The 69,648-nt window shown below is 40.3% G+C and overlaps 2 protein-coding genes and 1 non-coding gene across 4 annotated transcripts; all 3 read left to right on the top strand.

The window, feature by feature from the left end:
• Positions 1-16,896: 16,896 nt before the first annotated feature.
• On the top strand, positions 16,897-53,700 carry LOC113621429 (uncharacterized). Its single transcript, XM_027108275.1, has 11 exons — positions 16,897-17,824; positions 21,507-21,592; positions 23,570-23,696; positions 23,960-24,058; positions 27,643-28,809; positions 38,928-39,109; positions 40,931-41,150; positions 42,512-42,597; positions 48,295-48,421; positions 48,753-48,851; positions 52,421-53,700. Exons 1-11 carry the CDS (start codon positions 17,698-17,700, stop codon positions 53,554-53,556), a joined length of 3,456 nt encoding a protein of 1,151 aa, XP_026964076.1. The 5' UTR covers positions 16,897-17,697; the 3' UTR covers positions 53,557-53,700.
• On the top strand, positions 23,233-23,328 carry LOC113622473 (small nucleolar RNA SNORA12). The gene has a single exon (XR_003433518.1). It is a non-coding gene; the product is annotated as a small nucleolar RNA SNORA12 (small nucleolar RNA).
• A 6,564-nt stretch (positions 53,701-60,264) lies between the features above and the next one.
• EXO5 (exonuclease 5) lies at positions 60,265-67,657 on the top strand. Of its 2 annotated transcripts, XM_027108964.1 has the most exons (4): positions 60,265-60,605; positions 61,155-61,324; positions 61,429-61,485; positions 66,161-67,657. In XM_027108964.1, exon 4 carries the CDS (start codon positions 66,170-66,172, stop codon positions 67,280-67,282), a length of 1,113 nt encoding a protein of 370 aa, XP_026964765.1. In that variant the 5' UTR covers positions 60,265-60,605; positions 61,155-61,324; positions 61,429-61,485; positions 66,161-66,169; the 3' UTR covers positions 67,283-67,657. The 2 variants fall into 2 exon arrangements, with proteins under 2 accessions (XP_026964765.1, XP_026964766.1); XM_027108965.1 differs by lacking the exon at positions 61,155-61,324.
• Positions 67,658-69,648: the final 1,991 nt, after the last annotated feature.

The following is a 69,648-nucleotide window of genomic DNA, read 5'->3' as shown; positions in this document are numbered from 1 at the left end:
CTACTGGAGTCCCAGAACATCAGAACTAGAAGCACTCCCCCCCAGCCCCCAGCCAATAAAAAGCTGAGCCCACACCCACCCTTCCTTGGAGTACACCTTTTGAATACTTCCAGGTGTAAGTGAGAGGATAGCACAGTGGCTAAGAAAGTCAGCTCTGGATCAGACTGCCAGTGTTCATATCCCTTCTTACTCTGTGACCTGGGCAAGCTACTCAGCCCCTGGGTCTCTGTAAAATGGGACTCATGGTAATACTTAAGGTAAAATGAAGCAATTCCTGTGGTGCATTTAGCACACAGGGCACTTTGCACTCAAATGTTAGCACATATTGTGTGCCATTATGTGTTAGGTATTAATTCATTCAACAAATATTTAACAAGTGCTTACAATGTGCCAAGCACTGTCTTAGGCTCTGGAATGAAGCACTGAATCAAAACTCCCTGATCTCATGGGGTAGAGTGGTAGGAGAGATGGACAATAAACAAGTAACTAAATTATTTAATTTCAGGTAGTAATAATACAAGGTAAGACAAGTTTAGAGGGTGGATATGGGACCATTTGGATGGAACAGTCAGAAGGAGGTTACATTGGAACTGAGACCTGAATAAGGAGCCAATCGTGTGGAGATCTGGAAAAAAATGAGAGCAAAGGTAGGCGTCTGCGTTGGAAATCGTTCGGTGGAGGTATTGGTTTGGGAGTCATCAGGGTGTGGATGGTATGTAAAGCCATGAGACCAGATGAAATCGCCTAAGGAGAGAGCATGAAGAGAAGAGGACTGAGCCTTGGGGGCCATCAGCTTTTAGAATTTGGGAAGAAGAGATAAGAAAAAAATGAATCTGACGTAGTCCCTGCTCTCAAGAAGCTTACAGAATCATGGGGCAACAGACTTAGAATCTCTTTTACATGTTTTATGGGAGCTAGGAAGGTCAGGGAAGCCTTCCTAAGGTCAGAGGCATTTGAGCTGAGTCCTGGGGGCCAGGGAGGAGTTAACCAGTGGGTGAGGTGGGGGTGAGGAGAAGAGTCGTCCAGACAGTACCATGTGAAGGAAGAGACAGAAACCTGCAAGAGCACAGAACATTCCAGGAAGCACAAGCAGTTCTGTTTCTAAGATCTGATGTGAGTCAAGGTGTGGTGAGAGGTGAGACTCAAGTGGGTTTGGGCCAGATCACGGGGGGCTTCCTTCACCCTAGGAAGGAGTTTAGCCTAAAGCATTGTAAACAGTGGAGTGACATGGTCAGATCTGAGTATCAGGCGGCTCACTCTTGGATTGCTGACAACAGTGTGTTTGAGAGAACAAGACCAGGTCTAGGGAACCAGAGCAGGGCAAGAGCTGAATGAGAGCCTTGGTAGTGGAAGTGGGGAGACTGGAGCTGCTTGGAGGAGCATTTCACGAACAGCTTATGAGGCACATGGGGTGCTAAAAGGCGTAACGCAAAAATGCTAAAATAAGTTTGGAAAAGACTGCATGTTGTATCACTTCTTGTACTAACAGATCTAGAGTATAATATCCAAAAAAAAAAAAAAGGAATTCTCTGGCAGCCCAATGGTTAGGACTCGGTGCTTTCACTGCACCTGGTTGTCCTGGGTCTATCCGTGGTCGGGGAACTAAGATCCTGCAAGCTGGGCAGCGCGCACCAAACCAAAACAAAACAAAAGCAAATAGTAATGGCTCCAAAAAGTCCTGTGGTAAAACTATTTAAAACAATTAATAACTATATTTTTTAGAGTGGTTTTAGGTTCACAACAAAATTGAGCAGAAAGTACAGAGAGTTCCCATATACCCCTGTCCCCCACCTAGCCTCCTCCGCTTGTGACATCCTGCACCAGAGCTGTACATTTATTACAAACAATGAACCTACACCAACAGGTCATTATCATAATTTACATTATGGTTCATTTTGGTGTTGTATATTCTATGGGTTTTGACGAAAGTACAATGACATGTATTCACCATTATAGTATAATACAGAATAGTTTCACTGTCTTGAAAACCCTCTGTGCTCTGCATATCCATCCCTTGCTCTCACATAACTCCTGGAAACTAATGATTTTTTTTTTTTTTTACTGTCTCCATAGTTTTGCCTTTTCCAGAATGTCATAGAGCTGGAATCATACAGTTTGTAACCTTTTCAGATTGACTTCTTTTACTTAGTAATATGCATTTTTGTCTTTTCATGGCTTGTTAGCTCATTTCTTTTTAGTGCTGAATAGTATTTCAGAGCCTGAATGTGCCACAGTTTATTTTATCTATTCACTTACTGAAGGACATCTTGGTTGCTTCCAAGTTTTGGCAATTATAAATAAAGTTGCTATAAATATCTGTGTGCAGGTTTTTGTGTAGACATAAATTTCCAATCCATTTGAGTTATTACCAAGGAGCATGATCATATGATAAGAGTATATTTAGTTTTGTAAGAAATTACCAAGTGTCTTCCAAAGTGGCTGAACCATTTTGCATTCCTACCAGTGATGAATGAGCGTTCCTATTGCTCCACATCCTTGCTAGCATTTGGTGTTGTCAGTGTTTTTGGATTTAGGCCATTCTAATAGGTGTGTAGTAGTACCTCACTGCTGTTTTAATTTGCAGTCACCTAATATGTAGTGTTGAATATCTTTTCAAATGTTTGTTTGCCATCTGTATACTTTGATTAGATTAAATTTAAGAACTGTTTATCAAAAGATTCCATTAACAGAGTAGAAAGGCTTACCACAGAGTAAGGGAAAATATTTGAAACACATGATAAAGGGCTTGTATTCAGAATATATGAAGAACTGCAAAACGAGAAAAAGGCAAGCTAATGGAAAAAGAAAATGTGGACCTGACTAGGCACTTCAAGAGGCTACCTAAATGACTAACAAACATATGAAGGGATGCCCAATCTCATTAGTAATTGGGGAAATACAAATAAAAACCACAATGAGACATCACTAAACACCTACTAGAATGGCTAAAATGAAAAAAGATAATCCAAGTGTTGGCAAATATGTGGAGCAATGGGAACACACAACTGGTAGGAGCATAAATTGATACAACTACTTTGGAAAATGGTTTAGTATTATCGACTAATGTTGCTACATAGATATACCTATAATTCAGTAATTCTGCTCCTAGGTATACACCAAATAGAAATGCATGCACATGAGCATAAGAATGTTCATCATTATTCATGATATCGCCAAACCAGAGACAATCCAGATGTCCATCAGCAGAAAAATGGGTAAAGAAATTGTAGTATATTTATGTAATAGAATACTAAACAGCAATGGAAATTGCCAAACCAGAGTTATATACAACCACATAGAGAAATCTCACAAACTTAATGTTGAAAACATTTTTCACTGTGTCGTTTGAAAGTATGTTGCAGACATAATGATACTTCACCATTAAATATTTGAGCATGCACCTTCTAAGAGTGATATATTCTTCTATATAACCACCATACCATTTTCATACCAATGAAGATTAACAATAATTCAATACCACCTAAAATTCTGTCCATTTTTAATTTTTGCCAGTTATCCCAAGAATGTCTTCTGTTCCTTTTTTTTTTTTTTAACCAAGATCCAATTTAGGTTTATGCATTGCATTTGGTTATTATGTCTATTCAGTTTCTTTTCATTTGGAACAATGTCTCTACCTTTTTTCCCCATGACATTGACTTTTTGAAGCCAATTCGTAGAAAGTTCTACAATTTTCATCTACCTGGAAACTAGAAAGTATGTCTAGATTCACATTAAATATTTTGACAAGAATATCTCATAGTTTATCTGGAGTACATCATATCACATCAGGGAGCAAATAATACCTGGAAGAAGGGACTTACACAGTCATTGGCAAAAATATGAGGAATCCATATGAAAATATTGAGTGTTCGATCAAGAAGACCAAGATGTAATTTAGGGTCAGGTGGTATGTATTGGCATGCATGCACGTACCACAGATCTTAGATTTAATGTCCTGGATGCAGCATCTGGGCATATTTAAAATAGATAAACATTATATTGGCCAATCCTAAAAGCTGGGAAGACAGAAATTCCTTTGTATAATGTAGAGAAAAGATTCCAAAACTCAAGGAATTCTGGAATGAATTACCAAATATGTCATCCCTTTTCCCAACCTGTCCCTGGTAGAACCCTGAAGGCATTCCCTTTACCCAGTGGCTTGAGACATACTTTCTTATAGGAGTTTTAGAATCCTTAAAACATGACTTAGCAGGTGTTCTCTAGAGGCCAAGAATGCTAAAGTGTACTCCCTATCTTCAGTGGAGTTGGGACGTTTCCAATAGTAGCCTTTAACAGTGGCCCACCTGCAATTTATGGTAATCAGAATGGATACCAAGATCTTTGGAGGTGATTAATTGAGGATAGGAACCCAGATAAGTAGCAGCTCACTAAAGCCCTGCTTGATCTGCATAGCCAAAATTTCTCCAGGTTTGGAGACAGATGTCATCAAGATAAAAATGTAGCCCTGTATTCTATTGCTAGACCTGAGCTAGTTCAAAGACCTAGAGCCGATGGAAAAATGCAGAGTCCAGGTGTCCTTGAGGAGGGAGCTTATAAAAGCCCCATAAGTGTACAATGTGTATCTTACTTCTGGCTTTCCCCAAAGGGACCCGTTACCATTTTACCTGGGTCAATACGCTAGGGAAACTACACAAACACTTTGGCAACAGTTGGACACTAACTGTTAGCTATCAGTATGTCCTTAGTACCCATAATGTTGGCCACTTGTCAGAATGGAAGCATATAGAGATCAGGTAATGATGGAGTTTTGAACTAATTCAGTCTCACCATAGGCCCGATGGAACCTTAAACCCCTCCCGTAGTAGTTTCCCCATTTCTGAGTGTCTAGTTGGAAAAGATGCCCTTAGCAATTGAAAGATTCTCACATTGGCTTGCTGACCAGTGAAGTAAGGACTGTTGAGAAAAGAGTGGAGAAGAGGAAGCTCCTGGAGCTCTTCCCTATCAAAATAATAAATCAGTAGCAGTATTACATCTCTGGGAGAATTTAAGAACCACATGTCCATTTAACTTCAGTCTAGCTGGTGCAAAAGATGGATGGGTTTGGGAGAAAGACAGTAAATTACCATTAACTTCTTCAGGTTAATACCTCCAAACTGGGTGATACTCATTACAGGTGCTTTTCCAGAAGTTATTTCCTTACTGAATCTAATCAGAATAGTGTTTGACACATGATATATGTCTATTAACATTATAATTTTGGAGAGGGAATTTATCTTGATAAACAAAAATATCAGAAGGAATTTGCTTTCCCTTGGTAGAACAGCAGTGTGAGTTTACCACCCCATCTGAGGAATATGACACCTCCTAGATCTATGCAATTGTTCAATCTGTAGAGGCTTTGGCTCTCTCACCACAGTAGATTGTATTTTCCAAGACGGCTCCCACCAACATATACCCCATCCCACACTGGCATTCTTCCATTGAAAGGTGGGATCTATTTTCTCTCCCTTTGAACATGAGTAGTCCTTTATAACTGCCTCAACCAATAGAATGCAGCAGATATGACACTGTGTGACTTCTCAGGCTAGGATATAAAAGGGCAATACATATGTCTTCTTCCTGGCTCTCTCTCTCTGTCTCAGGACTCTTGCCCTTCATACCAAGGCAACAGATTTTGAGAAAGCCCAGGCCACACAGAGAAGTCATATGTGGGTTTCTGGCCAACAGCCCTGGCCAGGCCTACGTGGCAGTAAATAACCTTCAGATATATATAATAACCTTCATAACCAGCTCTTTGCCTTTTTTTTTTTTAACATCTTTATTGGAGTATAATTGCTTTACAATGGTGTGTTAGTTTCTGCTTTATAACAAAGTGCATCAGTTATACATATGTTCCCATATCTCTTCCCTCTTGCATCTCCCTCCCTCCCACCCTCCCTATCCCACCCCTCCAGGTGGTCACAAAGCACCGACCAGCTCTTTGCCTTTGAGTCTTTCAGTCCCAACATAATGGCACAAAGACAAGCTGTCTGCACTGTGCCCTGTCTGTATTTCTGACTTATGGGAACTGTGAGAGATAATAAATGATTATTATTGTTTTAAGCAGGAAGTAATAGGCAATCTATCATGTAATCTAATCTACAAGGAGTCCTGCCACATCAATGAATTATTTGAGGCATGTTGGGCTGATTCTTTTATTTTTTTTATTTTTTGGCCACACCGTGACCAGTGATCAAACTCGTGGCCCCTGCATTGGGAGCGTGGAGTCTTAACCACTGGACCACCAGGGAAGTCCCCGGCTGACCCTTTTAAAGGAAAGAACACGATGCTGAACTTGCTACCCTCTGTATTAAAAAAGAAGTACTGCACTTGATGAGTCCCTTTGGATTTGTAAAGCAAATATACCATAGTTGGGTGTGTTGACACAACGGATTTTGGAGGTGACCTGAAAAACTGCCTACTTCAAGTGGAGTCCAGAGTGACAAATGTTCCTGTTGTTCAGACTACAGGTACTTCTTCCCTCAGTCCGCGTGATTCAGTAGATCAGTAGCAGATCAGGATACTGTTTGGACACTCTTATAAGCCCCAATTAAAGAATCACCAAGAAGGCAATTATGGTTTTCAAAGTTATGCCCTCTTTGGCAAGTAACTATTTCCCCACCTGGCCTTGGTGGGGATTGAATCCCAGATCATGAGACCCTAGGTGCCATGGGACCAGAGCTGCCCATAATGAACTGGGTAGTGGTCTGCCTGGGCCATATCTTTGGAGAAGCTTCCATGTCAGTATCTTTAGATCTTTTTCTCTTGGGCCGATTGGAGTCACTGGAGAAGTGTTTTCAAATTTGCTACCCAGGGAGTATAGACCTGTGTGGAAGCATTCTGGGAAGAAGATTGGGAGTCTCAAGTTCCGTGTGCAAATTTTCATGTATCCTTGCCCCATTCCCTCCTCCATTTCCAGCATAGTACCTGCCCTCAACTGTGCCTGGTGTTCTTCAGTTTAGAGACCCCTCTGTTTTATCTTCTCCTTAAACTACTCCTCCAGTCTCCCACAGAGAGATAAAGGACAGTCACCTGACTGTGGAGTACTGTAGAGATGCTGGAAATCTAACTGCTTCTAACAGCTTTGCAACCAATATTCTATGTTTAACATTGCTTTCACTCCCCATTTCCAGAAGTAACCCAGGCAACCAATTTGTTTGCTTTTGGGGATTCTGTAATGTAAATCAGGTTGCTCCTTGGCTTTCCCCACTGCTCACTTAGGGTTCAGCCTTTTAAGAACTCATAAAGCTATCATCATTCATCCATTTCTTGTCTTCTGGATTTATGCTTTTGGTTTTAAATCCCTTTTTTCTGCAGTTATGGTGGGATTTTGTGAGGGAGCGGAGCTAAGTACATGTGTTCCATCTGCTCCCTTTAACTAGAACTTAAGACCACAAGACAAGGGCTAATAAGGCAGAAAGGCCAGAGGATGGGACCCTTCTTTTGGAAAGGGGTACACTTTTCCCAGGGAAGAGAGTTATGGACTGAGAGCCTCAAGGACAATAACACCTGTGGGACGAGGGTTGTGACTACAGTCCTTGTGAAGTCCAAAGTGTCAAGTACTTTCTTTCTGAGAGAGTTCAAGTTCATTACGATTGTAATTCTGAATTTCCCTGACTCTCCCATAAAAGTTTTCATAAGACTGTTCAGTCTGGTTTATGAATATTGTGGGAGTTTAAGGAAAGCAAGAAGAAGGTGGCTTTAATCTCTCCCATTGTCTCCCAGGATGGAGAAGGGGCATTAGCTTTGAGTGCCCACCCCCTAGTGAAACCAATGGACCCCGGAGGATTGTTCCAGAGAGGACAAGAGAAGAAAGAGTAACCATCTGTTAACTCTCATGTGTTAGTGAAGGTTGTTCCTTTGAGGAGAAAGGACTCCAGCAAAATTCTGGATTTTTTAAGTGGAGTGGCAAGATGATTTATAAACTGAATGAATTCACTGGAAGCAGAAGCTCAGAACCAGGGATGACTTTCAGGCAATTTTATTTTTTATTTTTATTTTTAATTGAAGTATAGTTGATTTAAACTGTTGTGTTCATTTTTGCTGCACAGAGAAGTGACCCAGTTATACAAATATATACATTCCTTTTTATATTCTTTTCCATTATGGTTTATCTCAGGACATTGAATATAGTTCCCTGTGCTATACAGTAAGATCTTGTTGTTCCTCCATTCTATATGTTATAGTTTGCATCTACTAATCCCAAACTCCCAGTCCATCCCTCCCCCACCGCCCTCCCCCTTGGCAACCACAAGTCTGTTCTCTATGTGAAAGACAATTTTAATTGCTACATATTTATCTTTTTAACTGTTTAATTGAAGTATATCTTACATATAGGAAAGTATACAAACTATACATGTATAGCTTGATGAATTTTCTATGTATTTATTTTTAATGTGTATTAGAAGAAATATAATTGGTACATTAAATATGGAATTTCAAGGAGATTATTGCTTGGGATTAGAGTAGTGTAGGCTGGTAAGGCACTCACCTTACAAGGACTGCATGACCTGTAGGATCATTGTTCACACATTCAGTGACTGATTTGGGTTCTCTCGGAAACACATCCTGACAAAGGGTTGGGCACAAGTAGTTTATTTGGGAAATACCAATAGGGGGTGGGGGAAATGAGACAGGGAAAAGAAGATAGCCAGTAAAGGATACACTATTAAGCTAGTTATCTCTGTAGGAGACTGGAGCTTAATCACACTGAAACTCTGGGAAACTGCATAATACAAATCTCAGAATCATTCCACCTAGTGGTGAGCAGACGGGGTATTGTCAAGCCAACCGGCAAGAGTCATCGGTTGAGCCCCGGTGGTGGGTGTAGTGGGAGGGTTATCAGTGTTAATTCCTTGCCCAGCCGCAGAGATGCAGATACTGGCAGCTGGCATCGCTGAAGCACACTGGGAAGTCTGAAGGGTATGCACAGGACACAAACAGCGTCGGCTACTGTAACTAAACTTACCATCATAAGCATGGATAGTATAGATAGTATAGTATAGATGATTCTGAGTGCTAGCGCAGTTCCTCCTGCTGGAAGTTGACAATCATTTGTGATGGAAAATATGTAGAAGTTTATATAATTGTAAATTGAATTGGGCCTCACTCTGTCACTAATCATAATGTTAATTTCCTTTTGACTCTATCATGAATCAGTGGTGAAAATGGTATTTCTAAAGGATAAGGCTGAAAATTGTAATAGAAATGTGAACAGTAGTGGTGATTTGAATAAAATTTACCAATTATGCACAGGGAGAACCTGGGCGTGAAGGTTTAAGATAAATACCTAACAAAGTTAAGATTATCAGTCCTATAAGAGAGGGTCACTGAATTCTCCCATTTTCTCAGATCCATGAAGAGATGGGCAATGATTTCAAACACGTTCTGTTTCATTCAGAAGCTCATTGGTTCTGAATGAAACCACTGAAGAGCAGCATCTCTTCAAGATGCTAAAATGACTTCATCTTTCTGGATCACATTTGTAAGAGCATGTTCCTAACTGGCACTGGCTCCAGATAGATTTATCCTTTGAACAATCTAAATGCAGTCCTGCAAGGCAAGGTTTAAACCAGTTTTCCACTTGAAAGATCAAAATCATTGAATAACAATGTTGTGTAACTGGAGCCGTGGGGTGGACCTCTTTAAAATGGTGAGTTGGGGGACTTCCCTGTTGGTCCAGTGGTTGGGACTCAGCACTTTCACTGCCATGGACCTGGGCTCAATCCCTGGTGGGGAAATTAAGATCCCACAAGCCGTGCAGCGTGGCCAAAAATAAATAATTTTTTTAAATTAAAAAAAAAAGTTCTTTTATCTATAAAAATAAAATAAAATGGTGAGTTGGGTTCCTTTTGTTTGGATGATATGCTGATTAACTCATCTGAACTACTCTCTGGTACTATATTTTGAAGATAATGAAGAGACATTTGAAAGACTTGCTAAAATGTCTTCGTAGGGATTTTCTGAATCTGGTGGCAGAGATGAATAGATAAGGAGCCCTCTCTCCAGTATCTCCGATCTTTAATCAAACAACTTGACACATTTTGAAGATCAAATTCTAGATATTGTATTAGATGTCCTATTGAAATAATTATTAAACAAAAATTTCTCATAATTTTGCTTAGTTTCTAACTCCATCAGAAATGCAGTTATCTTGTCATTATATACCATGCATGCAAGTGAATTAGGATTTCCAGTACTGGCTCATATCAAATCTGAAAAGTGGAAACATTAATGTAGAAGCCCATCTTTTTTTTTTTTTTCAGTGACATCAATCCAAATATCTCTCCCTACTTTTAAATTGATAAACAATTCCATTCTTTGCATTGAGAAACTTATTTTCAGATATGTACTTTTGTAAATTGACTTATTATTTCTTCTTTTCATTGTTTTATTTAAAATTTTAATTTCTTGGATTCAGTATTTTTATTTATTTTGTGGCATGTAATGCTTTCCTATTTACAGTAGAAAAATTTGTCCTCTTTTTCAACACATTTATTGAAATAAAGGGAGTTGAGAGCTTCAATATAATGCAGCCAGCATCATTTGGCATAAATCCCCAGTTCAAGCACAGTGTTACAATGATCTGCTTTAGGATCATGTTATGTTCCTTTTGTTTAATTTGTGCATGTTAACAGTGTAGCATGTATTTTTCTCTACATTCAGATACTCTGCACCAATGTAAGTATGCATATAATAAGTAGTATATTTACATACACACATATACCTGTATATATACACACAAATATACATATTTGGGGGATAATTATTAGTCTGAATGATATATTGCCTTTTTATATGTCAAAACTGATCAAATATTAAGAAATTCACATGATTTAATTTAATACTTTCTCACTTAAAAATATCTCATGGAAATCCCACCAAGTGATGGTATAGCTCCAACTGATTCATTTATAAGGCCTTTTTAAAGTTCTTGGTGTGGGCCAATCATCGTTTATTCAGCAGTTTCCATACTGGTGGGCATTTACTTTCTTATTTTCTGCCAGTAAAACCAGTTCTGCAATAACAATTCTTGTACAGTTGTCCTTTGTAACAACGCTATTTTTTTCCAAGGGATAGATTCTCAAAGTAGGAATGATTTGTAAAGAGAGTATATATTTTTTATTTTAAGAGATGTTTCCAGATTACTTTCCAGAAAGACAGGTGTCCACTTCTATAATCAACGTATGGGAGTAATCTCTCCCTGCATTCCCACTTGCAATAGCTGTTATAGTTCTTATTTTTGCCCAGTTTGGGTGTAAAGTGATGTCTCATTATTACTTTTAATTTGCATGTTTGGCTATCTTTTCATATGCTTGTTGACTATTTGGATTTCTCTTCTGTGAATTGTCTAATCATCATGTTCTTTGCCCATTTTCTCACTGGATTATTTTTTTTCTCCCCCCCACCTCCACTTTTTTTACAGGGATGAAGTTGACTTGAAATCAGTAGTTGAGGTATTGTTGTTATTGACTGTCAGTGCCCAAGCATTGGTTAAGTTATGTGCATTGTTGGTACTGGAACTGTTGCGTTTAATTACTATGTTAAATGTCATAAAAGTTACAGAGTGGTTTGGCATTACAATGAAAAAATTATGATGTACATAAAAAGGCACAGAAACAGAGTAGCATGAGATGTAACGAAAATCCATGCCAAGAAATGGTCTGGCTGAAAGAGCTCCTTCATTAAGTATAAAATAAAATTCTACACTGTAAAAAACTGTGTATTAATTTAATTGCAACATTTTTCTTTATTAGTAGTACATAAATAATGGTGTATTTAAAATAAATGATATTTTACAGTCAAATACATATTTTTGTCTATCTGCATTGCAAATATTTTTTTCAGATGTCATCTGGATATTGACTTTGTTTAAGTGATCTTTTGCCTACAAGAGTTTTTTGTTTTGTTTTGTTTTGTTTTGTTTTGCGTTACGCGGGCCTCTCACTGCTGTGGCCCCTCCCACTGCAGAGCACAGGCTCCGGACGCGCAGGCCCAGCGGCCATGGCTCACGGGCGCAGCCGCTCCGCGGCACGTGGGATCCTCCCGGACCGGAGCACAAAGCCGTGTCCCCTGCATCGGCAGGCGGACTCTCAACCACTGCGCCACCAGGGAGGCCCCCCTACAAGAGTTTTTAATTTTTATCTAGTCAAGTATGTTGATCAAGTTTTCAGACTTTTTGTTAAAAAAGTTTCTCCCACTAATAATCGTATATGTACTTTTTTCCAACATTTTTATTGGGTATAATTGATATACAAGAAAACTGCAAGTATTTAATGTCTACATTTGATGAGTTTGGACATGTGCATGGACCCATGAAACCATCACCACAATTAAGAAAGCAGAATCTATATAGAATCTATTTTCACCTCCAGAAGTTTCCTTGAGTCCTTCTTATTTTTGTGTGTGTGATGAGAACACATAACATGAGATCCACTCTCAACAAATTTCTAAGTGTGCGATACAGTATCGTTAACTATAGGCACAATATTGTACAGTGGATCTTTAGAACTTATCTTGCAGAACTGAAACCTTATAGCAATTGAACACCTCCCATTTTCTTCTCTCCCCAGCCCCTGGTAACTACTGTTCTATTTGTATATGTACTCTTTTGGATTTTCTTCCAAGATTTTTGTTCTGTTATTGCATGTAAGAGTTTAATACAACTGGAATATTTCTGAATATGGTTTAAGATAGGGATCCGTTTTTATTTTCTTCCAGATTGATAAGTACTAAAATTCCATAGGCTTCACTTATTAAGCAATTCACCCATTTCCTTCTGAATTGAGCTACCATCTTTGTCATTTAATAAATTCTCATATATACTAGAATCTATTTTTCGATTCCCTAGCCTGTTCCATTGGTTTATTTGTCGTTTTTCACACCAGTATCATAATTATATGGCTATGATGACCCAAAGACACTCCAGAATCCTTTCAATAATCATCACCATCATCATCATCATCACCATCATCACCATCCTTTGAACTTAGAAAGCAATTCTGGTGAACTTGTTCCTTGCAAATAAAAGAGACTTAATCACAAAACTATGCATAGAATCACCTTTCTTTGAACATTTTAGTAGTTTACTTTAAAACAAAACTTAACTTTCCAGAAATTATATGCTGTGTAACATGTACAGTAGAAACCCAACTTGATTTGTTCCTGTTGTGGACTGAATGTTTGTGTCCCTGCCCAATTCAAGTTCAGTTTGAAGCCCTAATATGACTGTACTTGGAGATAAGATCTTAGGTTAAATGAAGTCTTAAGTAAAGGATTTGTGTCTTTATAAGAAAAAACACCAAAGAGCTCACTCTCTCTTCGTATATGCCTACAAGAAGAGGTCATGTGAGACCTCACATAAGGTCTCACACACAGCAAGATGGCAGCTACCTACAAGTCAAGAGAAGAGTCCTCAGAATGTAATCTACCTTGCCAGCACCTTGATCTTGGACTCCCCAGCCTCCAGAACTGTAAAAAAAAAAAAAAAAATTCTGCTGTTTAAGCTATCCAGTCTATGGTATTTAGTTGTAGCAGCCCAAGCAGACTAATTCAGTTCCCTAAATGGCTAACTAGTTGTCCTAATGACACTTACTGAATAATTCATCATCACTCCACTAATTTGTAATGCCACTTTTATAATATTTTAAATTTAAGTAAATTACCAAGTCTGTTTCCGGGGTCCCAATTTCATTTCATTAATTTATGAGTATATTTTGGCACTAGTTTTATCTTATTTTGATTATTGTGCCTTATATTATATTGGTAAAACAATTTATACCAATTATATTGGTAGGTCAAGTCTGACATCATTATTTTTGGAAAATTTTACTGGCCATTCTGGAATACTTACCATTCCAGGTAAACTTTAGAATCATTTAATTTAATAAAAGGAAAAGTTGAGATTTTGATTGTGGCGCATTAAAGGAGGGAAAGTGACATATTTAGAATGTTCTATTCCAATCCATGAACATGGTGTACATCATTAGTCTCTCCATTTAAATCAGTAACTTTTGTGGTTTTATTTATAATGTCCTGCATAACTCTTGTTGTTCATTCTTAGCAATATTTTTCCAATATTTTAGTATGAAAATATTCAAACATACAGGAAAGTTGAAAGAGTTTTACAGTGAGCATCCATGTACCACTACCTAGACTCTACCATGAACTTTTTACCATATTTTATGCTGTTTTTTTGTTGAGTAGTAGACAGAAGCGCAGACTGCCTGGATTCACCACTTGCAAGCTGTATGATGCAGGGCAAGTTACTTAACTTCTCCAAACCTCAGTTTTCTTATCTGCAAAGTGGGAATAATAATAGCATTTACCTCAAGGGGTTGTTATGAGGACTACATTGGTTAAAATATGTAATGCGGGACTTCCCTGGTGGTTCAGTGGTTAAGAATCCGCCTGCCAACACAGGGGACATGGGTTCAAGCCCTGGTCTGGGAAGATCCCACATACCACAGAGCAACTAAGCCCATGCATCACAACTACTGAGCCTGTGCTCTAGAGCCTGCGAGCCACGACTACTGAGCCCATGTGCCTAGAGCCCATGCTCCACAACAGACAAGTCACTGCAGTGAGAAGCCTGGGCACCACAACAAAGAGTAGGTCCCACTTGCTGCAACCAGAGAAAGCCACATGCAGCAACTTAGACCCAACACAGCCAAAAAAAATAATTAATTAATTAAAAAAATATGTAATGCACTTAGAACAAAGCTTCATACTCTGTAAATACTATATGCTGGTGTGTTAGTCTGCTTGGGCTACTATAACAAAATATCATAGACTGGGTGGCTTAAACAATGGAAATTTATTTTTTCACAGTTCTGAAAGCTAGAAGTCCCAGATCAAAATTTGGTAGGAGCTGTTTCTGATGAGGGCTCTCTTACTGTCTGTATATGGTGACTTCTTGCTAAATCCTCATATTACCTTTCCTCAGGGTCTGTCTTCAGAGAGAGATTAAGCCCTCTGATGTCTCTTCTTAAAAAGACACTAATCCTATAGGATCAGGGCCCCAACCTTATGACCTCATTTAATCTTAATTACAGACAGTCCCCAACTTATAATCTTTCAACTTTACGGTTGTGTGAAAGTGATATGTATTCAGTAGAAACCATAATTTGAATTTTAATCTTTTCCTGGGCTAGCAATATTTGGTATAATACCCTCTCATGATACTGGGCAGTGGCAGTGAGCCTCAGCTCCCAGTCAGTCACAGTCATAAGGATAAACAACCAATGTACTTACAACCATTCTGCACCCACACAGCCATTTTGCTCACTTTCAGTACAGTATTCAGTAAACTACATGAGATACTCAATACTTTATTATAAAATAGGCTTTGCGTTAGATGATATTGCCCAACTGCAGGGTAATGTAAGGGTTCTGAGCACGTTTAAGGTAGGCTAGGCTAAGCTATGATGTTTGGTAGGTTAGTTGTATTAAATGCATTTCTGACTTACTGTATTTTCAATTTATCATGGGCTTATCTGGATGTAACCCCATCATAAGCCCAGGAAGGTCTGTACTTTTTTTTTTAAATTTATTTTATTAATTAATTTATTTTTGGCTGCGTTGGGTCTTCGTTGCTGCTCAGGGGCTTTCTCTAGTTGCAGAGAGCGGGGGCTACTCTTTGTTGCAGTGCAGGCTTCTCATTGTGGTGGCTTCTCTTGTTGCAGAGCAGGGACTCTAGGCACGTGGGCTTCAGTAGTTGTGGCTCCCAGCCACAAGGGCTTTGTTGCTCCGCGACATGTGGGATACTCCCGGACCAGGGCTCCAACCCGTGTCCCCTGCATTGGCAGGTGGATTCTTAACCACTGCGACACCAGGGAAGTCCAAGATCTGTACTTTCTTACTCCAAATATAGCTACACTGGGGATTAGAGCTTCAACATATGAATTTGGAGAGCTGGGTGGGGAGACACAGACATTCAGTTCATAATAGCTAGCAATCACATAGTTTTTTGTTTTGTTGTGGATTTTTGTCTTTGGCCGCACCGCGCGGCTAGCGGAACTTCCCTGACCAGGGACGGAACTCGCGCCCCCTGCAGTCCAAGCGCAGAGTCTTAACCACTGGACCACCAGGGAAGTTCAGCAATCACATAGTTTTATTCTATTTTCTGAATTGTTATTTCTGTAGGCTATTGATGTAGAAAATAAAACAGCATTACAGTATAATCGTTTTTGCAGAAAATACATAAAAATGCATTTTAAAAATTATGTGTATGTAGGTGTCTGTGCACCAAATGTTAGCAATGGTTACTCTGCTTGGTGAGATTACAGGTAACAGTTACTTTGTGGCATTTTAGAAATATAAGGAAAGCAATTAACGTAAGAACTTATTGAATACTAGGACAAACAACTGCCTGACCATGGTATTCTTTTAATGAAACACTGGATTCCATTCCACTTTCAGTCTTTTCCACGTACATATTAAGTGAAAGTGGTATGGATTCTTTTACACCAATGTTGTTTCGACAAAAAAGAGATACAGATGTTTCCCTTTGTCAAGGGTTTCAAATCTCCCGGTGGAAACATACACACATCTATGCCTGGCAGAGGGGATCCGGTTCTATTCAGTAGTCTCGGCGGGGACGGGAACACAGGCTTTGTTTCCTTCCGCAGGAGCAGGCTGCTTCTCCCTGGGTTCGGGTCTCGAGTTGCGTGCAAACGGAGAGTGATGGAACAGTATCCCGGGGCGCATCCCGGGAGGCGCCGGCGAGCTGGCAGGCTGCCCCGCAGGACGCCGGGAACCGCGCGCGGAGGCCGCTGCCGCGCAGGCGCACCGGCCGGGCTGCGCTACGTGGGGCATCTTGGCACTGCGCGGAGACCGGTCCGTCGCGGCAGGAGGGCTGGGGCGTGCGGCCCGAGCTGGTGAGAGGGGTGAGCCAGGGCTCCCCAGGGTCTGGGGAGGGGACAAGCCGGGTAGCGCCGCCTCGGCCGCGCCCGCTGTCACCAGTGGCGCGCAGTGTGCCCCGCGCCCCAGAGTCGGCTCAGACAAAGGCTGCGAGGGCAGGGCCGGGCGGTTCAGCCCTGGAGAAAAGGTTTATCCTCTTCATTTCGGGAGGAGGAAACTGGATTAGCGGGGTTACGGGATTTGCCGCAGCCGGCAAGGGAAGGAGCTGGGATTCAAAGCCAGATCCTTTTTGATTCCAAATCTCAGACTACTTTAAACCTAGTGCTGCCTAAAACAAAGAATTGGGTTTTATTCATCCCTTTATGCTTCATGACCCCAGCACGGTGTTTTGGACCATATGGACTGTATATATCCACGGTCTCCATGTATCTTTTGTAAACAATGTTCAGTGATTGGTGCAAGTTCTAGAATTCTGACCATGTGATTGAACTTTCCGGATCCTTTTGCTGACTCTGATGTTTTCTAACCAGCATGGCTAGGGGCCTGTAGACTTGGCGATTTAGAATAAACGTCTGGAGCCTCCCGCTGCCTGCTGAGGAGACAGATGGAGCGCAAGGATGGGAGGTGTTTCTGAGAGCCTAGGGAGTAAAAAGGTCCAGACTCCGGATTTTGGTGCTGTATGTTCGCCGGGTTCCTGAGAGTGGAGGACACCCGTGCAACTGTGAAGCCTTCCGTCAGTTTCCGGCAGTTTCCTCATAAAAAGTGGACAAGCCCAGTCAGGACTCTCTGCCCTGTGAGCTGAGGTACAGTTCGCCAGAAAGGAGCGCCGAAGTTATCATGCTTCAGAGACTCCTAATCACCCTGCCCGTCGAGACCAGCACCTGGGTGAAGTTGCACCATCCAAAGAAGGCCACGGAGAGGGCGCCCCTGTGGGAGGACGTGACTAAGATGTTTGAAGGAGAAGGTGAGAATAGACTGCTGGGTGGGAGGGAGGCAAAGCAGCATCTTCTAGGGTGGGAAGGAAAGTGGGCACCTGAGCAGAAGCATCTGCTTAGGTAAAAGGTCTCTGGAGTTCTTGATTATTGCTCCTGGCTTGGGGTTTTCCCAAGTAGTAGTGGTTAGTTCAGACTAAAACTAATATTTCATAATGGCTGTGTATGTTATTTCTTTTTATCTTCCCCATGGGTGCGTGGGGCTGGGAGGACTTGCCTGATTTTCCTTATTTTACAGTGAGGAAATGTGAATCAAATGAATGACCTGTCCAGGTATTAGGTGGGTAGGTCAGAAGTAGAAGGCAGTAGGGAAAGTACCAGGTGAGACCAGAGTATCTTGTGCTAGAATAGCAAGGAAGAGCTCAAAGACCCATGGACGTCTACCAGAAGGATGCAGAAGCCCGGTTCAAATTGCGGACAGTTTAAGTGTCCAGCTTTTCTTTTTAAAGGGCCTTTTATTTATTTATTTATTATTTTATTTATTTTATTTTTGGCTGCGTTGGCTCTTCGTTGCTGGGCGCAGGCTTTCTCTGGTTGTAGCGAACGGGGGTCACTCTTCATTGCAGTGCGCGGGCTTCTCATTGCAGTGGCTTCTCATTGCAGTGGCTTCTCTTGTTGCAGAGCATGGGCTTCAGTAGCTGTGGCTCGTGGGCTCTAGAGTGCAGGCTCAGTAGTTGTGATGCACGGGCTTAGTTGCTCTGCGGCATGTGGGATCTTCCTGGACCAGGGCTCGAACCCGTTTCCCCTGCATTGGCAGGAAGATTCTTAACCACTGCGCCACCAGGGAAGCCCTAAGTGTCCAGATTGATTGTAACACCTTAAATAAGTAAAATTCCACGCATTCATGATGACACTTAAAATAGAGAAAGAGAGTCACAGATGTAGAAAATAAACTTATGGTTATCAAGGGGGGAAGATGGGATGGGATGAATTGGGAGATTGGGATTGACAAATATACACTACTATTTATAAAATGGAAAACTAATGAGAACCTACTCTGTATAGCACAGGGAACTCTACTCAATGCTCTGTGGTGACCTAAATAGGAAGGGACTAAAAAAGAGTGGATATATGTATATGTATTACTGATTCACTTTGCTGTACAGCAGAAACTAACACAACATTGTAAAGCAACTATACTCCAATAAAAATTTTTAAAAATGAAAAAGAATTTAGGAACCCCCCCAAAATAAATAAATATAACAGAGGAGGGGGGGAGAAAACTCATCTGCCACATTGGAAGTGATTAATACACTGATTTCTTATGTTGAAAATAGATTTTTATGGGAATGAAGGATGCATTTACCTTGCTTTTTACATCCTTTTCAGAGAATACCTGCCAATAATAAATGTAGAAAGAATGATAGAATATTTTACTGTAAATGAAGTAATTGGAAGGTTGGTAGGGAATAGGATATTCACATGGTGTCAAGGTATGGCCCCCACAAATCACTTGCTAAATGCCAGGGAAAGGACATACTTTTTCAGTGACAAGATCTAGTGGTCACTATCTTTTGTTTTTTTATAACTGTATTTATATTTGGCTGCGTTGGGTCTTCGTTGCTGCGCCCGGGCTTTCTCTAGTTGTGGCGAGCGGGGCTATTCTTCGTTGCGGTGCGCGGGCTTCTCATTGCAGTGGCTTCTCTTGTTGCGGAGTACGGGCTCTAGGCGTACGGGCTTCAGTAGTTGTGGCTTGCGGGCTCTAGAGCACAGGCTCAGTAGTTGTGGCACACGGGCTTAGTTGCTCTGCAGCATGTGGGATATTCCCGGGCCAGGGCTTGAACCCGTGTCCCCTGCATTGGCAGATGGATTCTTAACCACTGCACCACCAGGGAGGTCCTAGTGATCACTATCTTAACCAAGTGTCCCAATGATGGGATAACCTGACATTTTGTGCCTTCTGGGTGACGTAATATAAAGCACATGGTATCACCCATGAAGAATCCCTGCCTAAAATGTTTCCTAAAATGTTTAACCTGATCCAAATTAATCTTAAAGGCTGAACTTCTGGTTTAAAGAAAATACAGGGGATGGAGAAATAAGAGAAACCCCACCATGAGGATACAGTAAGTCGATGCCAGTGTCATGAAGGAAAGGCAAGTACTGTCTAGAGTAAGAGAGACTTTGACTAATAACCACTTAAAATGTGTGAGCCTTAATTGGAAAAACTCTAGGATAAAAGACAGTTTGGGAACAATTGAGGAAATCTGAATATGGACTGAATATTTAGATGATCCTATGGAATTATTGTTAACTCTCTGAAGTGTGATAATTGGTATCATGGTTATGCAGGAGAAGACTCTTTGAAGTATTTAGGGAGGAAGTATCATAATTTCTGCAACTTTGAAATGGTTCAGAAAAAATATAGATAGATGAAACAAATATGGCAAATGTTAACAATCATTTAATGTGTTAGATATATGAGTGTTCAATATTCATGATAAAAAGTTAAGGGGAAAATACAAGGACAATAATTCATGTGCCTTAATTGCTAGTTCATATTTTTAATATGTCAAATTTCAGCCACTATTTCTTGAATTCTAGCAGCCTGGCATAATTTAGTTGTGTTTAAGTAGCAGATGGGAAAAAATGAACCAGATACAGTTTCTATGCATATACTCATACTAATACTCAATTGACAGTGATAAGTATAAAAATAAATATAATAGGAGGCAGCCTGAGATAGACACCAGAGTAGAGATAAAAACCAAGCTTTGGGGCTTCCCTGGTGGCGCAGTGGTTAAGAATCCGCCTGCTAATGCAGGCGACACGGGTTCGAGCCCTGGTCAGGGAAGATCCCACATGCCGCGGGGCAACTAAGTCCGTGTGCCGCAACTACTGAGCCTGCGCTCTAGAGCCCACGAGCCACCACTACTGAGCCCACGTGCTACAACTACTGAAGCCCACGTGCCTAGAGCCCGTGCTCCTCAACAAGAGAAGCCACTGCAATGAGAAGCCCACGCACCGCAACGAAGAGTAGCCCCCACTCGCCGCAACTAGAGAAAGCCCGCGCGCAGCAATGAGGACCCAATGCAGCCAAAAATAAATAAATAAAATAAATTAATATTTTTTTAAAAAAAGCGTTGGAGGAATTCAGGGGAGAGGAAGCTTTCCTCTCATTAAGGGGCTCTGAGAAAACTTCACTCAGACTGGTCTAGAAGGATACCTCAGTTTTTCACCGAGTGGGACTTGGGGGAAAGTACTGAGGTGGGTGCTATCCAGATATGTTCAAAGAATGGTGAATAGGATTATGTGGTGGGTGTGTCCAGAGGATGAAGGATGGTGTTTAGAGGCAGGTAATACTTGAAGAAGCAGTTTTGGACTGGTTGTGGAGGATCTTGAAGTCTATGGTAAAGTGTTTGGATTTTTCTTTCTTGAAAATGGGGAACCTTTGAGGATTTTTGTACAAAGGAATGGCCTGTTAGGTCTGTGCTTTTGGACCAGCGTTGGCCATTGGGAAACATTAATCCCCCAATCAACGCACTGCAGATCCTCCTCATTAAGGAGGCGCCAGCCTGCTCTTGAGTTGCTCTGAATGTCCCTCATTGTATTGAATGTATTGAGAGAGGGGCCAGATTCAGCAGGTCTGCAGGCAGGTTTTCTATTTGGGGGATCTGGGAAGATGCAAACCTCATAGCTCTTTTCCTTTCCCAGTTCTGCTATCTCAGGATGCTGATGAGACCCGGGGAGAAAGTTTTGAAGATGAAGTGGCATCTGGGTCCCTGACAGCAGAATCCCAGGTAGCTTGGAGTTTCCTGTCACTTTCTTGAAATTGTTTCTCAGATTTTAAGAGCCCTGGCTTCAATTTTCTTTGACTCGACTTCCTGGATTGGATTTTCTTAACCTGTTAGAAACCAGGCTGCATGGATTGATTTCACAGGCATTTTCCCCACCTGTAGTAACCTTCCTCAGAAACCCTCTTGTTTCTAGCAAACCTCTAGCCATTTATGCAACAAATTTAAAAATCATGTGTGTGAGTGTGTGTGTGTGTAAGAGAGAGAAAAAGTATATAATATAATTCTTGCCCTTAAGCATCTCAAGATGTCATCCAGGGGAAAGACAAACATTGTAAAATATTTAAAGCAACACTTTAAAATGAACAGAGAGGTTCTGATATTCTTGGAGATGTATACACTTCATTAATGACCTTTAAGAAAGGATTTTTGGTCATGTCCTGGAGCAGAATTATAGATGATAGAGAAATGAGTAGAGAAGCTACTGACAGGTCCTAAAGGACACAAACTAAACAGGCTAAGAAGAAAAGGAAGGAGAACTTCCAAGAGCAGTTTAATAGTGTCTGTGTATCATACACGAGCTCATCAGAAAACCAGTGACACTAGCAGGCAAAGCTCTGCACAGCCAAACCCCGGAAGCATAGAGAAACTCAAGAGAATTAGAGAGTAATCAGAGAAAACCACTATAGAAGGAGATATTATTAGAGAACAGAAGAGTTTTAAAGTGGAGTGATCGTAACTTCCAAAATCACATGGTACAGGGTTTAGTCCCATGTCTTTAACCTTCCTCAAATTCATCAGTTAAATATGGAGGCTAGTGTCTAGTAGGCCTAAAATGCATTCCAGAATTATTTACAATACATAAAAAGCATTAAAATAGTCTTAATTCCATACTTAAGGAATTTGTTATTATCTCAGCCTTCCGGCTTCTGGGTTCTCTTTGCATTTGGTAATATTTTTAAAAAATAACCCAAATGGTTATTTAATTTGTGTAGCTCATTCATAACAGGCTCTTGTACCTCACAATGCAGTGTCTGCTTTGGTCAAGGAATCTTCCTTACTAGGCAGAATTCGTGCTCCCTCTAAAAATGTGCTGTTCTCACATACTTTTTTTACTAACAGAAATACCCAGCTAAGGGTCTTATCCATGCTGAAATGTTCTCATTTTTTAAAAAAAAATTATTTATTTGGCTGCGTCGGGTCTTAGTTGTGGCACGCAGTATCTTTCCTTGCAGCAAGCGGGCTCTTCGTTGTGGCACGCGGGCTGTAGAGCGCGCAGGCTTAGTTGCCCTGCAGCACGTGGGATCTTAGTTCCCTGACCAGGGATCAAGCCTGCTTCCCCTGCATTGGAAGGCAGATTCTTAACCACTGGACCATCAGTGAAGTCCTGAAATGTTCTCATTTTAACCAATTCTTTCAGCCCAACCAGGGTCCCTGTTTTCTCTTGTGGCCTTAGCCCCTTTTGAACCCTTTCCTTTCTCAAATATTCCTGATTTTTATTGTCCTTAACCTAAATTACTATATACTGTTCTGTGACCTTCTTTAATATAGTTCATGAGTATTTTGCCTTCAACCAAATTGTGAGTTGGAAAAGACAGCTTACACACTCCCTGCATTGTTTTGTAACCTCCAGCAGAGAATCAGCCAGTTTTCAAGAGGGTGTCTGTAGGAACTGACAGAGGCTTGATGACAAAGAGATCCCTTTCTAGCCTTTCCTGCATCAGAGATGGGTTCCCACATGTGGCAGGCTACCTCATAAATTTAAGTCCTTACATACAGACTGACATAGACTAGACCTGTCTAGCCTGAGGAGAATCTCTGCTGAGTGGTGTTTCTCCAACCCTATGATGGATTTGCTTTTATTAAAAAAAAAAAAAAAAAAAGAGGGTATCCAGGAAAACTTGGCTAAAATCTCTTAGCATCTAGACAAGGTTAGAACAACTTCCTAACTCTGGCTGAAAAGGAACATATTTGATGTTCTAGGAACTGTTAACCTTCAAAGACATATCTGTGGACTTCACCCAGGAGGAGTGGGGGCAGCTGGCCCCTGCTCACCGGAATCTGTACCGGGAGGTGATGCTGGAGAACTATGGGAACCTGGTCTCAGTGGGTAAGGATGGGTTCCCCTTGTAACTAGAACCTGTCTATTGGAATAACAATCTTTGTTTCTAAGTTAAGTGGTATGCTTGGTCTTTGGGTTCTGTGTTAGAGATTTCTAATTCCTTCTGAACATCAAGTCAGGATTGCTGTGGTCTTTTCTGCTCTGGTCTTTCTACTCTACCCTCCAGAAGGCCTGAATAACAAAGAACTATCTTTAAATTCTTGGGATAACTCTTTGACCTCAGCACATGTAGTTTTCTTCTTCTTCACAAGCAGGGTATCAGCTTTCCAAACCTGGTGTGATTTCCCAGTTGGAGAAGGGAGAAGAACCATGGCTGATGGAGAGAGAGATTTCAGGAGGTCCAAGTCCAGGTAAGAGCAAGGCAGATGGAGCCTTTGTCATGTTTGCCAGAGAGTTCGGCTTAAAGCCTTCTTCAGGCCACTGGGGAGGTTGCAGCCACCTGGGTGAGACCCACAAGAAACCTGATTACCACTCTGTCCCCCCTTTCCTGCACTTGCCTCTTCTCATTAGTTTCTTTGGAGTCAGAGGAAAAGAGATGCCTTTCTCATCAGGGTTAGCGGCCTTCACCATTTCTCCTGACCTGACATTTGTGGTTTTCTTGCTTTCTCCAGCATTCTAAATCTTACCCTGATCATAGTTTCTTTCTCCTGTACATTCAGTTATCCATGAATCTCGCCTCATAAAGACAGTACCCTTCACCAGATCCTTATGTTATTGTATCCTGACTTTCACTTTCTCTGATGATTCCATTTAAAATTTTTTCCTAAATCTTATTTTATGACCATATCTTCAATTCTGATTCTCTTTTTAACTTGTGTAATTTAACTTTTATTTCAGATAATTTATGACTCTTTGAGAAGTCACTACAGAATTCCTTCTTACCAAATCCAATGGCTTTTAATAGTCTTCTTCAACTTCAGTAATAATGTAACAGTAATAATGACACTGTTTTCCAAGCTGGCTTCTGCGAGTCCTGTGCCTACTTTAACCCCATCTTACAAGTGAGGAAAAGAAGACTCTTAGGTTAAGAAATCTGTACATGATTGTTTAGCTACTACTTGGGGAATCAGTATTTGTCTAATCATTCTGACTCCACAGTTTGTGTTCTTTTTTTTTTTTAATTACAACCCATTTTTATTTTTAAATTTTTTAAAAAATTTTTATTTATTTTATTTTTGGCTGCATTGGGTCTTTGTTGCTGCACACGGGCTTTCTCTAGTTGCAGCGAGCGGGGTCTACTCTTCGTTGTGGTGCACGGGCTTCTCATTGCGGTGGCTTCTCTTGTGGAGCACAGGCTCTAGGCGCATGGGCTTTAGTAGTTGTGACACGGGGGCTTCAGTAGTTGTGGCTCGTGGGCTCTAGAGCTCAGGCTCAGTAGTTGTGGCGCACGGGCTTAGTTGCTTCGTGGCATGTGGGATCTTCCTGGACCAGGGCTTGAACCCATGTCCCCCACATTGTCAGGCGGATTCTTAACCACTGCGCCACCAGGGAAGCTGCCACCGTTTGTGTTCTTATGGTGCTGTCCTGCAGGGCAGCATTAGGTTATATAGACCACACCACCTTCTTGGTATCTTTTCTTCCACCAGCTAATTCAATAATTTTTGTCTCCTCTATCTCCTTATTGCTTCTTCAATGCTTCTTATCAGTCTCCTTTTTTAATGCAGATATATAATTGACACCTTTGTTAGGCTAAGCTAAACTACTATAGTATATAGACTCTAAAGTTTGGCTCACACAGAATAGGACTTTCTTGCTCATGTTTTGATCTGTTTAGTTCAGTGGACAGTTCTTTTCCCCCTGACAATTCAGGGACAGAGATTCCTTCCACATGGTGGTTCCATCATCCTCAAGGGCCTCCTCATCAACTAAGTTTGGCCAGCAGTAGAAGAAGAGCACAGAGGGGTTCATTTGGGTGGTTTTTACGGGCCAGACTGGAATGGCTAACATCACTTTTCACTCTCATTCACTTAATGGGGGAGACCTTTGTCACTTCACTCAATCAAATTCAAGGAAGATTGAGAAATATAGTATAGTTGTGTGTCCAGAAGTAGGGAGAAGAGATTTCAGAATGGCCAACAGTCTCTGCCACAATCCCTGAGGAGACTCTGTCTTTTACACTGCTGTTCTGTTTCTGCACAAACTCCCACAAATGCGTTATGATGGTCTCAACTATCCCTTTGACATCTATATTCCCCATATTTTCATCTTTGTCATATATGTTCATATGAACTCTATTCTCACATATCCCTGGTGTTTGGGACATCTCTATATAGACATGCTGTTGTTACTTCAAGCCCAGCATATCCAAAAACAGAAGCTATCTTCTCTCTCAAACAAAGTTCTTATCCTGACTCCTCCTGTTCTTTTAGCCTCTGAGACTAGAAATCATGGTATCAGCAAGAATGTATCATGCTTTCTACTCTGTTTTTCCCTCATTCTCCGTGGTTTTTTCTTTGATATTACCTGCTAGGTCCACTTCTACTCTTCATCTCTGTTGACCTTGCTAAGCCAGGTTCCCATCATCCCATGCCAATTACTGTAATTTCTAGTTGCATTTGTTGATGTCTTCCTTTTCTTTCTGAATCATTTTGAATGTTACTGCCAGATTTGACCACTTGAAATATCACATTTATCTTTTTTTTACCCTAAAAAGAAAAGTTAAATGCCTTCTTATTCCCTGTAGTAAGTAATCCAAACATCTCTACTTGCTTTTTGAGTTCACTCCAAAATTTATTCAGCTATTACCAAGTACTTTGTATGTGCTATTACTAAAATGAGGTTAGACATTCTGGGGACTAAGATTTTGCCGTGAACTGGAAATATTGGTGCTTTAGGATGACAGGGTCCAGAATGGTTGGATAGGAATAGAGAGTAAAAATCCAGGAAACTCCCTCATCCAAAAATGCTGTGTCATGTATACTATGGATAAAATACATATTCTCTATCTTTTAAGAGTTTACAGTGTAATTAATGTTTTGTCACAAATTAAGAAATCATTTTTCACCTCTTATGTAGGCAGAAATTATGAAGATTGATAAAAATCCAGTGAGTTTGCAGGGAGGGGCACCCATATTCAGTGATAGCACATACTCATACCCAATACTTTCTTTTTAGTAAATCCTATGAAACATTGACAGGAGTGTACACAAACTTACATATAATGACAAAGTGAAAAATCAGAGACAACCTAAATATTTTTTAGTAAAGTCAAACAAATATGTTTGTAAGTAGAATGTAGTACAATTGTTAATAAGAATGAGATAAATCTAAATGTACAGACATATAATTGAGCTTAAAAAATAAACCAGATGCCGAACTATATGTATTCCATGATCCCCTTTTTTGGGTAGAAATGTATATTTATGACCATATATACACAAATGCACACATTCACATGTGTATATTATTGAGAAATGTCTGAACAGATGCATTCCAAAATCCTAAGAGATTAAAGGAAATGGGGATGAGATTGAGAGAGGCTATCCTTTTTCAGTTAATGCATTTCTATATTATTTGATGTTTTATTTTAACATGCACAGAGTATGAGATACTTAAATTTTTCTAAGTAAATAAAATTTTGTCATAGAAATATAAGCTCGAGATGATATCATGTTAGAATTCTTATCTCCTTGTCTTATCTCTGATATTTGCCCTTCCAGTGATGCTTTCATCTTAGTCCATTTCCTCTTGCAATTCTCATGGATGAACTCCTCCCAATTTTTAAAGTCACCTTACATACTTTTAACAGCTTCTTTGTGTTGACCACCTTGTTACTTTCACATCAGCTCTCTAGGTGGCAGGATCCTATTTGAAGACAGTCCAACCCCCCTGTACCTAGTATATATATATTTTTTTCCCTCCTGTTCTCACTGTGGCCATTTATTTTTTAAAGTTCAGTGAATATGAGTTATTTATATTTTTGGACTTCTTTCAGACTTGGAGGATGAAACAGAAACCAAAGAGTCAATCTTAAAGAGTGACATCTCATGGGAAGAATTACACCATGACCTGATGATGGAAAGGTCCACAAGAGGAAGCACCTTGGTTTCCACATTGGGAAGGGACTCCAAATGTCATAAGTTAGAAAACCACGAGGAGAACCAAGGAATGGGTGCAGGGCAAATCCCCTTGATCCACAAGAAAACACTCACACAGGAGAGAGGCCAAGAATCTAACAGATGTGTGAAAAATATTAATGTGTGCTCAAAAGTTATTCCAGGACCAATAGATCCTCCAAGAAAAAGACACCATAAATATGACATATCTAGAAGGAAAAGTAGATACAATTTAGGTTTGATTAATCACTCAAGGAATTATACAAGAATGAAAACCTTTGAATGTAATATTTGTGAAAAAATCTTCAAACAGCTCATTCATCTTACAGAACACATGAGAATTCATACTGGAGAGAAACCTTTCAGATGTAAAGAATGTGGAAAAGCCTTTAGCCAAAGTTCATCCCTTATTCCACATCAGAGAATCCATACTGGCGAGAAACCCTATGAGTGTAAAGAATGCGGGAAAACCTTCAGACATCCATCATCTCTTACTCAACATGTTAGAATTCATACTGGGGAGAAACCCTATGAATGTGGTGTATGTGAGAAAGCATTCAGCCAGAGCATTGGGCTGATCCAGCATCTGAGAACTCATGTCAGAGAGAAACCTTTTACATGCAAAGACTGTGGAAAAACATTTTTCCAGGTTAGACACCTCAGGCAACATGAGATTATTCATACTGGTGTGAAACCCTATATTTGTAATGTATGCAGTAAAACCTTCAGCCACAGCACTTACCTAACTCAACACCAGAGAACTCATACTGGGGAAAGACCATATAAATGTAAGGGATGTGGGAAAGCCTTTAGCCAGAGAATACATCTTTCTGTCCATCAAAGAGTCCATACTGGAGTGAAACCTTATAAATGCAGTCATTGTGGGAAAGCCTTCAGGCATGATTCCTCCTTTGCTAAACATCAGAGAATTCATACTGGAGAAAAACCATATGATTGTAATGAATGTGGAAAAGCCTTCAGCTGTAGTTCATCACTCATTCGACATTGCAAAACACATTTAAGAAATACCTTCAGCAATGATATGTGAAATATGTTCAACATCAAAGAATCCCCAAATCGGAGCAAAAACCTCTAAATCTATGGTTTTCTGACTTTTGGATTTCAAGAACCAATAATTATTTTTTAATGGTTTGACCCAATGTTACAACTATTAATTTTGCCATATTAAAAAAAGAACTACCTATTATCTGCATTGTTTCAGAAAAGAAAGGGCATTTTAATATTTAAAAATACAGGAAGGATATATTCATAGAGAACAGCCTTTACATTTGAATTAACTTAGCTTTATGGAAATCTCCCAAATTTGTCTTTATTTTTCTCATTTCACTGTGGGCCAGTGAAATCATCACAACAGGCCAGTGATCTGTGATTGGCTTTGAGATTCACTGTTTTAAATATCCCTTTAATGAATCAGAATAAAATATAATCTTTACTATAGCTCTTTATATGGCTAGAAGAGGTATAAATAAAAATGTCAGTTGTCTCATTTCTAGAAGAAATAATGTTAAAGGGATTTTTCTAGACTTGATAGATAATGTGCTATACATGAGATACTTATATTTTATGGTTTTCTATAGAGAGGAATTGGCAAACTTTTTCTATAAAGGGCCAGATAGTAAATATGTTAGGTGTTGTAGGCCATATGGCCTCTGTCAGAACTACTCAACTCTACCATTTTAGTGCAAAAGCATCCAGAGGCAATATATAAATCAGGGTATCTCAATCTTGGTGCTGCTGATATTTTGGGGCCAGATACTTTGTTATGGGCAGCCATCCTGTACATCGTAGGGTGTTTAGCAGCATCCCTGGCCACTGGATGCCAGTAGTCCCCTCATCCATTGTGATGACCAAAACTTTCCCCAGACATTGCTAGATGTCCCCTGGAGGGCAAGGTAGTTCCTACTTGAGAACCACTGACAAATGAATGGGTGTAGCTGTGTTCCAATAAACTTTATTTAAAAGACAAGTTTGAGTTGCATTTAGCCCAAGGGTTGTAGTTTGCCACTCCTGCTATAGAGTATGTAAAATGATTAATACTGACAATGGACTGTCATTTAATGTCAGATTTGTATGTTTGTTTATATCTATGCCAAAAATCTTATTTCCTTACCAATTCCTTTGGTATTTTGTTGCAAAAAAATTTTTTTTAAATCACAATTATGATGCTATTGTGGAAACCTAGGAATTATTTATGGAGATATTTATGCAGACTTTAGTTCATAATGATGCTTTTTTGTTCATCCACAAGTGCTTTGAGATGTATCTCTAAAAGATAACCGCCACTCTGTTAAGACTTAACTGCAATGCCATTATTACACATAAGAAAATTAAGCCATAATTCCTTAATACATATTGATGTTTTTTTGAAGATAGATATATTAAGATTGGTGGCTGCCATTTTAATTGTTTTTGACTTTCCATTTGCCAAATGTACAGTATTAGATTCAAAAATGTGCTTTCTGCTGAGTGGGAGGGTCTTTGAGATAGCCCCAGAAAAACACATCTAGAGACCCACCAAAGAGGACCAGGGAGAAAGTGACCACGGGCCAAACTGAGGCAGGGAAGTATGAGAGAAGAAGTGGAGGAGTTGATTCATAGTACTTCACTGTATTTATAAATACTGCATCCTTCCAAACATAGTTGAAGATTGGTCAAGTTCAACTTCTTACTCTTAAATGGAAGAACAAACAATTCAACTGCCTGAGCATTGTGTGAACTATCAAAAGTAAAGCTGTTAATCCAGAATATATACCATTATCTCTAGATATTTTCTATTAGTATATTTACTTTAAAAAAAACAAAAAACAACTGGCTTCTAACTCTTAGGTCCTGTATGACTTTGATGGGCAGAGGACAGAGTGAGAATGCTCACTGTTCCTTATATATGTTTGTCCATGTTTCTATGGTCTTAGATTTCCCAAGAATTTGGGTTTCTCTGATTGCTTCTTTTAGTGAAAGGCATGACAATCAATTTTCTCTGCCTCAGTGAGTCCCTGCCTCAGTGATCTCATATAATGTCTTATAGCTTAAAATACTATCTCTGTTTAATTGCCAAATTCACGTCCCCAGCCTAGACCTTTCTTCTGAACTCCAACCTCTTCCTGCCATTGAGCCTTTGCACTAGCTGTTCCTTCAGACATCCTACCCTTCCCTTCTCATCTTTGCTCAATGTTGCCTTTTCACTAAAGCCTGTTCTGAACATGCTACTTAATACTGCAACCTGTCCCTTACCCCCTAACTTCAATATTCCCAACCCCCCCTTAATTTGTTCTATTCTTTCTTTGTCCATATCACATATCACCTAACATATTAGATAATTTACATATTTACTATGCTTATTATTTACTATTGTCTCCCCTTACTAATATGTAAGCTCCATGAGAGCAGGGATCTGTTTTGTTTGCCAGTGTATCATAAGTGCCTAGAATAGTGCCTGGCACACAGTAGGGACTCAAGAAATATTTGTTGAATTGCTTTGATTTGAACTGAATTGAATTACGTATCTATGATGACAGTAGAGAAAGGCAGTTCCTATACTGTCTCACCTAGATTTTATAGGTGAGGAAACCTTTCCATTTCCTTTTTTTTTCTTTGCAAATGGATCAGAATTTATAAGCCTCTAAGAATGGTGAATAATAACTGACATACTTTTAAGATAGAAGCGTATTTTTAAGTTAATTTGTTTAAAATGCAGTTAAGTAGGGCTGATTAACTACATGACTTTATCTTTGTTTTTGTAAAAGAGTTTACATTACCACCTTCCTTCATCCCAAAGGAGACTAGAGTTTATTCTCTGGAGAAGGACAATTTGCTCTGGAATCAGAGACACCAGACACAGAAGAGACAGGGGTAAGAAACAGGGCTGAAATGGAGACTGAATGGTGGCATGTGCAGCCCCTCTCCCGGGGGAAGCCAGGCTCCACCCCTTCAACAGCCCCCCACTCCAGTTTAACTCATCCCTTCATATATAATTTATTTGTATGACTATTGTTAGTCTTGGTATCACTGAAAAGGTTGTTTCCTATATTTTGAGTTTATGTTTTTACATCTGATGCAATTGAGGATCTAAATGCTTCTGCTTTCCAAATTTCTAGTCAATTATCCAAATACCCCTCATTGTTTGTCACCCTCTTTCAACTGATTGTGCCAAACACACTCTGTACATCTACAGAGATGACCTTATTTAAATGGCATCATTCCTATGAAATGGATACTATTATTTTCCCCCATTTTATAAATGAAGACACTGAAGATCTGAGGGGATAAATGATATGCCCAAGGTTGCACAGCTAAGCAGTTGAAATGCTGGATGGGTTAAACTGCTGGGACAGGAGCTGGGCTGTGTGTGACATTCACGTGTCTTTTAATTTCTCTGATGAGACATTTTGGTTTTTTTTTTTTTTGTTTTTTTTTTTTGGTTTTGCGGTACACGGGCCTCTCACTGTTGTGGCCCTTCCCGCCGCGGAGCACAGGCTCAACGGCCATGGCCCACGGGCCCAGCCGCTCCGCGGCACGCGGGATCCTCCCGGACCGGGACACGAACCCGTGTCCCCTGCATTGGCAGGCGGACTCTCAACCACTGCGCCACCAGGGAAGCCCCTTCTGATGAGACATTTTAATGAAAATATATGTAGTTGATTTCAAAACACAGGTAAGTTTCCTCTATTTACCTTCATTTTTCTAAAAGTTTCTTTTCAAAATATGTATGTTGAAGCCCTAACACCCAATGTGATTGTATTTGGAGAAGGGCTTTTGGAAGGTAATTAGGGTTAGATGAGGTCATGAGAGTGACCTTCATGATGGAATTAGTGCCCTTAAAAGAAGAGACACCAGAGAACAAACTCCCTTTCCCTCTCCCGCCGTTACTAACGGTCTGTTACTAACGGACCCTTAGTCTGTTCCGGTTGCTATAAGAAAAATATCATAGACTGGGTGGCTTATAAATAGCACAAATTTATTGCTCACAATTTTGGAGGCTGAAAGTCCAAGATCAGGATAGCAGCATGGTCAGGTTCTGGTGAAAGCCCTCTTCTGGGTTGCAGACTACCGACTTCTCCCTGTGTTCTCACATGGTGGAAGGAGGTAGGGAGCCCAGTGGGCTCTTTTTTAAGGTCACTAATCTCATTCATGAGGGTTCCACCCCCCTGACCTAAGTGCCTCCCAATGCCCCACCTCTTAACTACTGTCAATTGGGTATTTTGGATTTCAATATATGAATTTGGAGGGGACACATTCAGATCACTGCGCACCCAAATTCATGTTTCTGACCCCAAACAGCACTTCAGACTCTTAATTCCAAGTGCATAATTGACTCTTGGATGTGTATTAGGCATCTCAAATTTAACAAGTCTGTTTCTGAACCTGCTCCGTTTCCAGTATTTCCTGTCTCAGTAAATGGGAGCATCCAATTGCCCAATCAGAATGATCTTGACTCCTCAATCCCTCAGAAAATTCTGTTGGCTCTATCTTCAAAATATATCTTTTCTCATCACCACCACTGCTGCCACTTAATTTAGTTCACTATTTTCTTTCACAGTGGGTTATTGCACACTTGCATCCCCTACAGTTTATTCTCCAGATAGTACCCATATGACTTATGTTCTCACTATGATTTGCCTTAAGCAATACAGCATTTCTTGCTGGTCCATGCATATGCCCATCCCTGCTCCCACCTCAGGGCCTTCGCCTTCTCTAAGATGCTCTTTCTCCAGATATAAATGTGGCTCATTTCCTGACTTCTTTCAGGTCTCTGGTCAAATAGCATCTCATCAGAGGGATCTTCCTGAGTTACCCTGTATAAAATAGCTCCCCACTTATAGCTATTCTCTTTTGGGTTGATTATATATTATCACTTCTTTCCCCCTCTTTACTAGGTTTGAATTTAGATATTCTACTTCTGTTCTTTTAGTGGTTACCCTGAATGTTACAACATGCTTTTTTTTTTAATTTTTAAACTAAGTTTTATTGGAGAATAGTTGCGTTACAATGTTGTGTTAGCTTCTACTGCACAGCAAAATGAATCAGCCATTCATATACATATATCCCCTCCCTTTTGGATTTCCCTCCCATTTAGGACACCACAGTGCATTAAGTAGAGTTCCCTGTGCTATACAGTAGGTTCCCCTCAGTTGTCTATTTTATACATAGTGTCAATAGTGTATATGTGTCAATCCCAATCTCCCAATTCCTCCCACCCCACCCCTTTCCCCCTTGGTATCCATACATTTGTTCTTTACGTCTGTGTGTCTATTTCTGCTTTGCAACATGCATTTTTTAGAAACTTTATTAAATTATGATACTCATACAGAAAAGTGCATATATAGAGATAAATATCTTAATGAGTTTTCAAAATGTTAAACACATCTGTGTAACCAGCTCATAGGTTAAGAACAAATTATAGCCATCCAGAAGCAGTGCTCCCTTCCAGTCACTATCCTCTAAAAGGTAACTTCTAACACCATAGGTTAATTTCACCTGTTTTTGTACTTTATTTAAATAAAATTACATGTATTCTTTTGTATCTGGCTTCTTTTGCTCAATACTATATTTGTGAGATTCATCAATATTGTTGTGTGTAGTTCTAGTCTCTATTTTCATTGCTGTGTGTACTCTATTGTATGATATAGCAATATTTATTTGCTCAGTCCACTGCTGATAGGCATTGGGTGGTTTCCAGTTTGGGATTAATATAAAGAATGTTCTATGAACATTCTAGTATATGTCTTTTGGTAAATACATGTATCCATTTCTGTTGGTTATATAACAAAGGATAGGATTGCTAGATCATATTGTTCAGCTTCAGTAAATGCTACTACCAAATGCTTTTCTGAAATAGTTGTACCAATTTATACCCTCACCAAAAATACCTGAAATCTCTGGTCCTTGATTTTAATCTGGGTTAACTTATTAATTTTGTCCTTTATGTTTAGCACTTTTATTCCATGTAATTAATCTATGGCCAGTTCAAGGTTGTAAAAATACTCTCCTACTTTCTTCTAAAAAATTTTGTTTTATCTATCACATTTAGATTTGAAATTCATCAGGACTGATTTTTGTTTATGTTGTAAAGTAGAGGTCAATATAAAGGTCCAACTGACCCATCACCAACTTATTTAAAAGACCTTCTTTTCCTCCACCCTTTTTCTAAATCAGGTGATGGTCTATATGTAGGTCTGAATTTGGACTCTTGTTCCTTTGTCAGTTTATCTATTCTTGCACCAATACCTACCTCATTGTCTTAATTACTGATACTATAACTTTATAATAGGTTTTCATATTCAGTAATATAAGTCTACTGGCTAACAATATACATTTTCTACTTATCAGAATGTATGTTAATGAATACCTCTACTCTTGTCTACAATAGTCCTTAGAGCACTTTAACTATAACACTTTAACTTAGAATACTTTAACTCAATTCACCCTCTTCCCAATCTCTATGCCGTTGTTTTTGGATATTAAATCTTTTTCTTTAAACATCTTTACTGGAGTATAATTGCCTTACAATGGTGTGTTAGTTTCTGCTTTATAACAAAGTGAATCAGCTATACATATACATATATCCCTGTATCTCCAAATCTATTTTTTTAACCTCACAAATTATTAAGATTTTTACTCTACATCATTAATGCTCCTTTATAGTCACATATTTTTTTCTTTGTTCCTTTTTACATTTTTGTCCTTTTGTCTGGAATCATTTTCTTTCTGCCTAAAGTTCAGCCTTGAAAATTTTCTTTAATGTAGTCTGTTGGTGGCAAACTCTCTCATTTTTTTGGTCTGAAAATGTCTTTATTTCTCCTTTATTCTTGAAAGATTTTTTTAAAATTCTGCATTGAATTCTGTGTTGTCAATTATTTCCTCACAACACACTGAAGATTTCATCCCACTGTCTTCTGGCTTCCATTATCACAGATGATAAGTTAGCTGTCACAATGCTGCTTGTGCCAATTATCAAAATTTGCCACTGTATTAATTAGGAATATCTGCATAATAAGTAACTCCAAAACTTAATGGCTTAAAAAAATAAACATTTTTTAATCTCACATTTTTTAATGAGTCAGTAATTCAGAGGCTGCTTAGTTGGGAGATTCTGGCTCAGAATTCAGTCAATATGAAGTTGCAGTAAGATGTCAGCTGAGATTGGAGTCATCCGAAGTCTTGGTTGGGGCTAAAGGATACACTTCCAAGATAGCTAACTCAAATGGCTGGCAAGTTCCTCAGAGCAAGCAATCAAAGAGTGTGCAAAGCAGAAGTGGCAATCTGAAATCACATACTGTCACTTCCACCACATTCCACTCTTTTTTTTTTTTTTGCCACTCTGCATGGCATGTGGGATCTTAGTTCCAAGACCAGGGATCTAACCCACGCCCCCTGCAGTGGAAGCATGGAATCTTAATCACTGGACTGCCAGGGAATCCCACATTTTATTCTTTAGAAGTTAGTCTGACTCACATTCAAGGGGAGAGGGAGGAAGGAATGGGCATATTTTAAAACTACCACAGACACTTTTAAGATTTTCTCTTTGTCTTTAGTTTTTTTCAGTTTCACTATGATGTGTCTAGGTGTAGATTTCTCTTTATTTAACTCATTAGAGAGTTATTTGGCTTCTTAAATCTGTGATCTGTTTGCTTTCACAGGTATTAAAAAATATTTAGCCATTATCTCTTCAAATACTGTCTCTGTCTCTCCTCTTAAACTTATGCTAGATCTTTTCACTGTAACATCTATGTCTCTTATTCTCTCTTCTATATATTTCATCCTTTTGTTTCTTAATGCTTCATTCTAGATAATCTCTTCTGACCTACCTTCCATTTCATTTATTCTCTATTCATCTATGTCTAATCTGCCATTATATGCATTCAATGAATTCTTAATTTTGTTACTGTATTTCTTTGTCATAGAGTTTCTATTTAGTTTTTTAAAAATATGTTATATCACTTTTTATAGTTTCCAGGTATCTGCCAAAACTGTCTGAGTTATCTTTTATTTCTTTAAACAAAGAAAACATAAATTGTTTTATACTTTGCATCTGGTAATTCCAAAAGCAGTTGTCTTTGTAGGTCTATTTCTGTTGTTTGTGTTTCTGCTGAAATACTCACTAGGAGTCTAGTTTCCCTGTGTACCGGCTTATCTTTAACTCTGTACTCACCATTTCTACAAAAACTTACATGTAGGAACAAGCTAAGGCCTATAATTATAATGCTTTCCTCCAGAGAGGATTTGTATTTGTTTTTGCCAGGCATCTGATAGCATCTCAGTTAGAGCCCACCTTAAACCAAAATCAAGACTTGGACAGGCAATTTGACACTAGCCTGTAAATTCCCCTGAAGCTGTTCCACTTCCAATTCATTCTTCTCCTGAGTGTATAGCCCTTTGGGGTCCCAGTTATTATACAGAGGGTCTTCTGTTTCACTCCCCACACACTGTATTTTATTTATTTTTTCTTCTCTGAAGTGAAAAATTATAATTTTCCAGTTAGGTAAATACCCTCAGCAAAGGCATCTTCCAAGTCATATCATGTCCCTGGATCCTGGCTTTCCAGCTTTTGGTCTGGCAATTCCCTAATATCATGCCATCTCTTAGACAGCTTGCTATGGGCTGAATAGCATCCCCCTAAAATTCAAATGTTGGAATCCTAACCCCCAGTACTTCAGAATGTGACTGTATTTAATCACATATTCAAGTGTTTAAGCTTGGTCATTTTAAAGAGGTGATTAATTTAGAATGAGGCATTGGGGTATACTCTAATCCAATCCAATCTTCATATGAGGAGATTTTAAGAAGTGTCCTTATAAAAAGAAGAAGAAAATTGGACACATAGAGAGACACTAGGGGCATGAAAGCACACAGAGGAAAGACCATGTGAGGTCATAGGGAGAAGGGAGCCATTTGTAAGCCAAGCAGAATGGCCTCAGGAGAAACCAGTCCTGCTGAGACCTGGATCCTGGGCTTCTGGCCTTCAAAACTGTGAGAAAATAAATTTCTGTTATTTAAGCCACCTAGTCTGTGGTATTTTGTTGTAGCAGCCCTAGCAAATTAATACATTCCTTTAAGAACTTCACATACTCTGCATGTATTCCAGAGTTTTATTTTTTAATTTGTCATTTCCTGAGGTGGGTTGATATAAAGACGCTAGCCCACTGTTACCAGAAAGAGGAACTCCAGTCATTGCCTATCGCCCTCTCCACACGCTGCCTCCTTTTTCTTCATAGCCCTTACCATCACTTGGGGGATTATCTCTTTATTTTTCTATTTATCGTGGGCTGAAGAAAAGTGCACAACCTAAAAGTTGCATGTTAAGTTTCATTTGGGGAACTTGCTGAGGACTATAGCCTGGGAGACAGCCTCTCAGATAGCTCTGAGGAACTGCTTTGAAGAGGTAAGGGAGGAGCCAGGATACATAGGATTTTTTGCTGAAGAAAGACATGTAGTCAAACATAAAAAGATTACTGTTAATCTACGGACATCTCAAAAAATCTTAATGATTTTAGTGCTTTCCTATCTATGGGAAGATGCAAGAGTCTGGGCTCATTGAAATTATTCCTTAGATACGCATCTTAACTATCTAGGGCCAGTATCCAGAGTGCAGAGTGTTTCCTGTTTGTCCCCATCCTGAATTCCCCTTAGTGGAGGGCTGCAGTGGCTGATGGCTTGATGGCAGGCAATTCGTTGTTTACTGGAATGGCAGGCAATATTCCCTTTCTACATTATTATTATCTATTTAATTTTGCCAGAATTAAGATCCAAGAAAGCAGGGACTGCGTTTTGATAACTGGTATCTCCCCAGAGCCTGTAACAATGTGTGGCAGATCTAGGCACTCAGAAGATAGTTGAATAAATGAACGAATGAACGACAGAGAAAGGGCTTCCCCACCAGAAGAGCTGGGCGGGCCACCTAGTCTCTTGGGACCACAGTCAGGAAACGCAGGCGGTCCGCCTGGGTGGCCGCTGACCAGGGTCTGGCAGCCCTGGGGACACGCGTGCCGTGGGGGAGTCCGGCTTAGTCCGGGTTCCGGGTTTTCCGGAGCGCCTGCCTCCCTGAAGAGGGCGGGGCCCTCGCGGCTCCCCGTGGGCGGAGCGGGCGGCCAGGCGTGCTGAGCCGCCGGAAGAAGGGCGGGCGCCGGGGTTTGTGGCTGCACCGCAGCATCTGGGGCCGCACCCCGAACCCGCCAGGGCCCGGGCGAGAGCGACCGGGACACGGGCAAAGGCCACGGCGCGCCGGGAGGGTGGAGGCGCCGGGACACCCGGGCTGCGGCCCAGGAGGCTGGGCGCCGGTGGGCCTGGCTGCTGCCACCGGGCCGGCATCAAAGCAGCGGCCGGCGAGCTGTATCCTCGCTCGGGTCTGCGGGAAGCCGGTTCTGGGCACCCCTCGCATTGTGGCCCCCAAAGCCCCGCTCCCGGGGGTGCGGCCGGGAAAGGATACCTTGGAGGGGCGGTGGGTTCAGTTGGTGCCGCAGCACCCGCCCTAGGCCGTCTCTTGGGAATTTGGAAAAGATTCCCCGGTCCCGTCCGGAGGCCGATAGTCCTCTGAGCTTCCGAAGGAAGCCTGCGTGAACGTTGGGCGTTTTTAAAAGAATCATTGTGTTGGGTGGGGATGTGGTCTGTCTATAAAAGGCCGGGAAAGAACAAAATCCGTCACCCACGGCCCTTCTCTAAAGAGACACCCTCTGGAGCTGAAAGCCTCAAGAACGGGCTCTCTCACGCCCCCATCTCTCGTCCTGCCAGCGTCCAAGGCCGGTCTGGTGAGTAGGAAGCTAAGCTGCCTGTGTCTGCAAGTCTCTAAGTCCGAGGGAGGCACGTCTGGGAGCAGTGAGAAGGGGCATCTCGAAATGAAGCTTCTCTGTTTTTAACCATTTCATAAGATTCGAAAGTTTCCTCACTTTGGTAACAAGCCATTTTACTTTCTATTTAATCAGGGTTAGGATATTTTCCACATGCTCCTAGCCATAGGATGCTGTTCCTTTCTCTGCAGCAGTCACAGCTGAAAACAAGAAGAAGCCTGCCGCACAAACTCCAAAAAGTTAGGCCAGCTCCCTTTCCAGGGAGCTAGGACTAGGACTGTTCTTGGGGCCGGGATACACTGGACCTGGTCGCTGTGGAGGCACATGTCCAGATGCCAGGGGTTTCGATGAGATGATGAATTTGGGCTGTTTCCAAATTTTCCTGCTACAAACAGTTATGCAATAGTCCTCATTATATTCAAAGTACTATATTTCCTCCGTTTGAAGACATACCCCTCTCCCCCAGTTGAACATTTCTGAAAGCAGGTTGTATCTTAACCCAGAGGTTAAAAGGACATGCCAGCTTCTGGGCATCCACGTGGGTGGTGCTGTGTCTGTCACTACTTGCCCGTGTGAAAACAGCTATGTGATTATTCCATCAGTTGAGATACTTGAAGTTTAAATTCAGATCTGTAATTGTTTTTAAAAAATAATTTTAAAAGGTAATGCTATGATTGCAACATTAAAGCAAAAGGTTTCTAATAATGTCTATGAAGGCACTGTATTCCCAACATTGTTACAGCCCTATGAAGTACATTTATTATCTGCATTTTCTAGATGATGAGACTGAAGCTCAGGGAATTGAAGTGTCTTAGAGCTTTGAAGTGCAAGTGTCAGGATTCTAACCCAGGCTGTCTGGTTTCTCAACTTGCCCTCTTAACTCCCACGTCTGTATCCAGGCAGAAGATGCATGCAGCTTACAAGGAAGGAAGTCAAGGCAGGGACTGTGTATGTTTGTGTATCCTTGGTGTTTGTGTGTCACTGGCTGTTTATGAAAGTGTGTATAGAACTGGAAATTAAAGCCGCATCCAAAGCACCGATTATACTTACTTCCACACTGATGCCACATCTTTGTTTTCGGATCTTTTGCAGTTTTAAATATATTTCCACAAGTTCTGGAGTTCTAGCTGTATGATCAGTTTTCTGGGTCCCTCCTCTCCTGCCTTTTGCTCCTCTAGAAGAATATGAAGAGGCATGTACTCAGACCTACTCAACCGGCCGCCTCCCAAGCAGGCAGTACTTAATTTCAGAAAGGAGTCACTTTTTCAGGGCTGTTAAAGCCACATTAGCCTCTAGGAGCCCCCAGGTTCTGGTGCCGCAGGGACCAAAGTCCTCAGGCCAAAGTCCTGAGGGCAGGAGATTGTGATCAGAGGAGGACCATACAACTGTGAGGCGTCTCAGCAGAGGCTCTGGCAGTGTCCTCCCCAGAAGTGGACAAGGCCAGTCGGGTGGCATCATCATGCTACAGCAGCTCCTGATTACCCTGCCCACTGAGGCCAGCACCTGGGTGAAGTTGCACCATCCACAGAAGGCCAAGGAAGGGGCGCCCCTGTGGGAGGACGTGACCAAGATGTTTGAAGAAGAAGGTGAGAGAGGCTGATGGAGGGAGGGGATGGAGGTAGAGGAAGGGGTCTCAGTTTGCTTGCAGAAGGATAGGTACACACATCATTGAGGTGTCTCTAGGGGAGAAAATTGGAGGAAAAGAGGTCCTTGGGGCTCATGCTTATGGCTTAGGGGAAAGGGATAGCTGTGAGAGAAAATGTTGGGCTCTGGACACTGGATCTTTGCAACACGTGTGCCATGCTGCTCCCATCTCGTGTCCTCGAATGAACAGGACAGGAAGACAGAATTCAGGGTGTTCCCCACCAGCGGCTCCCAAGTGTGTAAGTGTGACTCACAGACATTGGGGTCAAAGGTTTCTACTTTCTTAAGCCCTCCAGTGGTTTTCCTTCACAAGTTTCAGTCATTTTAACCCCAAACCAATATTTTTTTCTTTCTTTTCATCTCCTGCCAGGAAGAAGGAATGACATGCTTAGTTACTCTCATTTTACCTTGAAATATATGAGTTCAGTGGGAAACATAACCAAGATTACACAGTATTTGGTGGTTGGGTCAGAATAGATGGGTGGACAGAGGAATTTGTATGTCTCATGTGGTCTCTTAGTTCATACCTATAACACTTCAAATCCAGCTTGTATTTGTTATATTCTAACTCTGTCAGGCAGGGGACTTTGCTAAGCATCTTGATGGATGGAAAAATGAATAATGATCTCTAATGCTAATTATTAATTGATGGAGATAGACACATACTCAGATCAAAAGAATACAAAGTAGCCTAAATACATTCTATGGTAAAATTCTTTTGGAAGACAAGAGACAGGAAACATTCTTCTGATTGTACTTATCAGAGAAAATTTCACAAAGCAGGTAGCATTGAATCGGGCCTTAAAAGATGTCTAAGCTTTTTTTACGGAAGAATTGAGGAAAAGATACAAAAGTGGGTACCTTGAAGAGTGGTTCAGAGAATGGAGACTGTTCTAGTCTAACTAAGGGTTAAGAATGTGGTCAGTGTATGTGTCCCACAGATAAAGGATGGTGGTTAGAGGAAACTAATGCTGGGGAAATGTGCTTCAGGCAGATTATAGAGTGCCTTGAAGTCCATGGGAGGTGTTTGTATTTTTCTTTCTTGTCGGGAACCTTTGAACAAAGGAGTGGCCTGGTATGTCTGTGCTTTTGTACCAGCACTGGCCATTGGAAAGCGTTAATGCGCAAAGCAATGCCCTGCAGATCCTCCTCATTAAGGAGGCTCCAGTCTGCTCTTGAGTTGCTCTGAATGTCCCTCTGTGAATGTTTTGAGAAAGGGGCCATATTCAGCAGATCTACAGGCAGTTTTTCTATTTGGGGGGTTTGGGGAGATGCAAACTTTCTGGCTCTTTTCCTTCCTCAGCTCTGCTGTCTCAGGATGCTGATGAGACCCAGGGAGAAAGTTTAAAGGATGAAGTGACTCCCGGGACCCGGACAACAGACTCCCAAGTGGGTTGAAGTTTCCTGTCACTTTCTTGACATGCTTTTTGGTTTTTAAGATTATAACTTGCCCTTTTCTGGGGAGTTGGGGTATATTGAGGCTAACGAATTTCACCCAGGGAACTCAGTGCAAGTTAGTCTTTTACAGAAAACTGGGCCGCAGTGGCAGCAGTTTCCTTACTCATAGAAAACGCTTGTTTCTAACCAACGTCTAGATCTAACGTTGTGCGAATTTTTGTAGAGAAAGCAAAATGAGTGATATAAATTCTAGCCCCTAAAAACTTGGGACCTAAGATAAACCTCAATTTTTAAAAATTTATTTATTTATTTATTTTTGGCTGCATTGGGTCTTTGTTGCTGCATGTGGGCTTTCTCTAGTTGGGGCGAGCGGGGGCTACTCTTCATTGCGTGTGCGGGCTTCTCATTGCGGTGGCTTCTCTTGTTGCGGAGCACGGGCTTTAGGCACGTGGGCTTCAGTAGTTGTGGCTTGTGGGCTCAGCAGTTGTGGCTCGTGGGCTCTAGAGCGCAGGCTCAGTAGTTGTGGTGCACAGGCTTAGTTGCTCCGTGACATGTGAGATCTTTCCGAACCAGGGATGGAACCCATGTCCCCTGCATTGGCAAGCGGATTCTTAACCACTGCGCCACCAGGGAAGTCTGATAAACCTCAATTTTTATGAGTATTTCATACTCAAAAACAAACTTAGTGAGAATAAAGTTTTGACCTTTTTAGTGAGGTACATCTATCACTTCATGAGGTGGCCCTTAGAATAGTGTCTGGAGCAGAGGTCAAACTGCAAGCAAAGACGTGAGAAGAGAAGAAATGGTCAGGCCACAGAGCATACACATTAGACAGGCTGGGCGGTTACAACAGGGTGTGGAAACTGTGTCCTTACCACCTGGTAGAAGCATAGGTGAAACAGAAGGAAAACTGTAGAATAAACGAGAAAGGAAGACTGTTAAAGAGGAGATGTTATTCGAGGACAGAAGAGTTTTAGGTGAGAACTTGGGTTCTGAAATTAGATGGTACAGGATTTGAACTCATCTCCTGTATTTACTTGCTCGGTGATTTTTTTTAGCTGTTTACAATCCCAGTTTCCTCTGTTAATTCAGATGCGAACATCTTTTAGGATTGAAATGTATTCCAGGGTTATTTCTGGTAATATGGAAGAAGTAAGAATATTCTAATTATTTGAAGAGGTATCTTATATCTACATTCCACTTATCTGGAATTCTTACCACCTGACTGACATTTGTCAAAAACTGGTGGGATTCTTAGCACTGGGATAAGATTAAATTTCTTAAAATTGAGTTGTAATTTACATATAGGAAAATACACTTAAGGGAGTACATAGTTCTATTTTGACATATGTATATACCATGTAACCAAATCAAGATATAGAGCATTTCCACCATCTCAGAATGTTCCCTTGTGCCCCTTTCCAATTAAAACTCTGTTTTACCCCCAGTAGAGAGTACATGGGATCTCTGCATTATTTCTTACAACTGCATGTAAATCTACAATTAAAATTATATAATAAATCTGTAATCTCAAAATAAAAAGTTTACTTTAAAAAAGAATCTAAAAAAAAAAAGAATTTATATGCTGCAGTGGTTAGGTATAGTGCTCTACAAATGTCAGTTAGGTTAAGTTGGTTGACAGGTTGTTCAAATCTATATCCTTGATGAATTTTTGTCTACTTGTTCCGTCATTTACTGAGAGGAGTGTTAAAATCTCTAATTATTATAGTTTCATCTATATCTCCCTTTAGTTCTGTCAACTCTGCTTTATTTATTTTGAATTCTGTTATCAGGTGCATAAACACATAGGATTGTTGTCTTCTTGATGGACTGACCATTTATCATTACGAAATGTCTCTTCTTTATGCCTCATAATATTCTTTTTCCTAAGCCCACTTTGTCTGATTTAACATAGCTCCTCCAGTGTTTTTAGTTATTGTTGGTATAGGATAGCTTTTTCTCATTCTTTTACTTTCTTTTTTAAAATTTATTTATTTATTTATTTTTGGCTGCATTGGGTCTTTGTTGCTGCGCCTGGGCTTTCTCTAGTTGTGGCGAGTGGGGGCTACTCTTCATTGTGGTGCGTGGGCTTCTCATTGTGGTGGCTTCTCTTGTTGTGGAGCACGGGCTCTAGGCACATGGGCTTCAGTAGTTGTGGCATGCGGGCTCAGTAGTTGTGGTTCGTGGGCTCTAGAGTGCAGGCTCAGTAGTTGTGGCACACGGGCTTAGTTGCTCCGTGGCATGTGGGATCTTCCTGGACCAGGGAATCAAACCCGTGTCCCCTGCATTGGCAGGCAGATTCTTAACCACTGTGCCACCAGGGAAGTCCCTCATTCTTTTACTTTTAACTTATTTGTGCCTTTATATTTAAAGTGTGACCTTCTAAAATATAGCTGGGTTGTGCTTGCTTAGGACATTTACAGTTACATAATCATTGATGTGGTGGGATTTAAGTGTATATTCTTGTTCTTTGTTTGCTGTTTGTCAAATCTATTCTTTTGTTTATTTGTTCCTCTCCTGCCTTCTTTTGGATTGTGCAGTTTATTTAGTATTCTATTTTATGTCCTCTAATGACTTTTTTAGCTGTTTCATTTGTTTTTAGTGGTTGCTCTAGCTATTACAATATGCCTTTTTCACATGTCACAGTTGAATTATTACTATACTGTTTCACATATAATTTGAAAGCCTTATTTTCCCATTTACTCTTCCCATTCTTTGTGTATTGTCATCATGCTTTTCACTTTACATCTTATACACCCCATAATACATTGTTCTTATTTTTGCTTTTAACAGTAAATTGTCTTATAAGAAATTAAGAAAAGGAAAAAAAAACGAGCCTTTCATCTTTGCACACATTTACCAATTCAAGCACTTTTCATTCCTTCCTTTAGTTCCAAGTTTTTTTTTTGAACTTTTGAATTTTATTTTATTTATTTTTTATACAGCAGGTTCTTATTAGTTGTCTATTTTATACATATCAGTGTATATATGTCAATCAGTATCTCCCAATTCATCCCACCACCAAGTTCCAAGTTTCTAACTGACATTATTTCCCTTCAGCCTAAAGAATGTCATTTAGCATTTCCTGTAGTGGGGGTGTTCTGATGATGAATTCTCACAGCTTTGGTGATCTAAAAATGTCTTTATATGGTCTTCCTATTTGAGAATCTTTTACTGAATATAGAATTCTAGGGTGACTGTTTTTTCTTTTAAGCACTTTAAAGATGTTCCATGATTTTGTGGCTTGTATTGTTTCAGATGAGAAGTCAGCTAATTCTTATTCTTTCCCCAGATGTGACATGTCTTTCTGTTTGTTCCTTTGTTTTACACCAACTTTTCTTTTTTTTTTTGTTCCTCCTTTCCTACCTTTTTTTCACTACTTTTATGTTCTTCCCTTTTATCTTTGCTCTTCATCAGTTTTAATGATGTGCATAGACATGATATTCTCTGAATTTTTCCCCCCCATGGAGGGTTTGCTGGCTTTTGGATTTGTGGGTTGAATTTTTATTCAAATTTGGAAATTTTTCAGCCTTTATTTCTTCAAATATTTTTTTCTGCTCATTCTCTCTTCTCCTTCTTAGATTCTAATTACATGTATATTAGACTGCTTGATATTATCCCAGGTTTTTTTTGGTTTTTTGTTTTTCTTTTTCTCTCTTGGTGCTTCCATTTGAATACTATCTGTTGACCTGTGTTAAGTTTCACTGATTTTGTCTTCATCAGGGTCCATCTGTTATTAAGCCCATCCAGTGGATTTTTCAGATATTGTATTTTTCACTTGTAGAATTGTCTTATAGTTCTTTTTTAGCATTTCTCTCTCCTCAATTAACCCCACGTTTTCACCTATTCTATCCATATTTTATTGTAAATTCTTCAACATATATTTTATTTTTAAAATAAATTTATTTATTTATTTTTGGCTGCGTTGGGTCTTCATTGCTGTGTGCAGGCTTTCTCTAGTTGCGGGAAGTGGAGGCTACTCTTCCTTGCGGTGTGCAGGCTTCTCGTTGTGGTGGCTTCTCTTGTTGTGGAGCACGGGCTCTAGGGCGCGCAGGTTTCAGTAGTTATGGTTCACGGGCTTAGTTGCTCTGCAGCATGTGGGATCTTCCTGGACTAGGGCTCGAACACGTGTCCCCTGAATTGGCAGGCAGGTTCTTAACCACTGTGCCACCAGGGAAGCCCTCTTCAACATATATTTTAATAATTTATTTAAACTTCTTTTCTGCTAATTCTAATGACTTGGTTACCTAGGTGTTTGCTTCTTATGTTTTTATTTTCTTGATTATCGGTCAGATATTCCTCCTTCTTTGTATGTCTAATAATTTTTTATTGTAGTTCAGATATTATGTATAAAAGAATGGTGGAGGATGAAATATGCATAGATAGGTCCATTTCTCCATCAGCCTGGAAGGACGTTGGTGTTGAGGTGAATAACTACCATGGTTTCCAGTTCTTTGACAAAACCTCAGATGCATGGCCTCCTGTGGCCAAGCATCTGCTATTTCATACTGTTAGAGCATTCATTGTATCCCTGGAGGTTGCAGCTTTCTACAGGATTGCTTTGGCTGAAGCAAGAAAGAAGGCATATGCAGATTTCTACAGAAATTGTGGTTCCATGAAAAATTTTGAGGCAATGAGGAAGGCTGCTATCTTTCAGAGTGCAAAGTGATTTTAGAATGTAAAGAATTTCTTTGGGTTGAGTTGCATGAAGTTTGTCACTGACCTGTGTTCCTGAACTATGAAACATGAATATCTGGTCTAAGGAATAATTTCTCTTGTTAAATAAACAATTAACAAATAAAGGTATATATGGATAAATAGATACATAGATATAGTCTGTTTATTTCTTTTGTTTGTTCCATTTATTTACAGAAGATTCTAAGCCTTTTCCTCTGACTGGTGGTTAAGGTGAGGGACTGATTATTCACATTTTTCCTAGAGCTGTGGCTGAGCTCTGGCTGAGATACACTTTAATTCGATTGAGTTCACTTCTGATTAACCCAACTACCAGTGCCCCATGCCACCACTGCTGAGGGGCTGATCCTTTTTACCTCTTCAGTATTTGAGCTAGGGAGGGGTTAGACCACAGTCCCAGACAGTTTTGTTCATCTTGCATTAAACTCCAGCAGGGCCCCAGAATTTCAACTCAGCAGGGATGCACTGGTCTTTGTGACAATAAGTGCTAAAAGCCTCTCTTCCCTCCCCCAGCCCCTCTGATCTCATCTCCTTGCATTCCCCTTCACTAGCCCACCTCCAGCAATGCTGGCTACTCTCCTGTGCCTCAGACAAGCCAAGGACACTCTCACCTCAGGTCCTTTGTCCCCATCTGGAAGGCTCTCCCCTCAGATTTCCACATGGCTTTTCCTCACTGAGCTCATGTCTCTGTTCAAATATCACCCTTTTAGGAAGGCCTTCCCCAGCCACCCTACGTGAAAGATCCTCCCCATCCACACTGTGGCTCTCCCTGTTCCCCTTATCCTGCTTAATTTTTTTCTAAGACATATATGACCATCTGTCCTTCTGTACGTTTAATTACTTAAGGTAGTCTCCGAGAATCACCAAACAGATCCAGAGGAGGCTCCCAGTAAAACTAGTTTAGAATCTCTCAGAATTTAGAATACTGTAAGAACATCTTGGATCTTGATGGAGGTGGTCTCAGACTGAAAAGGATTATATTTGATATTCTAGGAACTGTTGACCTTCAAGGACATATCTGTGGACTTCACCCAGGAGGAGTGGGGGCAGCTGGCCCCTGCTCACCGGAATCTGTACCGGGAGGTGATGCTGGAGAACTATGGGAACCTGGTCTCAGTGGGTAAGCATGGGTTACACATACGTCCAGAAACCTACCCATTACAGGACAGTTACTATTCCTAAATTATTAAATGCTGTAGATTCCCTGGAGCCTGGCCTTGGGTTCTGTGTTGGAGATAGACGTCTCATTCCTTTGAAAATCAAGCCAGAACATACCTGAATCTCCTCCCTTGGGGGAATGGTTTTACTTTGTAGAGTGAGAACAGAAAAAAATGCTGTGGTGCCCCTTTCTGTTTTCAGAGACCCTAAATACCAGAGGATTGGAACTACATTCCAGGGATGGTTCTTAGACCTCAGAATAAATATTCATACCCTTTTTTTCACTCCATAAGTAGGATGTCAACTTTCCAAACCTAGTGTGATTTCCCAGTTGGAGAAAGGAGAAGCGCCATGGATAACAGAGAAAGAAGGCCCAGGAGATCCCAGTTCAGGTGAGATCAAGGCAGATGGTGCCTTTCGATATGTAGGCCAGAGTGCCCAGCATCTTCCCAGGCTGCGGGAAGGCTGAGAGGATGGACAGGCATGCACCGAACCCGATTTTACCCCTCCCTTTGCACCCCTTTCTTTCACCTAACCTTGCAAAAGTCTCTGAAGTTGGAGGGAAAAGAAGTCTTCTCTTCATTAAGGTTAAACTTGATTTTCCTTCTTTCTTCAGTATCCTGAAGTCTGCCACTCGAAAGCTCCCTTCCCTAAGCAGTCAGATGTACGTGGTCTCTCCTCAAAGAAAACAGGTCTCTTTTCAGGACTCTCACTGCATTCTACAAATCTTTAATCTTCTCTCTTGAATTCTATTTCTACTTTTCACCAATTTTTCAGCTTACAATCCTAGCTTTGATTCTCACTCTCCCTTTAACTCAAGTATCTTTATTTATTGTAATAACTAGTTTATGGAAAGTCCTGCAAGAGAAATTACCACAGGATTCCTTCTCATCAAATCCAATGGTTTTTAACAATCTCCTTAAACTTTGCTTTTATTATGAAATATTTTAGATATTCAGAAAGGCATAGAGAACATTATAATAAATTTCTATGTAACTTCCACCTAGATTAAGAAATAAAACAGAGTTTAAGCCCCGCTATTCCCCTCCTACCTTTTGAAACAACCAACTCTTCTGAGTTTAAATATTTTCATTTGTATATGTATCTTCATACTTGTATTGCATGTGTATATCCCCCAAGCAATATATAATGCTGTTTTGCATGTTCTTATTCTTTAAATAAATGGTATATATACTTTTCCACTTGCTTTTCTCATTCAACACCGTTGATATTTATCCATATTGTTCTGGTTCATTCATTTCTGTTGAATTAATAAAGCACAGTTTATCCATTTTCCTGTTGATAGACATTTGTACTGTTTCTGAATTTGGGGATTACAAAGATACTGGAGTAAAACTTTGTGTAAAACTTCTCGTGTTTCTCTGAGATATTTGATAGAAGCAGACTTGTTGGGTCACCTTCATTTTGCTAGGTTTTACAGAATTGTTCTTCAAACTAGTTGCACCAATTAGTACTCCTATCAGCAGGTTTTGAGAGGTTCCAGAACTCAGCATCTTTGTCAACACTTGGCATTGTCAAAGTTTCACATTTTTATAAATTCAGTGGGTGAATATCTTGTTGGTTTTTTTCATTTTCCTGATTACTAGTAAGAGGGAGCATATTTTTCATGTTTATTGGTCATCTATCCAGGATTCCTTTTCTGTAAATTACTTGTTTATATCCTTTGTGAATTTTTATATTATCTTTTTTCCTTATTGATTTATAGAAAAAATATATTATTTTATATCTTTAAGATTTTGATTTTCATACTTAGGTTAAATCTGAATTTATTTTTATAAATTATTGATTTATAGAAAAAATATATTATTTTATATCTTTAAGATTTAAAGATTAAGATTTAAATTTATTTTTATAAATTATTGATTTATAGAAAAAATATATTATTTTATATCTTTAAGATTTTGATTTTCATACTTAGGTTAAATCTGAATTTATTTTTATAAATCTGAATTTAATTTATAGTATGAGGTGAAGCTCTAGTTTAACTTATTACATGTGGATAATCAGTCCAAGAACCAATTATTGAATAGTTAATGCCACTCTGTCACCTGCCAAGTTTCTAATGCCAGGCTGTCTTAATTACTATACTTAATAGTGAGACTTAATATCTTGTTCTTCAAAATTGTCCTGGCTATTGTTAGCCCCTTGCTTTTCCATATGAATTATATAATGAGTGCATCAATTACACACACACACACACACACACACACACACACACACACAAATACTCTGGTGGTATTTTGATTGGAATAGAATTGAATTTATAGATCAATTTGGGAGGGAATTGATATTATGATATTGAGTCCTACTGTCCAGGAGTGTGGTATATTGCTCCACTTACTGATATTTCCTAATTTTTTTAAATAAAGTATTTTCCCTCATAAAAGTCTTGTACACATTGAACATCTTTTGTCAGATTCGTCCTGAAGAACTTATATTTTATTGCTATTTCATTTTATTTTTTTGGCCACCCTGCACAGCTGGTGGGATCTTAGTTCCCCAACCAGGGATTGAACCCGGGCCCTTGGCAGTGAGAGCACGGAGTCCTAACCACTGGACCACCAGGGAATTCCCTGCTATTTTAAATGGTATAACTTTTTTCAATTATGTTTTCTTTTTTTTGCTAGTGTGTAATAACATAACCGGTTTTGATCTTCTAGCCAGCCACCTTGTTTCACTCTGTTATTAATTCCAATAATTTGTACATTCTCCTGGGTTTTCTCTTTTTCAACTTATAATAAGGAAAATAATAATAATAGCTACCATGAATGTTCTTTCCCTGCCTCTGGATGAAATCTCAGAGAGGTCCCATAGGTGGTCCAATCCCTTTAAATAATAACAGTCTGTCTTTTAGTGAAATATGTAATTCAGTATAATAATAAAAACTCCCAACTTCAAAGTTATATCTTCTCTCCTCCCCTAGCTTGGACCTGCTTCAGCTTGGATACCGAATTGGGAAGGGGTCATAGATGGCCTGTTCTCTCTTCCCCTATCTTCTTCTTCTCATCTTCCTTCTCCCTAATCCAGGACCAGAATCAGGGGCCTGCAGAACATAGACTTTATTTTTGCATCTATTCATTTAGAATTTGGAATTTAGAAGTACAAATGATCCTTCTGTGTTAACCAAAAATCCTACAAGAAGTTATACTTTTCAGGAATATGGAACTGTCAGTTGAAGTATTAGTAATGGTGCAATAAATTATTTAAAAAAACAGAATTTTAAATATCCTTTAAAGAAAGGATATTTTCATAGAACATAGCAATAGTAGCAACATAGCAGTCTGGGTTTCTTACAAGTCTCCTTTGTATAATTAACACTTCCCGGGACAGATTAATAACTATAGGAAGCAGAACAATATGTAAATATTAATATAAGCTTCAGTAAAAGACAGCTTGACATTCTTGTGAATGTCCTTAGTTCAAATTTTTGTTGTTGTTGTTTTTTTTTTTGGCCACACCGTGCAGCTTGAGGGATCTTAGCTCCCCGACCAGGTATTGAACCCGAGCCCTCGGCAGTAAAAGCGCAGAGTCCTAACCACTGGACCACCAGGGAATTCCCTCAAACCTTATTTTTGAACTAGCTGGAGTGGGAAGAGGGAAATCTTTTTATCTTTCTGGGAATGTTTTCCAAAAGTAGTTATCAATTAAAAAGACACTGTTAAGACATAGCCCTGAAATTTCATTATTTAGTATTAATAGAAAGAAGAGGACTAAAATATTCAAATTTTTACCCTATATATAAAATCACACTTTTACCTGGTTCACTGTTTCTTAATTTCCCATTACCTCTCCAGAGTGCCTAACCATACTTAAATATACTCAGAACTTCATGTACTTTATATGTATTGTTATCTAAATCTCTAGTCCATACCCAGTATAATAATTGATTTTTTGAAGCATAATGAATATGAGTTATTTGCATTTTTTCCATTTCTTTCAGACTTGAAGAGTAAAACAGAAACAGCTGCATCAACTGCAAAGAATGACGTTTTACAGGAACAGTTCTATCATGGCATGATGATGGAAAGGTTCATGAGGGATGATGTCATTTTTTCCACATTGAGAAAAGTCTCAAAATATGATCATGAGTTAGAAAGCCACCAGGATAGCCATGGAAGAGACGTGAGACAAACCATCTTGACCCATAAGAAGAGAGGCCAAGAAACTTACAAATTTGGCAAAAATATTGTGAGTTCAAATGTTGTTATAGAACAGAGGCACCATAAATATGACACACCTAGAAAGAGAAACAAATACAAATCAGATTTGATTAATCATCCAACAAGTTACATAAGAACAAAAACCTACGAATGTAATATATGTGAAAAAGTCTTCAAACAACCCATTCACCTTACCGAACACATGAGAATTCATACTGGTGAGAAACCTTTCAGATGTAAGGAATGCGGAAGGGCCTTTAGTCAAAGTGCATCCCTTACCACACACCAAAGAATCCATACTGGCGAGAAACCCTTTGAATGTGAAGAATGTGGTAAAGCCTTCAGACATCGCTCATCTCTTAATCAACATCATAGAACTCACACTGGTGAGAAACCCTATGTATGTGATAAATGTCAGAAAGCTTTCAGCCAGAACATTAGCTTGATCCAACATTTGAGAACTCATTCTGGAGAGAAACCCTTTACATGCAATGAATGTGGGAAAACCTTTAGACAGATTAGACACCTTAGTGAACATATAAGAATTCATACTGGGGAGAAGCCCTATGCATGCACCACATGTTGTAAAACCTTTAGTCATAGAGCTTATCTAACGCATCACCAGAGAATCCATACTGGGGAGAGACCCTACAAATGTAAGGAATGTGGGAAAGCCTTTAGGCAAAGGATACACCTTAGCAACCATAAAACTGTTCATACAGGAGTGAAAGCGTATGAATGCAACCGCTGTGGAAAAGCCTACAGGCATGATTCATCCTTTAAGAAACATCAGAGGCATCACACAGGAGAAAAACCTTATGAATGTAATGAATGTGGAAAAGCCTTCAGCTATAATTCATCACTTACTCGACACCATGAAATACACAGGAGAAATGCCTTCCAGAATAATGCCTAAAAACAGATTATTCAACATGAACAAAAGCCAGGTCTAAATCAGTGATTCTGTGCTTCGAATTTCAGGACTCTAAATTGGAGGAATTGACATAATGATGCCAACTTCTAATTTTGCCCATTGTGTAAATAAACATTACATTGATAACTACTGTCTACTAATATCTCCACACAAAGTACTTAATCAAGAATAAAAGATGGCCCTTCAAGTTAAATTCAACAATATAGAAAATTCACACATTATTACTTTTATGATTTCATGGTAGATTAATAAATTATTCATCATGGGCATTCGCTGATTTACAGACCAGCATTTGGGAACTACTGTTTAAAACATCACCACCCCTATATTTTTTTAATTAAAAAAAATTTTTTTAATGGGGAAAACTCACATGGTATAAACTTCAAAAGGTACAGTCAGTTGTATAAGTGAAAAGACTTCTTCCTCCATCCCCCATCACAAAATTCTACCAGAGGCAACCATTTTTTATAACTAAGTTTTCTGTACACCCTTCCAGAGATCTTTCTGTTTAAATCCAAGAGAATACATATATACATATTTTACTTTTTAAGCATAAATGGCAGCCCCCCCCATACAAACACATACTACTTTTATTACTTCACTGTATATCATGGAGGTCATTCCATATCAGTAAACAAAGTGCCTCCTCATTCTTTTTTTTGTTTTTTTTTTTTTGTGGTACGCGGGCCTCTCACTGTTGTGGCCTCTCCCGTTGCGGAGCACAGGCTCCAGATGCGCAGGCTCAGCAGCCATGGCTCACGGGCCCAGCTGCTCCACGGCATGTGGGATCCTCCCGGACCGGGGCACGAAACTGTGTCCCCTGCATCAGCAGGCGGACTCCCAACCACTGTGCCACTAGGGAAGCCCCTCATTCTTTTTTTAATAGCTGATAGTATTCCATGGTTTGAATGTACTTTAGCCACTTCACTATAGATGGATTTTTGAATTTCCAATCTCTTATTTATATGATATTGCAATGAATAGTCATGCATTTTTATTTCTCACAATGTAAGTACATGCATAGGGTAAATTCCTAGAACAGGAATTTCTGTGCTAAAGGGTATGCATATTTGTATGATGGATACTGCCAAATTGACCTTCATAGAGGTTGGATCAATTTATCTTCCCACCAGCAAGATACAGAACTGTGGGAACCATATCTGGTGCTGAAGCATCTCCTGAGCCAACAGTCCCATCATCCATTAAAGAAGTATCAGCTTCTCTCAATAACATAGCCTAGAAGTACCAGCCGAGCTGCATCCCCATAAAGAGCGGCACTTGCCATCCCTGGAGCCAGAGAGAAATCTGCATGTTATCAAATAGACCAACCAAAGTCTCAGCTGGAGAAGGAGAAGACATCTCTCCACCAACTGTTACAGCCCCTGACTTCTGAGTCTGGAACTGTCTGATGAAGTAGACTTCCTTTAAAGAGACTGATCCACCTGCCTTACCAAGTATAATCTTGGCTGCAACCCCTTTGGAATGGAGGAAAACTGACAATGGAGTCAGGGTACTTAATATAGCAGGATATACCACAGCTGATTAACTGACCATACGTAGCATTTTACAGGATGGCTGTGTTAGCGAGTTACAGTTCACATGTGGAAGGAGACAGAAACGAGGTAGGACACGACTTTCTAATTAGTAAACATTAATTAATGAAGAGAGCATTAATTAATTAGTTGACATTGCTTATTATGTGTGAAAGCTGACTGCCAAGGTCAGGACCACAGTAATTTTGTATATGTTCATTTTTCATTCTGGTAAAGTTTTATTAAAGTTTTAGTGATTCTGTGAAATGTTGATGGATTTCCCCTCATCTTCATCCCCACAGCCACTACTCAGTTATAAACCAAAGTCTGGCACTTAAGATCCTTCATTACATCTAGTTGTACCTTACAGCTTCCTCTTGCATTTACTTATCTCCTTCCCCTATGGGCTCTGACTACACTCAAATATATTAGTTGAGAATCTTTAAGTTACAAGTAACAGAAATCAACTGAGGTTAGTTAAGTCTCAAAGAGAGGTGTTAATAGAGGGATATTGGGGTATCTCATGGAATTCAGGGCAGCGATACATTATAACAGTGGACTGAGACCAGGATCTGAAACGCTTTGGAAAACCCAGGCAGTTTTCTCTCCATCTCCGACCTCTGCTTCTTGTGTTTTCTTCATTCTGGCTTTTCTTTTTTGTTTTCAACACCTCATTGCAAATCACGGTTACCATCAGCTTTAGATTTTACATATATTCGGTTTCCATCACTCAGAGAAAAACTGTCTTCTCTTTCTCACTTCTTATCTCAAAATCATGGGGAAGCTCTCTTACTGGCCCAGCTAGGTCAGGTGCCCACCACTAAACAAGTCAACTGTAGGCAGAGATCTCAGCTTCTGTGGGAACCATGTGGATGATGTGGTGGTGAATGGGGCCGGGGACGGGGGAGGAGGTGCTGGAGGGGCAGGAGAGCAGAAGAAAGGGTTACTGTTCATAGCATTCCATATCCTACTCACTCTTCAATACTGGCTCATCAGATCAGAAATTTAGAACTGGAAAGGATCTAGGAACTCACCTAATTGAAACTTCTCTCTTTATAGATGAAGAAATGGAGACTCCCCTTCTTTAATTACTCACATCTTTTCACCTAAGTCATATTTTTGAGCATTTTTTCCTCTAAGTTTGTTAGCCTGGCTTTCCAAACACTTGCCCTTAATGGCTGAACATAGCTGCTTTTCGCCATTGTAAGACTTTTACTTCTCAGATCTATTGCCCCAAGGAAGTCTTTCATAAATTATGCTTCAGAGCCTACCCACTGGCTTTGCCTTTTATCAGTGCTTATTCATTCATTCGATTTATCCCACAGGAACTTCTCCTTCTGTTGGTTATGTGAATGTTCTTCCCCAGAACTGTGTCCTTAGGCATAATTCTCTTCTCAAGCTAGACATTTTGTCTGATCTTGTTAACATCCGAACGCCTCTTACATCTACATCTATATCTTACAAATCTCTCCTGAGTTCCAGGAGAAAACATTATGTTCAATATCCCACTGGATATCTCCACTTGGGTAACTCATAGTCACCTCAAAGTGTGTCCAAAACTCAACTCAATTTTTTCAATAAAATCTGTATTCCTTAATCCAGGAAGTGGTATCACCACTCATCCAATTCTCCAGTTTAAACTTCTCCCTCTCATCCATCACCTTTCCCAATCAGTCACCAGGTCCTATACATTCTGTTCAGGATCTCTTCAGTTTATACCCTCTGCTCTATTCCCATTGTCAGTACTTTAATCAGGCTCTTAGCATTTCCTAACTGCTTAAATAGATTCCTAAATATTTTTTATATATCTAATCTGGACTCATCTCTCTGTCATCCCCACTGCTGCTAGAGTGGTCACACTAAAACATATAACTAATCAAATTATTGCTTGAAATCCCTCAATCGTTTCTTATAACTTGAAGCTAAATGTCAGATTCCTTAATAGAATACTTGGTATAGAGCACTGCCTATTTTTCTAGTAGTGGCTCCCAAATTTCCCCCCAAGCGTACTTCTCTCCAGCCATAAACATATTATGGTCCTCCAAATATTCCATGCTATTTCATGGTTTCTGGTGATCAACTATGCTATTTTTTCCTCCTTCTGCCTAACTTCTTTTTTAGCTCCTACTCATCCTCCCAGATTTAGTTTGTGTCACATCTTCAGGGAATACTACACAAAATCTATGAAGTTTTGGATGAACAATTGAAGTCTTGGCTGAATTTGCTAAATAAATATCTAGGCCTTATCCTACAGGATTTTTGACTAGAGAGTGATAGCAAGGGATTTTAATTTTATAAAATTACTCTGGAATCACTGTGGAGGACCATGGCTCAACATGAAGCAATAGCCAGGGCTATTCAACTTCAATTTGCTTCACACTGTTGCTTGCTACACTTCCTTCTTTTCTTACCCTTGCTACCATGGGTTTGCACCTAAAAAAAAAAAAAAAAAAAAAAATCATCGAATCCTTGCCTCAGGCTCTGTTTTCTTGAAGACTCTGGTTAAGACAAGCACACAGCCCCAGTTTGAGTAATCAGGGCCATTTGGACAATTTCTGGACTTATCTTTGAGGTATTAGGGAATGGGCTTCCTTTTTTTCCACTGGACACAAATCTGGAAGACTGTGGCCCTGGAAGCTACTGGCAGTGGAAGAGGAGAAAGACTGCCTATAAATGCAAAAACACAGAGGAAATAGATCCAAGAAATGGAGAGAGAAAACTCAGTTCTGGTCTCACTGTTTGACATCTGGATCAAGCCTCACCTGAAGCTAGAGCTCTTGGGTTTTCAAACTGATAAATGAATAAACCCTAATTGATTCAAGAGTTCAAATGTCCTACATCTGAGGCTGCCTGTTTTAGCAGAAGCATGGCCCAGTCTTACATCCTTAACTCATTCCCAGCTCCCCCAACTTCCTAGCTTAGGGCTACCTTTTCTGGCTTTCTCCAACTAAGCAATGCCCTTTTCAATTACCAGAAACTGGTGTTTGGCTAAAGAGAGGCTGACCTTAATACTGGGAAGAGAAGTCTCTCAAATACAGAATATTGTCAGTGGGTTTCTCTTAAGCATATAAAAATTATGTCAATAATTGTTCTAGCACCTGTAAGGAACCCAAACTTGAGCAAGATAAATTCCCTGCCCTTAGGTCTGATGCTCAAGAGCAGCACTGTCTAAGAGAAATATAATGTGAGCCACAACACAAATGCGAACCACATAAATAATTTAAAAATGTCTACCAGCCACATTAATGCAATAAAAAGCAGTAAGTAAAATTAATTTTTAAAATATATTCCATTTGATACAATATATCCAAATATTACTATTTCAACATGTAATCAATATAAAAGTTATTAGTGAGTTAACGTTTTTTTTTTTTTACTAAATCTTCAAAATACAATATTTTATAGTTACAGCAGATGTCATCTTGGACTAGCCACATTTCAAATGCTTAAGAGCCACACGTACCTAGTGGCTACTGTGTTGGACAGTGAAGCTCTCGAGAGCATTCATATAGATAAACACTTACTTTTATCATATAAACACTTCAGTGGAAGACTGTAATCAGTGTGATTTAGAGATACAAATTCTACCCTCTGAAAGAGTAAGGAAAGTAAGATGGAAAGAGGAAAACAGACAACTTGTGTCTAACAGTATTTCCCATATTACAGATATCCCTGGAGGTGGAGGAACTAAATCAAAGGCTTTTGTATACAGATGGACCTTAAATGCCCCGACTTCTTATGTTAGCCTTTTGGGGAAAGGGTAACATTTTCTGAAATTTGAGAATGAAAGCTTTGGGGAACATCGTCCTGCTATCTTGGAAATTTCTTTTCCCCACAGCATGATCATTTCTGAATCGCTTCTGCTTCACTCCACCAATCAGCATTGCCCCCTCAAACTCCATTTGAAGATAACAGGTCCATGTGTGAGAGAATTGGGAATTGCATCCTGGTGAAGGAAAGTTATACTTGGGAGGAGGTAGAAACCTCCAGCCTCAATACAGCAATGCCCACCCATATTTCACTTGATGTGTAAGATTCCCCTCAACTTTCATATTTCCAAGAACAAGGACGTTTTCCTACACAACCACAAAATCATTTTCACACTCAGGATATTGATAATTGATTGATACTATTATCTAATATATGTCGCATTTAAATTCCCCCAACTGACCCAAAATCTCCTTTGTAGTTTTCTTTTTTATTTAACTTTTTTTTTTTTGGCCGTGCTGCACTGCTTGGGGAATCTTAGTTCCCTGACCAGCGATTGAACCCAGGCGAGGGCAGTGAAAGCACTGGACCACCAGGGAACTCCCAACATTTTTGTATTTTTTAAAAAGAAATCGGGGAATTCCCTGGCAGTCCGGTAGTTAGGACTCGCTTTCACTGCTGGTGCTGGGGTTCAATTCCTAGTGGGGGAACTAAGATCCACAAGCTACGAGGCCCAAAAATAAGTAAGTAAATAAATAGATTAAAAAAAAAATCTTTCCCTATTCTGAAGTCCAAAATGTATTTAGGTTTTTAATCCTCCTGGAATTGATATTTGTGATGAAGTGAGACAAGGGGTCTCATTTTATATTTTTTTTCATAAGGATACCCTATTGTCTCAGAACCTTCATTGAAAAGACCATCTTTTTTTCTCCATTGCTATGCGATGCCACCTTTGTCACAAATCGTTTCCAAATATGTGATGGCTGTTAAAAAAAAAAAAGCGATGATTGTCATAAAAGTCAGACAACTGGTTTTCTCAGGAAGGAGGCATGGGAGTGTATTTGGGAATGGCACGACACTATTTTTTGCTCTACATGATATGTCTGTTCAATAATTATTATACTCACCTTTCTATTTCAGAATATAATTGTGTTATATTTCCCAATAAAAGGGTTAATTAAAAAGCAAGCAAATAGAAAAAAGAAATACATTGATGAGACGAGCGTCAGCATCTTCGAAAAGTGAGTTCGTGGCTGTTCTCTCAGCTGGGAAAGTTGGTGCGAGGTGCAAAGAAAGGCGTACAAGGTGGCAAAGCGCAGACGCAGCGCTAACGGACAGAGGCCAAGTGCACCGCGGAAAGGGACATGCCCTAGACCTTTCCCCTACACTGGCTTGGCAGTAGCCGGGAGCCGCCAGGGTGGGAGCTTCTTGGTCAGGTGACGGCGCAGTTCCGTCCCGAATGAACCCACACGCACAGCCAGCGACCCACAAGGACGACCTCCGCAGAGGCGGAACAGCATCAGGACCCTCCTCCGCCCCGCAGCTAGCATGATTCGCGTCTGAGTCGCAGACGCGCGAAGACTAAGCGGCGCAGCTGAGGCCTCCGGGAGGGGGTGGACCTTGGGCAGCCGCTGGGCATTCTGGGCCTGGTGTCCAGGAGGCTTTTGTGCGAAGCGCGAAACCAGAGGTCCGCTGCCTGTCTTGCGCTTGCGTGTCCGGGGAAAGGGTCCGGGAGCCGTTACGAGGCCGCGGCGGAGCCGGTGGAGTCCGGGGTTCCGAGGCATATCCCAGGTTAGGGGAAGGCCGGCGAATGCCGGTGGCGGGCTGAGGGGCTGCGTTTTGGAACTCAAGGGATCTGTCTCCGCGGGTGCCGCGTCCCCCCAACCCCCTTTCTGGGTGGGAACGGCTCCGGGGCAGCGGCTTATCGCGTCTGCTCCAGTGGGTTCAGGACCTTTCGAACTTGGAAGACCCTGCTGTCGGCTGGGACCCCTTCCCAAGTCCAGCAATCCTTTGCTCCCTCCTCCAGTACACTGTAGGGAGGTGCTCAGTAAACTTTCGGACATGCATGGAATTCCCGGGGAGACAGTGGTTTTGGGGCCGGTGGGAAGGTCTCCGCTTAAGGCTTTCTTGGAGCCCACAAGGCCGGGCTGCACCGAGCAAGTCAGGATGTTGAGCGTGAAGGCAGAGGCAGTTCCGTAGGCAGCAGGAACCCATCAGAGGGGAAAAACATCTGATCTGAGGTCTCTGCCCGAGCTTCTGGGCCGAAGTTGGGGCTGGAAGAGGAAACTGCTCTCGGAGCTCCTGGGGGACCTTCGTTATTGCTGACCCTTTTACTTGCAGGGAGCGGGGATTGGATCAAGTAACGGCATCCAGGGTATGGGCAAAACGAACAAGTCACGGAGAATTTGCCTTCGGAGCCAGGCAAGCTTTACGTAGGATCTGGGGTGAGCAACAGTCTGTGCAGTGTGAATCAGAGAGGAGGAAACGCCTTAATGTGAGGGACTGGTCAGGTGAGAAAGGACCAAAAGTCTCTGTTCTAGCAAGGCCCAGAGTTGCTAATCTGTATTCTCCGATTGCAGACCTGGTCTTTCAGAGCTCTTTCCTCCTCCCCCAGCCTTGTCATTTCAGCATTTTACCTTTCCTGTGAGGAGGAAGATCAGCCAAGTCCCAGGTGAGTAGAAGTTTCTTCTCTCCCAAAATTTAATTTGTCAGAGGGAATAGGTGTACTATCTCATCTCTCCCTTGAGAAGGAGAAGGAGATCCACATTTGTTGAGTGCCAGTGTGTGTACTTTGCCATCACTCAGTTGTTTGGGTAGCTGAGTATGGTTGGAAGGAGTACTCTAATTTTAAAGATGTGTCAGTAGCCTCAGGAAAACTGCAAACTTGCCCAAGAATACTCATAAGGCAAGTAGCATACTAAATACTATTGACCTACTCAGGTTCAGAATCCAGATCTCTAGGACCCCCAGACTCTTGGCAGCATGCTGGTGTTTCCCAAACATCTCATTCACTTACCACCTATTTCTACCATACCTATGTACCACATGTATTGTTAGTCTCATATTTTTAATTTTTTACTTACATTTATTTAAAAAATCAAACTTGTGCTTAGAAACACTACATATGAAATTATGCCTTTGAAGAACACTCTAAGCTTTATAGTTATTCTAAGATGTTGATCCATGTGCCATGTAAAATCATCTCCTGTCAAAAAGATACAAACTGAATTTGGGGACAAAGTGCACACTGCATCGTGCCCTTGCCTGGATTTTTTCTGCATAGGAAAGTCCAAGCAACACATTGAGTCTAAATTGTCCATCCCCAGTGTATTGTTTTTTCCTTTTAGGTAAATAATTCCACAAAGAATGCTTTCCTTTTGTGTCTTCTTCTTTTTTTTTTTAATATAAATTTATTTATTTATTTATTTATGGCTGTGTTGGGTCTTGTTGCTGCGCGCAGGCTTTAATTGCGGTGAGCGGGCCTACTCTTCGTTGCGGTGTGTGGGCTTCTCATTGCAGTGGCTTCTCTTGTTGCAGAGCACAGGCTCTAGGTGCGCGGGCTTCAGTAGATGCAGCCTGTGAGCTCAGTAGTTGTGGCTGGCAGGCTCTAGAGCGCAGGCTCAGTAGTCGTGGCGCATGGGCTTAGTTGCTCCGCGGCCTGTGGAATCTTCCTGGACCAGGGCTCAAACCCGTGTCCCTTGCATTGGCAGGGGGATTCTTCATCACTGCGCCACCAGGGAAGTCCCTTGTGTCTTCTTTACAAACATTTCACTTACCTGTTAAGAGCTACCCTGTTTTGAGTGTTGTATGTAAAACAAGTAGGAAGTCCATGCATTTCAGGAGCTTATGCTCTCTTTGGGGAGTTAATAGATACATACAAAATAATTGAAACCAGTACTGTCCAATAGAACTTTGTGTGACAGGGAAGTGTTCTATATCTGTGCCTTATAATGTGGTACCCACCAACCACATGTAGCTACTGAGCACTTGAAATGTGTCTAATTTTATTTAATTTTAATTAAATTTAAATAGCTGCATGTGACTGGTGGCTACATATTGGATAGCCCAGGACTGGATATTTGAAGTAAACTATTTTCAAGGTCAGTTGATGTGGATTTAGTGCCCTCCCCTGCAGCGGGGTGGGGGTAGGGGGCAACCCGAAGTATACGTGTTAATTGCCATTTAACTTTTGTTTCTTGGTGGAGGGTAAAGATTCTCTCCCAGTTTCAGGGACTTCATAGTCCAAATAGCATTACTCATTTTGTATAAATTTATTTATTTATTTATTTTTGGCTGTCTTGGGTCTTCGTTGCTGCACACGGGCTTTCTCTAGCTGTGGCGAGCGGGGGCTACTCATTGTTGTGGTGCACGGGCTTCTCATTGCAGTGGATTCTCTTGTTGCAGAGCACGGACTCTAGACGCACAGGCTTCAGTAGTTGTGGCGCATGGGCTCAGTAGTTGTGGCTCGCGGGCTCTAGAGAGCAGGCTCAGTAGTTGTGGCCTACGGGCTTAGTTGCTCCACAGCATGTGGGATCTTCCCGGACCAGGGCTCAAACCCGTGTCCCCTGAAGTGGCAGGCAGATTCTTAACCACTGCACCACCAGGGAAGTCCAACATTACTAATTTTGAAACTATCATCATCTAAGGCACATTTATAGTTTAAGACACTTGTGTAAATGTGCAGCTTCTGTGTTTTATTACTGTTGAAATATCCTATAAAGCAATAACTTTATAGGATATACCCAGAAGTCTTAGCATTATATTACTTTGGTTCATTGCAAATAACTTGTTTTCCAGCTATCTGTGTTTTCCTTCATTAGGGACATTTAGACTATTTAAAAATTAGTTAAGTACAATGATAACTAATATTAATACCATTTTCAAAGTATCAGTTGTTAAGTTTTTAACATGGGAGTTGGTACATACTGCTCTTTCATTGCTCCTTAGAGTAGCAAGGAGGAAGCTTCGCTCACAGTTTTTACCTCAATCAGCTTACATTCTGTGTCAAGTTATTTTCTTGTCACCCAAAGTCAAAATACTAGTGGGCTACTCATACCTTGTTTTGTTTTTGGGGGTTTTTTTTGTATGCAGGGTTAGATATGTGAAGTAAGAAGGAAGGCTTAAAAAGAGTATCTTCACAAGATAATTTGCCTAGTTTCTTTTTTTTTCATATTTTAATTTTATTGGAGTATAGTTTTTTATTTTACATTTATTTATTTGGTTGCGCTAGGTCTTAGTTGCAGCATGTGGGCTCCTTAGTTGTGGCTCACCAGCTCCTTAGTTGTGGCATACAAACTCTTAGTTGCAGCATGCATATGGGACCTAGTTTCCTGACCAGAGATTGAACCCGGGCTCCCTACATTGGGAGCACGGAGTCTTAACCACTGCACCATCAGGGAAGTCCCTTTATTGGAGTATAGCTGATTTACAATGTTATGTTAGTTTCAGTTGTACGGTAAAGTAATTCATATACATATATTCATTCTTTTTTAGATTCTTTTTTCATATAGGTTATCACAGAATATTGGGTAGAGTTCCCTGTGCTATACAGTAGGTCCTTGTTGGTTATCTAAATATCTTATATATAGTAGTGTACATGTGCTCACCCCAAGCTCCTGATTTATCCCTCCCCCCTACTAGTTTCTTTTTTTCTGACCAGGGATTGAACCTGGCCCATGATAGTGAAAGCCCGGAGTCCTAACCGCTAGGCAACCAGGGAACTCCCCTAGTTTCTTAAGATTAAAAATACTTGAGAGACAAAACAATCAAACATAATGTATGGTCTTTGTTTCCTGGTTTAACGAAAAGCTATCCAAATGGTTTTTAGGGCAGCTGAGGAAATTTGAATATGGACTGGAGTATTAGGGAATTATTAATTTTGGTAGATATGATAATATTGTAGTTAATGTAGGAGGCTTTGGAAAAGTATGTGAAGCATTTGTATTTGAAGCATGATGATTTCTGTAATTTATTTTAAAATAGTTAGGCTAAAAAGAAACACCTGAAAGAAGCAAACACAGCAACATGTCAACAGTTATTTATCTAGATTGTGTTCATTGTTCTATTCTGTCTCCTGTGCTTGTGAAATTGTTTGCTGTAAAAAGGGAGAGTATTTGTCCCTCAGCAGAGCACTGAGATATTGGGTGTGAAGCACCTGGCTCAGTGTCTAGCACACAATAACTGTGCAATAAATATTCACTATTATTTATAGCAAAATACAGTAATATTTTAAGAGTTTTCACTTACATATTTTCCATCATAAGCTAATTTCTTGTGGAGGGAGAAAATAAACTTAGTGGGAAACACCAATTTCTATAGTGTTAGGAGGAATTTATACAGTCAGTAAAGGTAAAGTAAAACCCACCAAGAGCTTTTTCTTCTTGTCATTTTCTTAATATATCTCAAACACAAAAAACAACTGATTTCCACATGTTGCTGTGAATATCCTCTCTCGTTACTTCATGCTATTACTTCATGAGTAGATCTATTTGTATTTATCTGTAGTTAGTCTTTGAATTTTGCCACACTATGTTTCTGAGAACTACATTTAAAAGCAGTCATTGTAGGGCTTCCCTGGTGGCGCAGTGGTTGAGAGTCTGCCTGCCAATGCAGGGAACATGGGTTCGTGCCCTGGTCCAGGAAGATCCCACATGCCGTTGGAGCGGCTAGGCCCGTGAGCCATGGCCGCTGAGCCTGCGCGTCCGGAGCCTGTGCTCCGCAATGGGAGAAGCAACAATAGTAGGCCCCAAAAAAAAAAAAAAAAAAAAAAAAAAAAAAAGCAGTCATTGTAGAGCTGATTTTTCTCAAGGAACAGTTTGTTATTGAGATTTATTTTCCTAGTCAAGGACTTTGTATCAAAAGAATTGTAGAAGTGGTCCATGGTAAACTGGCAAACATTGCTCCAACATTTACAATGATCTACATTCACTTAAAAAATGAAATAATGTCCCAAGTCAGTAGAATTTTGAAGGAAAAAAGGCAAACCTCAAATTTCCTTTTAAATGAAGAAACTGAGGACAAAGTAGGTGATTTGCTTAAAGTCACATATGGTATGTTAGTACCAGATTCAGTAATAAAACTTAAGTTTTATTTTGCCCTTAAAAATTTTTGCCAAGTATTCATATATGGATGATACAATGAGTCTTATTGTTGTAAATTGTACCCGTAGTACAACTCCATAGCATTACTAATTGGTCATAAATAAATAAGCATCTTTAAAGACTGTATATAAATAATTAGTCGTGATTCTTTTTTACCTCATTGGAATTTGAAAGTGCTTTTGAGAAATTTTTCATTTGGGTAATGCATTTCTTTAACATGATATGCACGGCCTTTGCCCAATCCAGAGCTGTGCCATGGCAGAGGCTAGGGAAGAGGAGACGGTGTCAGCAGAGGCCTCAGGGTTCTCAGACTTGAGTGACTCAGAGTTTCTGGACCTGGAGGATACACAAGAGTCAAGTACTTCACATAACAAGCCTGGCCCTTCTTCTGAACTCCCTGGGAAGGATGGCAAGCTCATAAGCTTACCAAAGCGGAAAAGAGGATTGGATGTCTTGTCACCTATGGAACAATTCCATCTTAAATATTTGTATGTCACTGACCTGTCTACTCAGAACTGGTGTGAACAGCAAATGGTATATGGGAAGGAGCTTCCTGGTTTCTTGACACCTGAGAAGTCATCTGTTTTGGACACTGGTGCCAGCATCCACCTAGCTAGAGAACTAGAAGTTCATGATCTTGTGACTGTCCCCATCACCTCTAAAGAAGATGCTTGGGCAATTAAGTTTCTGAACATATTATCGATGATTCCCACCCTGCAGTCAGAAGGGCGCATCAGAGAGTTTCCAGTGTTTGGAGAAGTGGAGGGTGTGCTCCTTGTTGGAGTGATTGATGAGCTGCACTATACAGCCAGGGGGGAACTGGAACTGGCTGAACTCAAGACACGCAGGCACCCTGTGCTCCCTCCAGACGCTCAGAGAAAAAAAGACTGTTTTCAGGTCAGCCTGTACAAATATATCTTTGATGCCATGGTACAAGGGAAAGTGACCACTGCTAGCCTAATCCACCACACAAAATTGTGTCCAGAAAAGCCATTGGGACCTTCAGTGCTGAGGCATGCCCGGCAGGGAGGCTTCTCTGTGAAGTCCTTGGGTGACCTCATGGAGCTGGTCTTCCTGTCTCTAACACTGTCTGACCTCCCAGTTATTGATATGCTGAAGATTGAGTATATCCACCAAGAGACTGCCACTCTGCTGGGTACAGAGATAGTGGCCTTTGAAGAGACGGAGGTGAGAAACAAAGTGCAGCACTATATGGCCTACTGGATGGGACACCGAGAGCCTCAAGGTGTTGATGTGGAGGAGGCTTGGAAATGCCGGACATGCAGCTATGCAGATATCTGTGAGTGGAGGAAGAGCGGTGGGTTGCCCAACTCCATGCTAGAGCCGCAAGCCGAAAAAGCCAAATGAACGGAAGATAGACTTTCAGGAACTTTGATCTTTCCTGCTCCTAATGTACTCAGCAGAGTGAAAGAGGACCAGTCTCTGAGCTTCACTTCCATGGAGAGTGTTCTTATTTTGGTTCTTTTCATATTTCCTCAGCCTCTTACCACACAAATCCAGGACCAAGGCTCAGGGGTGAGTGGGAGAGATCTGGGATTATACTGTCCCTGGAGCTTTGCCGTAGATTGCCAAGAAGACATGCTTATCATGGCTGGAGCAAGGTATCCTTCAGCAATCATTGCTTTCCTAAGAAGATTCTTCAGTTTCTTTTAAGTCTCTTCCCTATTTTTTCTCAATCAGGGTTTCTACGTTTTATATAATGAAATAAAATGAAACACTGTCCAGGTTGGTTGAACTGGATTTTTTCATAATCTCAACCCTTCAAAGAGGACCACCAGAATAGTTGTGTGTGCATGTTATTCCAAGCCTTTAAGTACATACATAAACATATTTCTGAAGTAGTGAAATGAGCAGAGCAGGAATTTAAAAGAAGCCTAATACATATGCTCAAAGAAATAAGGAAAAATGAAGCAGGAACAGGAAGTCATAAAAAATGAAAATAGTAAAAATGATATTAATATTTACAAAAGAATGTATACCTGAGTGGAAGCTTGTATTATCTTCAACCCGACAGGTACGCATCATCATCTCCTACTCTAAGACCAGAGCATAAGTGATGCCCTGGAATTAGACAGACCTGGACTCTATTCTTTACTAGCTTGGGACCTTGGGAAAGTTTCTGAGCCTCAGTTTTCCAATATGGAAAATGGAGTGATGGTAATTATACTCACCTCATAGAGTTATTATGAGGATTAAATGAGATGATGCATGCAAAGAGCTTAGGACAGTACTCAGCACAGCAGAATCATTCGATGATTCAGTATATGGATGGCGCTGCTGCTACTGCTGCTGCAGCTGATAATAATGAAGATAATGTTGATGATAGTGTAAGTTGTTTCTAGTCCTTTGTTTCATTCATCTCTTTTTCCATTGAGCAACATTCTCAAATATTTTGGTCTCAGATCCTTTGCATGCTTAAAAATTATTGATGATACCAAAGACATATTGTTTATACTGGTTTTATCAATGGTATTTACTATAGGTCAAAACTGAGACTCTAGGGCTTTCCTGGTGGCTCAGTGGTTGAGAGTCCGCCTGCCGATGCAGGGAACATGGGCTCGTGCCCCGGTCCAGGAAGATCCCACATGCTGCGGAGCGGCTGGGCCCGTGAGCCATGGCCGCTGAGCCTGCGCGTCCGCAGCCTGTGCTCCGCAACGGGAGAGGCCACAACAGTGAGAGGCCCACGTACCAAAAAATAAATAAATAAATAAATAAATAAATAAAATAAAAGAATAATAAGAGAATATAATGAACAACTTTATGCCAATACATTTGACAGCTTAGATGATACAGAAAAATTCCTTGAAAGATACATACTACCAAAGCTCTCTCAAGAAGAAAATCTGTAACCCGAATAGCCCTATATCTAATAAAGAGATTGAGTTTGTAGTTTAAAACCTTCCCAGAAAGAAAACTCCAGGTCCAGATGACTTTACTGCTGAATTCTACCCAATATTTAAAGAAGAAATAATACTAAAGTCTACACAAACTTCCAGAAAATGGAAGAGGAGGGGAACTTCCCTACTCATTCAATGATGCCAGCATTACTCTGATACCCAGACCACATATTACTGGTAGACCAGTATACCCTATGAACATAAATGCAAAGATTTTAAACAAAATTTTAGCAAACAGAATCCAACAATACGGAAAAAGGACATGACCAAATGAGGTTTATGCCAGGAATGCAAGATTGGTTTAACATTAAAAGTATTAATGTAATTCACCATATTAATATACTAAACATGAAAAAAACATGATAATCTCAATAGATGCAAAAAATTTTTTGAGAAAATACAGCATCTGTTCTTCAGAAAAACTCTTGGAAACCTAAAACTAAAAGGGAACTTCCTCAATCTCATGAAGGGCATCTACAAGAAACCTACAGTTAACATTATACTTAATGGTGAAAGACAATGTTTTTCCCCTTAGTTCAGAAAAAAGGCAGTTATGTCATCTGTCACCATTTCTAGTCATCATTGTAGTGGTGGATAACTTATTTCCAATGCAATAAGTAAAGGAAAATTGCTAAAAGGCATCCAGATTGAGGAGGAAGAAATAAAACTTTATTTGCAGATAACATGATTATCTATGTAAGAAATCCCATGGAAACTTTGAAAAGCTAACAGATCGACATTCACAAATAAATTGTATTTCTACATAGTCACAACAAACAATTGGTAATGGAAATTCAAAAATACAATTTATAATAT

The sequence above is a fragment of the Aethalodelphis obliquidens genome, unplaced genomic scaffold, assembly GCF_003676395.1.
Source record: "Aethalodelphis obliquidens isolate GAN/ISIS:26980383/991018 unplaced genomic scaffold, ASM367639v1 scaffold9, whole genome shotgun sequence".
NCBI classification, from domain to species: domain Eukaryota; kingdom Metazoa; phylum Chordata; class Mammalia; order Artiodactyla; family Delphinidae; genus Aethalodelphis; species Aethalodelphis obliquidens.
This window is presented reverse-complemented; position numbering and strand designations above follow the sequence as displayed.

What these genes read in the sequence shown, in the direction of transcription:
- EXO5 (XM_027108965.1), top strand. Translation starts at nt 66,170, where the DNA reads ATGGCAGAGGCTAGGGAAGAGGAGACGGTGTCAGCAGAGGCCTCAGGG.
- LOC113621429 (XM_027108275.1), top strand. Translation starts at nt 17,698, where the DNA reads ATGCTTCAGAGACTCCTAATCACCCTGCCCGTCGAGACCAGCACCTGG. An exon ending in TAAGATGTTTGAAGGAGAAG is followed by an intron (nt 17,825 to 21,506) that starts GTGAGAATAGAC and finishes TTCCTTTCCCAG; the next exon opens with TTCTGCTATCTCAGGATGCT. An exon ending in CCCGGACAACAGACTCCCAA is followed by an intron (nt 42,598 to 48,294) that starts GTGGGTTGAAGT and finishes TTGATATTCTAG; the next exon opens with GAACTGTTGACCTTCAAGGA.